Source organism: Ornithorhynchus anatinus, chromosome 16 (genome assembly GCF_004115215.2).
Source record: "Ornithorhynchus anatinus isolate Pmale09 chromosome 16, mOrnAna1.pri.v4, whole genome shotgun sequence".
Taxonomy (NCBI): Eukaryota; Metazoa; Chordata; class Mammalia; order Monotremata; family Ornithorhynchidae; genus Ornithorhynchus; species Ornithorhynchus anatinus.
In genome coordinates, this window is record NC_041743.1 from 45702792 (window position 1) to 45763739 (window position 60948).

The window sequence follows — 60948 nt, forward strand, 5'->3', positions numbered from 1 at the left end:
CCTTCCAAGGTGTCCCCCCGATCTCCTTCCCCCACGACCCGGCGGTGCCCCGCCGATCCCCTTCCCCCGGCCCCCCGAGCGGCGTCGCTCCGTTCCCCTTCCCTCAGCGCTGAGCTAAATCACAGCGACCCTCTCGGCCCGTGAGCGGTGACCCACCGATCCCCTCGTTCATTCATTCATTCGATCGTATTGATTGAGCGCTTACTATGTGTAGAGCACTGGACCGAGCGCTTGGAAGGCACAATTGGGCAACTGATAAAGACCCTCCCTGCCCAACGACTGGCTCGGGGGAGAGACAGCAGAGCAAGAGAGAACAGAACAAAAACCCTATCAACAACAGAAATAGAATCAAGGGGATGTACGCCTCAATAACAAAATCAATAGGGTGATAAATAAGATATACAAACGAGCACACTGCTGAGGGGAGGGGAAGGGGCAGCAGCGGAGAAGCAGCGTGGCTCAGTGGAAAGAGCACGGGCTTTGGAGTCAGGGCTCATGAGTTCGAATCCCAGCTCTGCCACTTGTCGGCTGTGTGACTGTGGGCGAGTCACTTAACTTCTCTGTGCCTTAACTTCTCTGTGCCTCAGTTCCCTCATCTGTAAAATGGGGATTAAGACTGTGAGCCCCACGTGGGACAACCTGATTCCCCTATGTCTACCCCAGCGCTTAGAACAGTGCTCGGCACATAGTAAGCGCTTAACAAATACCAACATTATTATTATTAAGGGGGAAGAGCAGAGGGAAAGGGGGGGCTCATCCGATACTGGGGGCAGTGGCCCCCCGATCCTCCTCCCCCAGAGGTGATTGAGCGAGCCCCTTCCCTCGGGGCACTCTGAGCCATGACCCACCGAACCCCGTCCCCCCCGGCCCTCTGTACGGTCCTTAGCCCAGTGCTCTGCACACAGTAAGCGCTTAATAAATACGACTGAATGAATGGAGTGCATGCGCAACGCTCGGTGTCACAGATATCACCCTGGCGACCCCCCCTCCGCAGCACAACAATAATGATGATGGCACCTGTTAAGCGCTTACTATGTGCAAAGCACTGTTCAGGTTGTCCCACGCGGGCTCGCAATCTTCATCCCCACTGTACAGATGGGGTAACTGAGGCACAGAGAAGTGAAGTGACTTGCCCAAAGTCTCGCAGCTGACGAGGGGTTGTCGGGATTTGAATCCATGACCACTGACTCCCCAACCCGGGCTCTTTCCACTGAGCCATGCTGCTTCTCCAAGCAGCAACAAGAGAAGCAGCATGGCCTAGTGGATAGAGTACGGGGCCTGGGACTCAGAAGGACCTGGGTTCTAATTCCAACTCCGCCACTTGTCTGTGTGACCTTGGGCAACTCACTTTTCTGTGCTTCAATTACCACATCTGTAAAATGGGGATTAAGACCTCGAGCCCCACGTGGTGCATGCCACGCACCAAGGGGAAGGGTCGCTGACCCCCCCACCCCTCTCCTTTCCCCTTCCCGCCTGCAAGGGGGTCGAGGACTGTGACAGAGGGTTCTGCATTGCCCTGACTTGCTCTCTTGGTGCCCCCACCCCTCAACCCCACTGCACTTATGTACATATCTCTCATTTACTTGTATTGAAGTCTGTCTCCCCATCTGTCTCACCTCTGGACTGTAAGCTCGTTTGGGACAGGGAATGTGACTGTTTATTGTTGCATTGTACTCTCCAAGCGCTCAGTACAGTGCTCTGCACACAGTAAGAGCTCAATAAATATGATTGAATGAATAAATGAACGGTTGCCCAGAGGGAAGAGTCCCTAGTTCCCTGGGTGCTCCCTACCTTCCCACCCAAGGGACACCGGAGAATTAGAAATGCACCAGAGATGGGGACCCTGGCACCCTCATTCCCCCTCCCCCCCGATCCGAGCACCTGGGATTTGGGACTGCATGAGGAAGGAATCGCCAATCCCGCCTTCCCCGCAACCGGATCCCACGCCCCAACAAAGCAGGGCAGTGGCCTCACTAGCGTGTCAACAATCACTCATTACAACTAACGACTTGCTATGACTTGCGACCGAGGCCCTAATGGACTCCCCCCCTCCGCCCCCGCCCCCCCCCCCCCCCCCCCCCACCCGGCTGGGAGCCCCCGAGTCACCACCTGCTAGGGGAACCTGCTTTGGGTCACTGGGCTCTACGGATCAGCAGCCGCAGCGCCGTACCTTTTCTCTTTCGCCCTAGCCCCGCCACGTGCCCCCCTCCCCCACGCCCAGGACCCCTCCTCACCGCCCTCCCGGCAGGCCGGCCCTCCTCAGTCCACTCCCACCCAACTCCTCCACCCCTTGCGCCACCCCCGCCCTATCCCGGTCATCCTGTCCCACCAGGACCCCTCGTCCCCCTCCCCACTGAACCGCTACCACCAGTTCACTCCCATTCACCCCCTTGCTACCGTTGACGCCATTCCCGACCCACGCAACCTCCCCCGACTCGGCTAGGCGTGGCCTGTGTAACTCCCACTCCGTCATGGGGAAGCTTCCTCTCATCCCGGACCGGTTCCTGGCCCAGTCATTGCTCCTCCTCGTCACCAAAAGCTGGCTCTCCTCAGTTGACAGTCTCCCCTCCCGCTCTCTCTAGAGGGGGCCTAATCTTCTCTCATTCCCCTAGACTCACGGGGCAAGGGAGAGGAGTCGACCTCCTTCTCCCTCCCCAGTGCCACTTCCTTGTCCCATCCCACCACCCCCATCCCTCTCTTTCCCTTCCTTTGAAGTCCACCTCTCCTACCCACTCTAATTAGTAGTCACGGTCATCTACCACCCTCCGGACCCCTCCTCCAACTTTCTTAACCCTTTTGATCCCCTTCTCACATTCCTCCTTCATTCTCCATCCCTACATTGATCCTCAGAGACATCAATATTTACGTGGATGCATCTCCTCTCATTCTAGTTCCATGACTTCCTGCTCCACCCCACCTCACACGCTCACCAATTTGGACACATATTTGATTTTATAATTTCTAGACACTGGTCAATCTCTACCTTCACCAATTCTGAAATTCCTCCACCAGATCACAACCTCCTCAACTTGCTTTCTTTCCCACACACCCACCCCCAGCAAACCTATCCCTTTCCTCCACAGAGAACTCCATTCTTTTGATCCCCTCCAATATTCTACAGTCACCCTTCCCCACTGGGTTTCCCTACCCAAACCACCATCTTCGACGCGTAAACTGATGCGCTCCGCACCACCCTCCCCACTGAACTCAATTCCCTTGCTCCCCTGTACCTTCGCCAGTCTCCTACCACTAACCTGCAACTCCGGATCACCCCCACAGCACACTTCCTCTGCTCCCGTGCCCGAGCTGCAGAGCTGGAGGAAATCCAGACATCTCTCCGACCTTGTCAACCTTCGATTTCTTATCGGCTTCAATTCCACTCTCTTCACTGCGTGATACTTCTCCTTCAATCAGTCGACGAATGGTATTTATTTGGCGTTTATTATGCGCAGAGCACCGCATTAAGCACTTGGAAGAGTACAAGATAATTAGTTGCCCCTAACGAGCTTTCAGTCTAGAGATCTAGTCCTTCCTAATTTACTCCCATTCCTGCTCCCGCCAGCTGTTCCAGATATATAATTCTCTCCTCAAACCTCCAGTTGCCTCCATAACCCACCCCCCCACCATCTCTTTCCCCTGACCCGGCCCCTACATCATCAACAAAATTGAAACCATCAAGCAAGATTTCCCTAAATCTCCGGTCCTCTCCAATCCCCCTTAACTCCTTCACCCGCTTCACCTTACACTACCCCCTGCAGAAGCTCAAGATAAAATCTCTCGCCTCCTCTCTAAATCTACCCCCTCCATCTGTGCTTCTGACTCCATCCCTTCATACCTTTTTAAAAACACTCACCCCCTTCCTTCTTCTCTTCCTGACTGCCACCTTCAACTGTTCACTTTTCAACGACTTCTTCCCCCATTGCTTTCAGAAATAACTATCCCCATCCTAAAAAAAAAAACCCTCCCTTGACATCATGGCTCCCTCCATTTCCCACCCCATGTCCCTCCCTCCAAACATCCACTGTCTCCATTTCCTCTGCTTGACTCCCTCTAATCTGGCTTCTGCCCCCTTCACTTTAATAATAATGTTGGTATTTGTTAAGCGCTTACTATGTGCCGAGCACTGTTCTAAGCGCTGGGGTAGACACAGGGGAATCAGGTTGTCCCACGTGGGGCTCACAGTCTTAATCCCCATTTTACAGATGAGGGAACTGAGGCACCGAGAAGTTAAGTGACTTGCCCAAAGTCACTTTGCAGAAACAGCCCTCACCAGTGACCTTCTCGCCAAATCTGACGGCCTCTACTTTATCCTAATCCTCCTAAGCCTTTGATACTATAGATCAACTACTGATCTATAGGCAACTATTTGATACTATAGATCGCTTCCTTCTCCTTGAAACTCTACCCACTCTTAGCTTCACTGAAACTGTTCTTGTGGTTCTATCGCTGATTTTCCTCAGTTTCTTTTGCTGGCTCTCCCTCTCATCCTCCGACAGTGAGGGTCCCTCAAGGCTCAGTTCCAGGTCACTGTTCCCCATCTACACCCACTCCCTTGGAGAACTCGTTCTCACCCACGGCTTCAACTACCATCTCTATGCAGATGATTCCCAAATCTACATCTCCAGCTCTCGTCGCCAAATGCCGTCGGTTCTGCCGTCACAATATTGCTAAAATCTGCCCTTTCATTTCCATTCAAATTGCTACCACACTGATCCAAGCGCTTATCCTATCCCATCTTGACTACGGCACCTTCCTCCTCGCTTGCCTCCTGGCCTCCCATCACCCCCCCGCCCCCCTTGTCCATACTTCACTCTGCTGCACGGATCATTTTCTTAAAAAACGTTCAGTCCGTCTCCCCTCTCAAAGAACCTCCAATGGTTACCCATCCACCTCCGCATCACACAGAAACCCTTACCCTCGGCTTTAAAGCACTCAATCAGTTCGCTCCATCCTAGCTCAACTCACTGACCTACTACAACCCAGCCCACACATTCCACTCCCGTGGGGCCAGCTTACTCACTGTGCCCCGTTCTCATCTATCTCACCACCGACCCCCTTTCCCACATCCTCCCCCTAGTCTGGAACTCCCTCCTCCTCCATATATGCCAGACCACCACTCTCCCCACTTTCAAACCATTATTAAGGTCCCACCTCCAAGAGGCCTTCCCCAATTAAGCCTTTTTTTCCCTGGCTCGCTCTCGTCTTCTCCGTGCACTTGGACCTGTGACCTTTGGTTCTCTGCCCCACCCTCAACTCCACAGTGCTTATTTACAATTCTTTATGGTCTAGATTACTTATTCGTCTATCTCCTCCTCCAGACTGTAAAGTCATTACGGCAGGGAAGGTATCTGCTAATTCTGATTTACTGTACTCTCTCAAGCCCTTAGCATAGTGCTTTGTGCATTTTAAGTGCTCAATAAATACCAATGATTGATACTGCCAAGGTTACAGGCTTATAAAACAGGGAAGATGGTGGTGTAGGCTGCAGTGATGGGAAGGACAGGATATCTGGGCAGGAAGATGAGTAGTTCTGTTTTGGACATACTGAGGTGACCTAGAACAAGTCCACTAGCCTCTCCGGACCTCAGTTTTCTCATCTGTAAAGTGGGGATCAGTCTCCCTCCCCAAGTCTCCCTCTTTGACTGTGTACCCCATGGCCACCGAGACTACGTCTGAGCGGGTCACCCTGTATCAGCCCTCAGAACAGGATCCTCAATAAATGCCATAATAATAATGATAATAATAATAGTGGTATTTCTTCAGCATTTACTTCATGCCAAGCACTGTTCTAAGCACTGGAGTAGATATAGGCTAATCAGTTGGACATGGTCCCTGTTTCACATGGGGCTCACATTCTTAAATCGCCATTTTAAAGATAAGGTAACAGGCACAGAGAAATTACGTGACTTGCCCAAGGTCACACGGCAGACGGGTGGTGGACTCGGGATCAGAACCTACACATCCCCTGACTCCCAGGCACGAACTCTTTCCACTAAGCCACACTGCTTCCTTAATGCCCTACCTGGGGGCGGGGGAGCTAATGGGCCAAGAGTGTTGCGTTCATTAGGTGCTCATTCTGTCCCGGTCCTGGTCCTACCAAAGCAGTCTATCACACCCCGGGCCACACAACTAAAAGTGACAGTCGAGGAGGGGGTCCACTCATTTCTGTCTCCCCTACCCACTTCCCGCTGGAGAAACGCCAACCACGGACAATCAGAAGGGAGCACGAACCTCCCGAGTGCCTAAACCCTTCATCTCCCGAGCCCTTCTGGGCGTCGGGAGACCTCCGGGCCCCGCAGACCCGACACGACGGGCAAGCCGGCGGGCGGGGTGAGCACCGGCAGGGCCCCGCTTGGCCTATCGGTGGCTCGGCCCCGGTCACCGCCAGGATGGCTGGAGGAAAGGGAGGTCTCCCCGGTCACGGATCCGGCCGCCTCCGGCCGCGTCCCTGTCCCCAAGCCACACTCCCCAAGGAGGGGAGACCCTCCACCAAACCCGGGCCTCCTTACCGTGGTTCCCGGCCTCGAACGCTGCGGGACTGCGGCACGTTCCAAGACGCGGCCCTTCCTGCGGCCCCCGGGGGAGGGCCCCGACCCTCCTGGCCCGAGGCTGGAAAAGTCTTGCGGAGTAAACGAGAAGTGGGTGAAAAATTGTAATTTATTGAAACTCATAACTCAAAAAATAGAAGATGCTGTAGTGTACAATATATTACATGAAGCGCTCTGAAAGCGCACATTCAAGTCAAGTAAGAACTGTCCACCCCTCCTTCCTCCACCCTCCCCCTGGGACCGCCGCACGGGGTCGGTTTCATATACAATCATGCACACGGAATTGGAAAAGGAAGCCCCAGTATGTCGATGTATTCATTAGCACCAAACAGACCACAGTTCCAATTTTCTTTTAAAAAGGAAGGAGAAAAACAAACCAACTAAAGAAACCCAAACGCAAAAACCAACCAACGGGGGCGGGGCTAATGCACAGGGCCGATACCACCGACCGAGATCACATCCGTCCCAGGAACCCAACAGCCCACGCTTCCCAGGGCCGATCTGGGTCAGAGGGGGGGCGGTGGACGGTGGCGGCTCGGGCGGGGCACGGGCCGACCGCCGGGCCCCCCCGGAGCGGAACCGGATCCAGCCTCGTCCCCTGCCCCGGGCAGGGGATGGGGGTGGGGGTGGGGCCCTCAGGAGCTCCCAACACACAGCTCATCGGCCTTCTTGGGAGGGAACAGGTCTAAGAGAGGGGCGGAGAACTTGGGCCTCTCCAGGACCACCACTGGCCGCAAGTAGTGCAGCTGTTTCAAGGCCAGCTCGCCGCAGTCCGTCAGGGCCTTGTCCAGGATGGCCTGCAGGTCCTGCAGGGAAGGGCCGCCGGGCGAGTCAGCGGTTGGCCTGTCGCCGAGGGCAGGCTCAGCCGGCGCCTGAGGTAAGCTGGCATCGCGGAGGGCTTCCCCGGCTACTCCGGGGCTCTCCGCCGCCGCGTCGGGGCTCCCCGCCGCCGCACAGGGGCTCCCCGCCGCCGCACAGGGGCTCCCCGCCGCCGCGCCGGGGCTCCCCGCCGCTGCGCCGGGGCTCCCCGCCGCCGCGCCGGGGCTCCCCGCCGCCAGGCCGGGGCTCCCTGCCGCCGCGCCGGGGCTCCCCGCCGCCAGGCCGGGGCTCCCCGCCGCCGCGCCGGGGCTCCCCGCCGCCCCGCTAGGGCTCCCCGCCCCTCCGCCGGGGCTCTCCGCCCTTGCGCCGGGGCTCTCCGCCCTTCCGCTGCCGGACGGGGACCCAGGCTCCGGGGGCTCCCACTCATCCCAATCGTCCTCCTTCTCCTCGCTCTCCTGAATGAACTTGAGGAAGGAGGATTCGAAGCCCATAGGCTTATAGGTCCTCAGGTCGATGGGGCGGGGCGGCGGGGCCTTGCGGACCAGAGGTTCTCTGGGGACGCGGTCTAAGACTCTGGCCGCGGGGTCCGGTCCGGCACTCAGCCGCCAATCTCCAGGGTCCCTCCTGCCAGGCGGGAGCGAAGGGAGGTCGGTGAAGCCCGCCCGGCTCTGGGCTCCCCCGAGGACCGACTGCTCTGCCTTCCAAAGGCTGGGCTCAGGGGCCCCCACCCTCTGGGCGGCCCCCATGGTGCTCCGGTATAGAAAAGTCTCGGCCCCCAGCAGCGGGGTGCCCGCTGCCCGCCCCTGGCTCCCCTCCTCCGGGGTGGCGAAGGAAGGCGCTTGGCCTCCCGCCGCGACGCGGGGGACCCCGGTCCTTCCCGCTGCACAGTCTCTGCTTTCATCTGTCACTGTCGCCGCCGCCGCCGCTTCCTCCTCCTCCTCTTCCCCTCCCGGTTCCTCCCCGTCGTCGTCATCCTCCTCCTCTTCATCGCCCTCCTCGTCGTCGTCGTCCTCTTCCTCGTCCTCCTCTTTGCCGCCCTCCCCCTCCTCCTCCTCACCGTCCCGGCCCCCGGCCCCCGGGTCCGGGTCCAAAGGGGACGGGGGCGTCAGCCTCGTGCCGTACTCCACGCAGAGCACCAGCCTCTGCAGCTCCTGCTCCAGGTAGGCACAGCTCATCTGGTGGGTGCGCTTGTAGTGCCGGACGATGCTGCTCTCCAGCTTGACCACTGACAGGCAGCCCCGCACCATGCACGGGTACTGCGTGTGCTCCGCCTGCTCCAGGCACATGCCCAGGGCCTCCTCCCTGGTCTTGAAGGCCATGGGCTGCTTCTCTCTGACCAACCCGCACTTGCGGCTCCTGGCCCCCGGCGGCCTCGGCCCGCCCTCGGGGTCCTCGCCCGGGAAGCCCGGTTGGGTCTCGGAACCGGGGAGGCCCCCCGGCTCTGCCTTGGGGCTGCGGAAGAGGCCATCGTAGAAGTCCCTGTGGCGGAAGAAGACGTGCTGCGAGTAGCCGCTGCGGTGGGAGAAGACGCGGCCGCAGCCGTCCAGGTCGCAGTGGATCTCCCAGTCGGGCCCGCCGGTGCCGCGCTGCTCGGTCCGGTGCTGCCGCAGCTTGCCGGGAGAGTGGCAGGCGGCCGGGCACTGGGGCTGGCCGCAGGGGAGGCGTGGGGCGCCCTCGGGCTCGGGCCCCTCCAGCTGGTCCAGGTGGTGGCAGTCGCTGCAGTGCTTGGCGAGGGCCTTGGCGCCCAAGAAGCGCTTGCTGCACTCCTTGAACTTGCAGACGAAGACCTTCTTGAACTTGACCAGCTCCCTCTTGCGCCGGGCCTTGTCCTTCTCCAGGCACACCTGCTCGCGGCTGTACCGGTGCACGGTGCGGTAGTGGCGAATCAGGCCCTTCAGGCTGGTGAAGGCCGAGGTGCAGCTCTTGTGGATGCAGCGGAACGGCTTCTGGATCTTGCTGAGGACGTAGCACAGGTTTCCCCGGGCCACCGTCCGGCGGCTGCCCCGGCCCTCCCGCGGGGCGCCCCCGGGCTCCTCGCCGGAGGACTCCGGGTCCGTTTCCGAGCCGCCCCGGTCGGCCCCGTTGGGGCAGAAGGCCACCGGCCCGGGGGCTCGGCCTTTCAACCTCCCGCCGGGGACCGAGCCGGCCTGGACCACCTTCTTCTTGCCGAACAGCTTGTGGGGGGTCCGGTCGCTGCTGATCTGGTGCTTGTTCTTGTAGTGGATGCGCAGGTGGGTCTTCCGGGTAAAGGATCTTTGGCAGATGTGGCACTGGAAGGGGGAGTAGCGGTGCTGGAACATGCTCAGCTGGAGGACCTGCTCCCTGGAGTAGTCGTGCTTCCGGACGTAATGCATCAGCAGGGCCTCCCGGGTCACGAACTCGAACTTGCAGCCCTGCAACTCGCAGAAGAAGGGCTTGGCCGCCAACTGGGCCAGGTACTGGCTGGACACGGCCTCCCCGCCCGGGCCGTCTGGCCGCCCCGCCTCGGCGGCGCTGCCAGGGGAGGCCGGCGGCGCCCCCGGCTCGGCCGGAGGCTCCGGGAGGCGCGAGGCGGCGTTCTGCAGACTGAGGTGCTTCAGGCCCAGCAGGAGCTCCAACATGGCGTCCTCGGGCCCCGGGCGGCAGCTCCCCGGCCCGACCCGCCGGGCCGAGGGGGCGGGCCGCTCCGGGCTCTCGTCCGGGGACTCGCTGCCGCTGTCGGAGCAGGCCCGCTGGGCATCCGGCGGCCCGGCTGCCCGGCAGGGGTCGAGGATCTGAGGGGGGTCTCCCGGCCTCCCGCCCGGCCGCTTCTTGGGTTTGAAGTGGTAAGGGTGGGCCTTGCGGAGATGGCGCTGCATCCCGCGGGCGTTCTTGTACGCCGAGCCGCAGCCCGCCAGGCCACAGGTGAACCTCTTCCCGTCGAAGCACACGGCTGCGCCCCCCTCCGACGGGGAGGGGTCCGGGTCCCCTTCGTTGCCGGAGGTGGACGAGCTGGGGCTCAGCCGGCCGCTGGAGCCGCTGTCGCCGGGGTCCTTGGCCGGGTCGCCGGCGGCGGCCTCCCCGGGCTCCGGCGGGGCGCCGGCCGCCCCCTCGCCCGACGGCGGGTCCTCGGGGGGGCGCGGCTCCCCCGGGCAGCCCGGCGGCGAGCGGTCCTCCCCCGGCCCCGCGGCCGGGGACGCGGGCCCGCCGTTGGAGAGCCCGGCGGGCGGGGCGGGGGCGGCGTGGGCCAAGAGGTGGTCCCGGAACTCGGCCTTGGAGTAGTAGAACTTCTTGCAGCCGGCGACGGTGCAGGTGTAGGAGGCGTCCCGGAAGTGCTGGGCCTCGTGGTGGTAGAGCTGGCCCAGGTCGCTGGAGACGACGCCGCAGCCCCGCAGCTCGCAGCGGTAGCGCAGGTCGTCATGCTTCTGCTTGTGGTGCAGGAGCTCGTTGACCGAGGAGAAGCGGGCCGAGCAGCCGATGGAGACGCAGAGGTAGGGCTGCGGCCCGCGGTGCACCTGCTCGTGCTGCCGCAGGTGGAAGGCTGTCATGAAGTGGCGGCGGCAGAAGGCGCACTTCTCCCGCCGGTTCTTCATGTCCAGGTAGTGCCGGGCGTTGGCGTCGTCGTTCTGGTGCTCGGCCTTCAGGTGCACGCTCAGGTACTTGAACTGCTTGAAGACCCGCGAGCAGTCGGTGCCCGGGCACGGGTACAGGTCGCGGTCCTGCAGCCGGCAGGCCTCCAGGTTGCGGAAGGTGACGTACTCGTGGGGGTCCCCGGCGGCCCCCTCCGCCTCCGGCTCCCCCCCGGCGACGCTGGGCGGCTGGGGGTCCGGGTCGGGGGGCGCCAGGGCCTTGGCGGGCTGCTCCCTCTTCACCAGCAGCTTCTTCTTCGGCCGGTCCCGCCGGCTGGGGGGCATCTTGACGTGCTCCATCACGTGGGGCACGAAGAACTCCTTCTTCTTGAACTTGCGCAGGCAGACGGGGCAGGTGTAGACGCCGTCCTCCATGTGCATCTTGGAGTGGTGCAGGATGCGGGCTTCGATGCACTCCCGCTTGCACAGCGCGCAGAAGAACTTGTACTGCAGCCACCGCTGATAGCGCTCTGATGAGCCGATGGGCTTCTTGTCCCGCGGCTTCTCCTTGAGCGGCTCCGCCGCGTCCGGCCTCCGGAAGCCCCTGTCCTCCTTGGCCTCCTCGTAGTCGCTGAGGAACGACTCCAGGACGTCCGTCTCGTGCAGGGACAGCTCGTAGCCGCTCAGGTCGCCGTCCGAGTCTGAGGCCGCCTGGCCCAGCAGCTGGTGGCAGTGGCGCTTCAGGGTCTTCCAGTCCCAGAACTCGGGGTCGAAGGGCCAGTGGGCCTTGAGGGCCAGCAGCAGCTCGCAGCGCAGGGAGTTGGGGACGGGGGCGTTCTCCTCGTCGAACTTCTGGTCGGGCTGCAGGTACAGCTCCTCCAGCAGGCCGAAGCCCTCCGGGCTGGGCTCCAGGAGGAACTCGGTCAGCTGGCAGGCCCGCCGCACCTCCAGGTCGTCGGGCAGGAGACAGCTGATGGTCTTGCACACCGACGCCTTCATCTCGTCGTCCTCGCCGGTCCGGATCTGGAGGGCCCGCACGCAGAGCAGCACGGACACGCCCAGCCCGGCTCCTTCTGCCTGCCAGGACGGAGACAGAGAGACGGTCCCTCACTCTGGTAAACCGACTCGGGCCCGAGGGGCTGGGAAGGCGGGGGTTGGGGGGGGGGGTTGCGGTCGGGGGTTGCCAGGACCGACGGGGCCGAGACCGTCCCCGGTCCGGTGCCTCCGACGGCCGGTGGGGAGGCCGCGATCCCACCCGGAGGGCCGAGCCAAGGGCTCGCACGTGGTTCCCACTCATCCCCGGCCCATCCCACGCGCTGACCCTCCCGGCCCAGCGACCTACCTCAGCCTGGGCGACCCTGATCAGGCAGAAGAGGTGCTGCTGGGTCTTGGCGATGACCCCAAACTGACGACACCGTTCCAAGAACGTGTCTAAAGAAGGATCGATCCTTCTCTGCAGCTTACTCCAAAACAGAGTCAGCTCCCTGCGGAAGAGAAATCGAAGACTATTGTCCCCGAGGTAAAACCACAGCCACGAAAAGATAACTAACTGGGGGAACGGCCAGCCATCGACAGGGTGGGCGGGGCGCTGTACTGAATGCTCGGACCGAGCATGACAGAAATAGGAAAAACAGTCTAGCTGGCCGGCCTACCAGCTAGCCTTCAATCCCGTCGCAGAGAGCGGGCCGCCAGATGGCCCAATCTTTCCCTACATAGGGATCCCCCCCAACCGCCAGCTGCTCTCTCCCACCCGGGGCCCCGGGGCGCCTTGGCGTCAAAACTCTCCCCTGGAAGTGCAGGACCAGGTGGGCCTGGGAGCGGGGCTTAAATGAGGGTGAAGCCAGCGGTTTGAGCTGCAATGCGGGAGAAGAGGGCAGGAAAGGGTTAGGCGGAGCAGAAGCGGGGACAGGGTGGGGACGTGGGGCCGCACTCACACACGCACACACACGCCCTTGCCCCCGCGGGACATGCCGGTTCAGGACGGACGGTCGGCCAGCCGAGCCCGCCGCTCCTTCACCCAAGCGGCTCGCCTGCTCCAGCCACTGCCCGCCGTCAGACTGCTGGAGCAGGAAGCCATGGGTGCGGGGCAGCCCCCACCACTGGTCTCGGCTTCTGGGGCCGTTGCCGCCGTGGTCCCGGCCGAGCCCCGCTCTCCGTTCCGCCCCGGGAGGCGGCCCCAGATCCGGCGGGGAGACTGCTCCACTGCCCGGGGCTTCCTTTGCTCCCGACGCTCCCGGCGTGTCCCTCCAGGCCCTTCCACTCGGGGTCGGAGAGGAGGAGTGATAAGCCCATCTGTGAGGCTGGCCAGGAAGAAGTCTGGCCAGTTTCCTGAGCTCCGAGCCCCTCCGGCAGCCCAACCAGCCAGGTGGGGCAAGAACAGAAGGGAGGAGGTCAGTGGGCGGGGAGAATCTAACCATCTTTCCAAAACAAATGGCCACACTTGCTGTCGCCACTGGTTCCGGGGACTAGGGCCCAGGCGCAGGGCAGGGCGACACAACTTGCACCAAGAGCCGCTCCGGAAGGCAGGAGAGGGTCCCAGTCCGTAATCTGCCCCTGAGTGCTTCCCCCCGACCGGCGGCTTCAGACCCTGGCACCCAAGGGAGGGATAGCCCGCGGCCCGAGCCCTTCTGGAAGGATCGGGTGCCCCCAGCAGTCACCCCGTGGGCCAGCAGCCCCAGCCTGGGGTAACAAGACACCTCCCTGCCGGGGTCAGAGCCGAGGGGGTCCCCGGTCACTCCCGTGCCAGAAACGTAAGGTTCAAAGACACTGTGGCACAAGCACGTCCAGTTTCGGAAGGGATCGAAGGAAGACAAACATTCAAGGCTGTTTTCGGAGACACTTCCCACCGACGCCAGGAGCCCGTACAAACAGACGCGCAGAAACAGCCCGAACATCCCATCCTTCCTCCGCAGGGGAGCCAGGAGGCCGGTGGCCCTGGCCGACGCCTCCAGCCCGGACAGTGGCCGTTCCTTCTTTCGGCGGCAGGGATGTCACCTCTGAGTGCCTTTCGAGAGCACCGAAGAGCCAAGGGTGCAGCGTGGCCTAGGGGAAACCTCACCCGCGGGAGTCCAGAGATATGGGTTGTAATCCCACTCCGCCACTTGCCTGCTGAGTGACCCTGGGCGAGTCATTTGTCTTCTCTGGGCCACAGTGTCCTCATCTGTTCTCCCTTAGACTGAGCCCCACATGGGACAGAGATTGGGCTCGCTCTGACAATACTCTACCTCCACGACTAGCACAGTGCTTGGCACACGGGAAGTGTTTAAAACATACTACAGATGATAACGATGATGATCGACTGATGAAGAGCAACGATAAAGCTCCTAAGCGACTGGTCAAACCCAGCCCGCAGGTCGCGCCGCAGAGATCCTCGGGAAGCCGGACCGTGGAGGCCGGGGACACACCGTCGCCGGGCCCTGCGGACGCCCGGCCGGTTCCACCGGGCATAGGGACGGGATGGGAGGGAGGTCCGGGACGAGAGCCGAGCCACTCTGGAAAGGGCGCCCTTAGCCCGACACGCCGCTCGCTCACCGGCCACCTGGCTACTCCCACTGCGAACAGGAGCGCCGGCCACCTGACCGCCCCACCCTCACCCCGCCCAGCCCTCGGTGTGGCTCTGGCTCTGCGCGGGCCCCACTCTGGGCAGCACCGTCAACAGGGGGCACGGCAACTGCCATCCAAACCCCCAGTCGCGACGTGGGGACTCCAGGAGCCCCTCCTGCGGCAGAGAATCTGCGAGGAGTCGGGGAACCCCGCCGAAGCCACGGGCTCCTGGAGCTCAGCTGCCACCCCATCCTTGATTCGTTCTGTTTTGACATGCGCAGCCCCGCCTGCCACTTCCCACGTCACTACAACCAGGGACCTGAATCAATCCACGCTGCTCCTCGCCATATAGAAGGCAGACTACCGATAATTCAGCACTCTACTGCGTTGCTCCAAAAACCCAGCGAGGTCTGTGGCTAATCTTGGTTCACAAGAGGAGCAGGTCACCTCAGTGTTTAAAGACCCCTGCATGCACTCGCGCGCACACACACAAACACCCGCAGGGGACCTCAAATTCCCTCTCCAAGTGCTTCCAGGGCAGGGGGAGGAGACAAGGGAAGGGAGAGTGAGAGAAAGCTGATGCTACAGAAGAGCTACCTGAGCATATACCGAGGCAGAGTATGTGCTCCCTGAAGTGCTTGGCACATAGTAAGCGCTTAACAAATACCAACATTTTAAAAAATTATTATTAGAAGGGGGTGGTCTTTCACACCTACTAAATGCTCCCCACCCATTTTGAGGCGTTTTCTCTTTCTCTCTCTCTCTCTTTTTCTCTCTGTGTCTCTCCCCACCCCCCACCCCCTTTTCGGCTCCGGAACGCAGTTTCCCAGGACCAGTCCTCAGGACCCCGGGCGCTTGGCTAAGTCCCAGGCCAACAGGGGTCTGGAGCAAGACAGTGATCCCCGAGCTCATCACTGAAACAAAACGACATTTCAGAGCAGTCAATTGAAGAAGCAGTTCGAAGCGCTGTCAAAGAGAGTGAAAAAAACTAGATACTTACCAAGAGCAATACACACTTGCAGTTTGCAGCTGCTGCGTAAGGTAAGTCGTACAAAGAATAAATGCTGTGTTATCCTGACCCTCAGACTCCAGATTACATGTGATGTCTAGTACTTCCTTGCAGTCCAACTTTGCAATCTATCAAAAACGACACGTCCGAGTCACTGAGGGAGCAGAGACTTCCCTGAAGCGTCTTTGTGGTAGCGTTGTGGCGGGACTGACCCCTGGTAGGGACCAGTACAGATAGGACGTCCGGGGAGGGGGAGGGATCCAGATTCCTCCGGCGCCTGGTCCCTCTCGGCCCGGATCCCCTCCCTTCTCGCACCCCATCGGGTAAGCTGGTTGACTCGCTGGGGCCAGGAGGCCACTCTGGGGCCCGGGAGCACGAGCGGCCATCAGGGATCTATAAAGCTCGCGGTTCAAGGGGCCAGGACCACTCCCACGGGAAGCCCGTCAGGGTGGGAGCCTGCAAATGCTGGCCGCGCCACCTCCCTCCCCCGCCCACCGCCCCCACCACCCAATCACATTCAGACCCCATGTTCCCAGCTGGGAATCCAGCCGTCGGTGGCGGGGCCCCGGAAGCAGCTTGGATATAGAAGCAGAGTTTGATGTGAAAAAACCAAGACATAATTCAGGCTAAACGGAGAGTTCAGTTTTCTCAGAGAGACCCAGGAGCAGGCCGCTGCAGCTGTGCCTGCGGGGGAGCCGGGGAGGCCTCCTGAGAGGTGAAGCGGTTGTAGAGAACTAGGCACCTGCGGAGCCCCCTCCCCTTCCAGAAGCGCAAGCCTTCCTCGCAGGCCACCCTGAGGGGAGGACGGGGAGGGGAGCGGCCAGACGGGGGACCCGCCGCCCCTGGACTTTGGCCAGGAGGGCAAATTGTTGTCATGGTGGCTCAGCCAGAGCCACCACGCTCGCCCACCTCCCGGGGAGGCCGCTGGCCTAAGTGGGTTAGCGTCTGCGTCCCATCTGGCAGGCGGGCAGTCAACGGGGCCGGAGCCGTGACCCACCTGAGGACGACGGCAGGGGCACGGGGGCCGTCTCTCCCGACCCCACGGCTCAGGACAGGAGCAACGTGGGGCAATTATCCCTCAGTTCCATCGACCGCATCCTGGCCCCGATGCACCCTGAGCTCCCTGCTGTCCCGACAGCTCCCACGGCAGGTTTGGTGTTTCTGTCTGGGTCTCCCCTGTTAGAACAGAAGCTCCTTATGGGCAGGGCACAGATCTTGGGCTTCTGTTGTGCTTTCCCAAGCACTTAGCATAGAGCACTGCACCAAGCAGGCTTTCAGTGAACGCCACTCCCACGGCAACTATTACCTCCTTCTAACCACCCTTAGCCCTCGTCTACCTGTTGGGGCACCATCCCCCGGCTTTCTCCCCAGCAACTTCTTGGAAAAGTTGGTACGCTGCTCTACCAACGGGCTAAGCAGACCAATAGTCCTGCCCGCTTACCATTTCTCTGTTTCTGGTCCATACAATCACACCCTCAAAACTACAGCTTTGGGGACCAAGAGGTCCAAAATGGATCCCTGGAGGCAAACATGGCTGGGGGGGGGGGGGGGGGCGGAGGGTCCAAGCTGTTCACTGTGGGGAGAGCCAGGGCCATTAGATGGTCCATGAGGAGTTACTGCAAGGAGATTCAGGGATGGAGAGCGGAGAGTCAGGGGCGTTGGGTGGTCCTTCCTGGAGCAATGGGGAGAGAATCGCAGGACAGTGGAGAATCCGGGATGTTAGATGCTCCATACTAGGTGACTGGAGTCCAGGATGAAGAGGGGCAAGTCAGGGATTGTGGGGCTACCCCATTCCTAATAATGAGCACCTAATAAATGGTTTGGTTCCAGGAGGACTGCTTGCCCATAATTCCTCCCAATGTCCTGGTGAATTATCTGACCAGCAGTGATCCTTTATAGACACTCACTAGAGGCTCAAGAAATACCATCCACCGAATGGCGGGCCAACCGGGGACCGCAGTGGCAGGAACCTATGCAGCTGCTGAGTCCTCTCTCCCACCCCCAGCTCGGCCGCAGGACAGGGAGGGAACTTCCTACCGCTCGGCAAGCCGAGGGGTCTGCTTGTAGCAGGGCAGAGCGTCCTTAGGGGCTGGGATATGGGGGGCCAGAGGCTCTGTACCACATTTGACACGTCGGGCCTCACAGCTGTGGACGGACAGCCAGGCAGACTCTGGGCAGGGCTGCTCAAACTGAGCCACTGCAGCCTCTCCACCTCTTCGGGCTCCTCCAGGGAAGAAGTGGCATCTGGCGTCAGGCCACAAAACTGGCAGATCGGGGAGGGGAATGGCCGAAACCATCAGGCGGCAGACGTGCCAGGAGTTGGAAGCGACTCCAAGGTACTTTCGGGGAAGGAGACGGAGCCACGCGGCGGGGGATGACCACCAGCTGCCCGGCAAAGGCAGGAGAAGGGGATACATGGCACCGGCAGGCAGCATCCCAGCCTGGGTCAGGAAGAACAGCAAGCCTCCTCTGAGAGGAGACTCAGCCAGGCATAATTAACGCACACCGGCCGAGTCAGCTGGAATGCCAGAAAGCCAGTTCCGAAAGGGGGCGAGGGGGCAGGGCGCAGAGGGGGCCGACCTGTCGCCCAGCAACTGCTCACAGAGGGAGAGATGATCGCTCGGGCAACCGTGAGCCTGGAGCGAGGCTCGAGGGGGCTGGGTTGGCAGCGGGAGGATGGGAGGGCCAGAGAACTGCTCACAACTTTAGGTGGACAGAGGGCATGGACTGAGGACGGGAGGGGGAGGAGGGCAGGGTAGAAGAGTAGGGCCGTCTCCTCGGCTGGTTGGGGCCACGGCCGGGGCGACGGCTGTGGAGCTGCCCGGAACTCAGCTAGGAGGAGGGAAAGAAGAAGGGCCGGGAACACAAGGGGTTTGACTGGGTGGGGAAACTTTTGCAGGGCTCAACCAGTGTGGCCACTGACAGCCAAATGAGGAGCAACCAACCTGCGCCAAGAGCACAGGGGGCCCAGGTGGGTGGCCAGACCCGACCCGGGCACCAGCCCCGGCACACAGCTCGGAGAGCAAAGCCTGTGTGAAAGATGGGGCCAGGAAAGGGATAAACAAGGTAATCCGAGAGCTCCCGAGCCAGCCCCAGCGGGAGCCCAGATCAAAGCCCGGCTGAGTCTGATGAGGAAACCGAGACCCAGGGCACCTCCAGGCGCCAATCAGAGACGGGGCAAGAGGGAGGTCGATGGCAGCCACAGAACGCTCATTTCTGAAGAAACCAACCCAGATCACTTGAGTACCCCAGAGAGCACCAGCGACCCCAGGTGAGATGGTGCTTCCTGTTGGAGCACTGTGTGGTCTTTCAGAGGCCCCACCTGCTCTGCCAACGGGAGACAACCTACGTGGGAGCCCACCCGCCATTCTCCTGTGCCCCCCTTTACAGCTGGATGGCCGGATGGCCGGAGACGGCCAGGCACATCTCCCCGGGGCCGGTCCGGCCCCCTGATTCGCGGACTCAGCCTCCTAAGCGTTTGGGCGAGGAGGGGGCCGACACGTCACTGACGGGCCCAAGTCCGCACATGGTTGCGGAACTGTGGCCACTTCCCTGGCCCTGGGTGGGTCGTCCCTGACCGGTGGGCCAGCAAGGCACTTCGGGAGCCTCGGGGAGACTCTCTGGCTCCTCCTTCCTCCATTTTCTCCCCACGGAGCCCCAAGTGGCCTGCTCCCAGCATCCCTGACTCCCAACAATTTCCTCAACCCACTGTCATAATGAAGCCAGTGGATGTGAGCGTCTAAAAGGGTGTCCATCCGGCCTCTAGCCCCACTTCTCTCCTGCCCCAGATGATGGGTCCCTCCACCTTCACCCAGGACAGCCCTGCGCCTCCTCTCCTTCCATCTCACCCCAGCTCTAGACTGTAAGCTCCTTGTGGGCTGGGGATTTGTCTCCAATACCTTGGACTGCACCTTTCCAAGTGCTTAGTACAGTGCCCTGTGCACAGTAAGGGCTCAATAACTACCATCGACAGATTGGCTCATCTCCATTGCCTTCACGGCCACTCAGACATCCCATTACTGGGAAAAAAAAAATTCTGGATCCCTGGCCTCCCTTCACCTTGCGCCCGCCCTTGAGCACACAACACCAGAAGACTGTGGGGAAGCCCCCCCCCCGGCCTCCATCTCCTGACTTCCACCTCTCTCTTCTTGACCCTCATTCTCTGGACTTTGCCACCTGGCTCCTCCCGAGATGGCCCACTCCGCCGGTCCCTCCGTCACCCAAGCAGTCCCTCTAAACCCTTCTGAGACTCGGCTTCAGACTCCTGCCCACCCTTGGGCACACTGCTCCTCCCTGCCTGTCTCCTGGGGGAACCCTCGGGGTACAGGGTCAGGTCTTTGGCTCTGGACTTTTCTCACGTCCCCGGTGCTGCCCAAACCATTTCCTGTTTGCGGCCAGCCCAGCCTAAACCTGCAGCCCTGCCCCTCCCACCCGATGGCCCGTTTCATCTTCTCCTGCCTCCGATAAGGATGGCCCTGCTCGCGGGCCCCACTGCCAACTCAAATCTAGTTCGGATGATGACCGGACCCCCACGTCTTCCCGCTGCGACTGGTGCTGTTGCCTGGACCCCCCCCTCCGGTGTTTCCATCTCCCATCCATCCCCCGACACCCACTCCGTCTCCAAGCCTGGAACAATTCCCCTCCAACGCTATCTCATAGATACCCGCTCTCCGGCGACAGCCCTGACGGCTAACGTGCGGGTCTCCCTGCCTCTATCCTGCCTCACTGGTGGCAATGCGAACTACCATTCTGAAACAACGAATGGACCCCGGCTTCCTCCCCTACCCCCCATAACGCTTTGTGGAGAAAACCAAAAGTCTCCACCAAGTCCCCTCCTGCTCCTGGCTGGTCCCTCTATCAGGCCACCTCTTCCTCTTGCTGGCCCAACTGCCTGTTCTCTGCTCTCCGCCCTCACCGACTCTCCTGGGCGGGGGGAGGGCAGGGGGCACGCCAAACCCAGCCACTGGAAAAGCTTATCTCCTGCCTGAAGGCTTTTCTGGCTAACCCGCCTCCCAGGCCAGCTCATGCGCCAGCCAATGTCTTCAGGAGACCGACTTCTCTGAAAGTGAGGGCCGAGTCTTTCCCCAGTTCTGGAGTCACGGGGCTCAGCTGCTGCCCTCGGACAGTCCGGGTGCCGAAGGAATGGGGATCTTGCCCGGCGGGCCCGGGAGAGGCAGTCAACTACCTGACCCCGGTCAACTGTCCTCCCAGATCCATGTCCCATCCCGTCCCCGCCACATCCCCCTCCACTTTGACTCCTCCCATCCCACCGGCGCCCTCATCCCTGACGTCCGTGTCCAGACTGGCTGCCTGCCTTGCCCACGATGGCACCCATCTTGGCCATCACACATCACTAGCTCCATTGGGCCCCTCTCCCAGACCGGCAAGGTGGGAAGGCAGCTCACCCAGGAGGCAGGGCCACGGCGGCAGCTCAAACGAACAGATCCCGGTCCCGGCGGCATAGCCGGAGCAGCGGCGGCCCACTCCGTCATCTGAGTGCCAACCCCGGCCTTATACCATGGTGGCAGGTAAAGGTCAGTGTTGGACGGCAATATCCCCCCGTCCCCACCTCCCAGGAAGGAGCCCCTGACCAGGGTCACCGAATGAACCAAGACCCCTGTCTGCTGGGCTGACCCCGGCTCAGAGGATGTACGCTCAGCTCTGGGCTTGAGCCCCGACCAGGCCTCTCCGGTCAGTCAGGCATCGGGCGGCCGGCGTGGGTCTGTTGGGGCTTTGCAGGGTGGCCCCGCCCACTCCCGCCTCTGCCCTCCGGCCAGACCGACCGGCCCTCTCCGAGGAGCGTGCGGGCTAGCCGGCTGGCCTTCCCAACTCTGCCCCTGGCCTGCATCGATCGCCCACCGCTCTCCCGGCCCAGTGGAACAGAACCTCCGGGACCACGCCATCCATGCCAAGGGGCAGTTGGTGCAGGGTCCGGGCCTGAGGGCCCAGGGTAAGCGTGGGGTGGGGTGAGGGGGAGAGGGTGAAGGGGGAGGTGATGGAATCGCAGAAGCGTGTGTTGCAACAGCAGTAGAGCGGGGGCGCCCCCCTCAGACTTGGAAGTTCTAGGGCGCTCCTGACAGGCAGAGTGGGCTGTGTCTTAGAAGAGATCGGGATGGGGAGGGTTGAACCTCCTGTGGGTGGTGAGCTGTGAGACGTGGACCCACCCCGCCTGCCTGCCCACGGTGGCCCTCATCCCTGACATCCAGACGCGGGGATATGGGACGGGGGCCCGTCTGTGCCCCCGGGAATCCGAGGTGGCGTTTAAGCTGATGGTCCCTTTCCGGGAAATAAATCCCCAACCCGGAAATCGAACGTTGAGCTGAGCAACTGGGAAAACAGAGGCCAAGAGTCACCCTGGCCGGCTCACCCCACCACGCTCGCCTCGCACTGGGTTCCAAACTCCCGCCACATCGTGCCCCGAGGGCAGCACGGGGCTACTCGGGGGGGCCCTGGTCTGACGTGGGTTTCCCACCTCTTTGGAAATAGCCTGAAGAATGTCTCACGGTTATCTTTTCACTCAGATTGAAAAACCCAAACTCTGCTGCAATACCCAGCGGGGTCCCCCCGGCCCGCGCCCCCATCTCTCCCGTCCAGCCCACCCCGCCCGGCTGCGTCCCCGCCACACCGACCTCCTTGATGGCCTCTTCGCTGGGGAGCAGGGAGCACAGACAGGTGATGTAGGCCAGGCGGAAAGAGGCCGTGCCAGCGAAGTCCTGGGCCTCGGCGCACAGCCTGGACAGGGCGGTTGCCTGGGGGATGCAGTTGGACTTGAGCAAGTGCTTGATTCGCATCTGCAGGAAGAACGGGCCTTCTAGCGCCATCCACCTACTGGCTGCGGGAAGAGGAGAGCACAAGAGAGAGAAGTTCCCAGCTCCTTTATACATTCCCAACCCTCTGCTCTGGACCAGCGCCGGAGAACGCGTCTGCCCTCTGCTGCCCTCCGAAGCCTCACGAGGGAGCCGGGGGCAACGGGACCGAGCTCCGCCCCGCTCCTCTGGCATCGCCAGCGGGCTAGATCGACACCGGCCACACGGCCCGCCACCCTCTCGGGACCTGGCGCTGGACTGGCGGCCGAGGCTGCGCAGCTCCCAAGCTTGCCCCACGGCAACCACCAACTCTCAGTCAACCAATGAGTAGACTGAGTGCCTTCTGCATGCATGGCACCGGACCGAGAGTGCTGAGGAAAGTGCAACATAGCGGGTAGAGACGATCAAACAACCAACGGGACTTATTTAGGGCTTACCGCGCATGTGCAGAACTCTATACTATGTGCTGGGGGGGGGGGGGGGGGTACAACAGAATTGGTATACACGTTCCCTGCCCACAAGAAGCTTACAGTCTAGATGGGAAACAAGACGCTACTATAATCTATACTACATAATACAGAGACACGTATATAAGGGCTGTGGGGCTGAGGGTGGGGTGAATACCAAATGCTCAGAGATCACAGATCGAAGCGCAGAGACAATGCAGAACGGAGAGGGGGCCGGGGAAAAGAGGGCTTAATCAAGGAAGGCCTCTTGGAGGAGGGACCTTAATAAGACTTTGAAGGTGGGGCGAAGGGTGGTCTGGCGTATATGGAGCGGAAGAGAGTACATGGAGGAAGGCTGATCCCGACATTCAGGGAGCTTACTGTCTAGCGGGGAAAAAAGGCCCTAAAATACATTACAGACAGGAGGGAGGAGGAAAAGGGGAGTGGGCCACACGTTAGCATCTGAAGAAAATGGTATGAAAGGTGGTTTCATTTTCCTAGGGTTCCCACCAAGCTTTCAAACATGCTCAAGGCTCTTCTATTCCCCAGTAATCCTCCCTTGACCCCACGGCTCCCTCCAGTTCTCGCCCCATCTCCCACCTACCCTTCCTCTACCCCCACTGCCTCCATTTCCTCTCCTCGACCTCTTCCAATCTGGCTTCTGCCCCTCCACTCCATGGAAATGGGCTTCTCTAAGGTTACCAGTGACCTCCTTTTCCCCAAATCCAACAGCCATTATTTTCTCCTAATTCTCACCTGCTCAGCTGCCTTCGACTCCGCGGACCACCCTCTTCTCTTGGAGAAGACCTTGGCTTCCCCAACACTCTCCTCTTCTATCTCTCTTTTTCTGACCACTGCTCAGTCTCACCGACTCCTCCTTTGCCTCCCACCCTCTAAATGGAGGGGTTCCCCAAGGCTCAGCCCTAGGTCCCTTTCTATTCTCTCTTGGAGAACTCATTCGCTCCCAAGGCTTCAACTCCCAGGAAAGACAGGAGGCAGAGAGGTCTGCGAGAAGGCTGGCGGAGTAGACAAGCTATGACAAGAGTCTGGATCTGTGGAGTAGCCGTTTGAGTGGAGAGGGAGGGGTGAGTTATCGCCATGCTGGATTTAGGGACAGACAGAATAAGGAGGTTGAAGTGGAGGCAGGGAGTTGAAGATAAGACCAAGGTTACGGGCTTGAGAGATGGGGAGTCAGCGGTGGTACTGTCAACAGTGTCGGTTAAGTCGAGGAGAGGACGATTTGGAAGGAACTTTGTGTTCGGTTTGGGACATATTAAGCCTGTGTTGTCGGTGGGACTTCACTGGCAGGAGGAGACACGAGATGGCAGAAATGGGCGGAGAATCCGGCTAGCGAGGTCGAATCGGGGGTCATCTCCATAGAATTGGCAGTTGAAGCCATGGGAGCGGATGAGCTGCTTACCGTCAGCCTTAAAGCAATCACCTCACCCCCTCCTTCCCCACCACGCTACAAGCCAGTCCAGACGCTTCGCTCCTCTAACATCAACCTACTCACCGTACCTCGATTTCATCTATCTGGCCGCTGACCGCTCACGTCCCGCCTCTGGACTGTAACTTCCTCCCTCTTCATAGCCGACGATTACTTTCCTCTCCTTCAAGGCTTTATTGAAGGCACAGCTCCTCCAAGAGGCCCTCCCTGACCAAACCCTCCTTTCCTCTTCTCCTACTCCCTTCTGCATCACCCTGATTTGCTCCCTTTATTCACCCCCACCCGGCCCTCAGCCCCAAAGCACTTATGTACATATTTGTAATTTATTTATATTAATGTCTGTCTCTCTAGACTGTAAGCTCACTGTGGGCAGGGAAAGTGTCTATTATATTGTGTGTTGTACACTCCCAAGCACTTAGTACAGTGCTCTGCACACAGTATTCGCTCAATAAATGATTGACTGATGAACCTCCCCTGCCCCCCGCCCCAGGGAGTGAGAGCAACAGGAGGGGACCCAAAGAACTGAACCCTAAGGGACCCCCTCAGTTTACAGGTGGGGAGACAGAGGAATAGCAGGCAAAAGAGACTGAGGAAAAGCAGCCAGAGAGAGACAGGAATCTCAGGAGCAGCAGCCTCCTGCTCTACCGGGAGGGGTCACTGAGCCAGAGGGGGCAGCTGGGGTCGGGGCTGGAGCAGACAACGGCGGGGCAAGACCAGGGCCAGCTTCACCTCCACAACCTCTTCGCTCCCTGGGCCTCGGGGAGCTGGTCCTCTGTCCTCCCCGCATGCCGGGTGCCCTGAGAGCAAGGTGGCCGGAGGGTGGAGTGGTTGGTCCTGTTTGAACTTAGACTGTGAGCCTTGTGTGTGACAGGGGCTGTGCCCGACCTTATTACCGCACTCTTTGGACCATAGTAAATGTTCAACAAAAACCATGATCATGATGATGATGACCCCTAGACATTAAGCCCGTTGTGGGCAGGGAAAGTGTCTACCAATTCCATTGCACTATACTCTCTGAGACACTTATACGCACACAGTAAGGGTTGACTGATTACTAGGGGTGGAGCTGCCCTCTAGCTGGCTGGGGGGAAGAAGGCAGTGGGAATTCATTCAATAGTATTTATTGAGCGCTCTTTACCTGCAGAGCACTATACTAAGTGCGTGGAATGTACAATGCGGCAACAGATAGAGACCATCCCTGCCCAATGACGGGCTCACAGTCTAAATGGGGGAGACAGACGGCAAAGCAAGACAGAACAGAACAAAAAGAGACAACATCATCAAGATAAATAGATGCAGGGAAAGGACCAGGTGGGGATGGGCAGCCCTGACCCGCTGGAGGCCTCGAGGCTTGTGGAAAGCACCTGCCGCTAGACTTCTGAAAGCTGGGGTCCATCATCCTTCTGCTCAGCCCGGAGGGGCGGAAAGCAGCCAGGCCCCCAAAACGAGCACACGGCGTTTTCTCTCTCTTACCGTCCTCCGGGTCTACCGGCTGCTGAGAAAGGACTTTCAGAAGGGTTGGGTTCTTCCACACGCCTTCTTTGGTGATGTCCACCAAAACCTGGAGGTTGTTATTCCCGAATTCCAGCAAGGCATCATGGGAGTCCTGCAAGCCAAAAATACACCGGGAAAGTGACTGGGGTAGGCTAGCACATTTTTTTGGTCAAGTTATTCTGAAAAGCCATGCAGCACTCCCTTGTTTCCCAGACACGGTTTCACTTCTGCAAATTTTCTTTTGAGGGCATTTCCTGTCCAGCAGTCTACAAAGACCTGGTCTTCGGGGCAGAGCACGCCACTGGGAAGCATGTAACCGGCCTGCCTCCTGGGGGTTTCCCATCCGAGTCAAACCGCCCTGGCGGGGACAGCAGTCACATAGAGCCCACACGGAAAGCAAAGGATGCAGACAGCCACTAGACCGATACCGTGGGCAACGAATGAGTTAGTCGTTTCTTGGATCGCCCCCATGTTTATTTATCGCTTGCCCCTATGCACTTACTCTTACCTACTGTACATTTGGCCAATGTGTTCACTTGTCTTCCCCATTAGACTGTAAACGCTCTGAGGGCAGGGAGTGGGCCTTCTACTTCTATGGCATGTTCCTACGTGCCTACTACAGCGCCCTGCCCACAGCAGGCGCCCGGGACCGCGGCGCCCTGCCCGCAGCAGGCGCCCGGGCCAGCGCCGATGGTGGTGGCGGCGGCGGCGATGAGCTGTACGAGACAAGGAACCGGATCAATACGTACGGTGGGGGGGAGGGGGAGGGAGGGAAAGTGGGCGGAGAGTCCGGCCGCTGGTTCACTTAGGCATCGGGGCCTGAGGGGAATTCGATGCCTCCCCACGCTTGGTCCCCCAAAGGCGTGGGGAGGAGTGGAGACTGCGACCGTTCCAAAGTGTGGGAGATGGCGGGACGCGAGGGGAGGCTCTCCGGGGAGAGGTCAGACAGGAGATCAGATGGAAGGCAGGGTGGGACGGGACAAGAGGGCGTGGGGGGAATCTGTCCAAGACAAGCTGGGGAAGGGGAAGGCTCGGGATTGACAGATAGCCCTGGGATGCACAAAAGGATAAGTCTTGGACCAGATCCCAAACACAAGGGAAAAAGCAGGGGCAGACAGGCAACGGGGAGGGTGATCGAGAGAACCCTAGACAAGGCCATCGTGGTTCAGACCGTGGGCCCACCCAGATACTGCCTCTGACTGTGGTAACAGAAAACCAGGAAGAACAGGCAGACAGCAGGGACCAGTGAAAAAGAGTCAAGGCCTGGGAGTCAAAAGATGGGGTTCCAGCCCCAGTTCTGCCACTTGCCTGATGTGGGACATGGGCCGGGTCACTTCAGGTCACTAACCAATGCCGGGCACTGCGATTCATAGTATCAACTGGGCGCCGACACTCTCCAGGGCAGCGGTCCACTAGAGTGGGGGCTTGGATACCTGCCAGACCCCATTCGCTCTCCCGATCTGTCCCGTCGAAACAGACGAGAAAGCCAGGAGTTCTGAATAAGTCGACCTCCCCCCACAGGAAATGAAGTAGGGAGCTTTTTGTGTTTCCTCGATTCCCCCAACTGGCCCCAAACCACAAAAATACAAATATAATACACAGCAGGAAATTAAAAACACACTATGTTACAGGGTCAACTAGCCACAGAAATAGGTACTAGTGGGGAAAGAGGGGACTGAAGATTTTTGGTGTGCACCTACACGGCAACCCAGCATTCCATCTTCGTTACACGATCCCCGAGAGGACCTTCCCTGACTAAACCACCCTCTTTTCCTTTTCTTCCATTCCCTTCTGCGTCGTCCTGACCTGCACCCTTTATTCACACTGTCTCCAAGCCCCCAAGCACTTAGGTACATGTCCATAATTTACTAATTTATATTAATGTCTGTCTCCCCATCTAGACTGTCAGCTCACTGTGGGAAGTCAATGTATCTGTTATGTTGTACTCTCCCGGCACTCAGTACAGTGCTCTGCACACAATAAGTGCTCAAAAAATACGATTGATTGATCTTCCAAGGGTTAATCCTTCACGTCCTATTCTGGATTGGGGAAGTAGTGTGGCCTACAGGAAACAACACAGGCCTGGGACTCAGTGACCCTGCGAGCCCCCTATGGGACCTGGTTATCCTGTATCCACCTCAGCACATATTACGGTGTTTGGCATATAGGAAGTGCTTAACCAATGCTTCAATTACTATCATTAGGTGGAAGGAGCCATGCTCTATCTTGTTTTACCTGCTCTTTACTACGCAGAAGTCATCCTCTAACGAAAAACTGGAAGGGGCCGCATAATCGGTCACTTAAGCCTGTCAAGATCCACCCAGTTCTCTCCAGGGACCCTTCTAGCCTGTTTCCCAACTCCCCCTCAAACTCCTCAAGAGACACCGGTCAATCAATCCTCTTTCCACTTCTGGTTCTCCACCAACCAGCTTCCGCTTACCCAGCCGTCTCCATCCCCGTGCTCGGAGGCCTAGCCCTCGAACTTCAGCCCCCTCGAACCTCGGGCCAACCCTCCCTTCCAGGAACGCTGTTCCCTTTCCTCGGCTGACATTCTCTCTCCGATCCCGTTCCCCGGGGAGGGCTTCCGAAGCAAACCACGGCCGGTTCCGACACCACGGCCGGTTCCCACCACTCTCCCGGCACCCAGTCTGACAGCTTCTCTGCCGCTTGGTCTCCCACCCTCTTTGCCCATCCCTCCGACAGCTGCCTCTTGCCCACCCTCAGCCCTGGGGCTACATGGATATTCGACTGGGCAGTTCATCCACTGCTTATAAATACTGCCGGCTGTCTCCACCATCAGAGCAAGAGCTCCTCACGGGCAGGGATCACATCCCAAACTTTCACCGTACCTTCCCCGGAGCTGGCTTAACTACATGGCACTGCCCTCAGTAGATGCGCAGAAAATACCATGACTATTATTCGCACTTCTCAATAACCAACGGGCTCACTTCTTGGGAAATGCGGCTGGCCCGCTGAGAGGGGAGCGGGAGGGAACCCAGGCGGGCCGGGGGAGAAAAAGGTAGCTCTGAGTCACGGCTATACCGCTCCCCCTGGGCCCGGTTTAGGTGGTCCGGCTGCGTGGGCTCGGGGGAGTGGCAGCAGACAGACCCGAGAGAGGAGTCGGCCAGGCCGACAGCTGTGGGGAGAAGCAGATAGAGCCAGAGGGAGAGGGAGTCTCTGCCCCTGCCTGGCCCTTCAGCTCCCGCTCCCTCCATTCTCCCCCAGCCAGGGCCAGCTCTCTGGTTGCGAGGATCCCCTCCACCTGGAAGGACATCCACACACCTGCCCACCTTTGTCAACCCACGCAGAGGAAAGCCAGCAGAGCGCGAGCGGCTCCGTGGGTCCCTTGGAGGGGGAAGGGCCCAGGGGATGGGGTCGCCTCGGGCAGGGGCAGAGCCTTGGGGGTGATGGGGAGGGTCCGCAGGTGTAGGAGTCCGGCGCAGAGCCCGGGGGAATGGAGTGGGGACATTGGGCTTGGTGGGTCCGAGAAGGGTCGGGGTGGTTTGATGATGAAGCTGGGCGTGGGCGGACCGCGCACACTACCAGCGTCTCCTTCAGGCGGACCTCGGCACATCTGGGGGCGACACCAGGCTGGCTTTGCTCCCACTCAGCCCCTCCGTCTGAGACAAGGGATCCACTGTCCACAGGAGGCCAGGACACCCACTGACACAAACCAGAGAAGCCCCAAGGAACCTCCAGGCAGCGGAGGCCCACAAATATTCAGAAGCGTCGACTGTGAGCCCCACGTGGGACCTGATTATCTTGTATCTACCCCAGTGCTTAAGTACAGTGCTTAGCACAGAGTAAGCATTTAAAAAATACTACAAACTCATTTATACTTTAAGGTGACCTTTTCCCCAGGGGCAACAGGCTGATCCGTGACAGACCTACAGGCAAGGCATCAGGTGAGCAAGTGGGGAGTGACCCTGAAGCCAGCCTAGGGGTCGGGGGCGCGCTGGCTCTGTTACCCCTGCTTCCGGGGCTTCCCCGTCCTTCCCCCAAACTTGGCCTTGGAGTCCCAGTATGTGTCTCCTTTCATGGCAAGCATCACACTTCCTTTTTTCCTTCCCCCTCAGCAGATCAAGGCAGGGAAGAGAGAGAGAGAGAGAGAGGGAGCAGAAAGGGAGGAGGAGGAGGAGCTACAAAGCAGCAAAATGCAGAGAGAAGCAGGCAGCCTGACACCTCGCAGTCTCCAGGAGTGGGAGAGGGGACACCACCACCCTCCTGTCTCTGCCACCTTCCTGCCCTCAACTGAACCCCGGACTGACCCGCTTTGAGGAATGGAAAGACGAAGTCTGAGAGGATTTCCCCTGCTTCAAAGCTGGTATCTAAGGGCAACGAGCAGGAGGGTGGGGCGAACGAGCAAGAAGGCAGAGGGACCCCGGTACCCCTGTAGGAGGGAACAGGACTGGGTACGGATTTGGCCATGGAAGGAGAGAAGCTGATCAGTCAGGAGCCCCAGAAGCTTTCCCTGAAATCCGTCTCTGAGGATATGGGTTCCTCTCCTACCTTCACACATCTGCCCGCCCCTTCTGAAATTAAGGCCTTCGAATCCCGGGTTAGGCTCTGCAAACTCAAGTCGACACCACCTTCTGCCTCAGAGGGGGTTTTACCTCCACCCTGCTTAAGCCAGGCAGAGGCCCGCCCGGGGGTCCGGTTTGCCAACCTGCCTAACCTGGGACCATTAGGATCCACTGCCCAGTGGCCTGGGATGCCTGGCCTCGGGTGGGCGCCAAGGGTGGGGAAAAGGATCGCGGTGACCAGGGGACCCCGTTCATGCTCACATGCACTCACCTGGATGGTCTGGTGGAAGGGCACCCACACTTCACTGGGCAGGTCACTCTCCGGCACCGAGAGCAGCAGCTCAAAGCAACTTCTGCAACACAGGAGCAGTGGGCAGGGAGGTAAGCCCAGTGGGCAAATGGTGAGCCTGGGGCTTGCCCCAGTTCACCCTCACCAGGGCACACCTCTCCCCGTGCCACCAAGTTTTCTCCCAGCGAATGGCTTCCTCCATTCGGCTCCACACTGCCACGAACACCCACGCGGCTTCTCCCGCCGGCCGGCAGCGAGCCAAGCTATCAAGGGAAGATCGGGAAGCCAGTGCCAGCCACATCCGAGGAAGGAATGGGAGGGACGGAGATGGGGACAGGTGGTGGGGTGTGTGCTCCTTTGACGCCCAGCGCTGTGCCACTCAGCCCGGCCCCCGGATTCGATTGGTCCAGGCGGCAGGACACCCACCGGCTCTCTTACGTTGACCTCTGTCAGCGGATCCCCCACTGCGGACACATCGGAGGCTAGGGATCGCTTCCGCTATGATTCGAGTGTTTTAGCCCACGGGCTGACGTCTGTTCAACTCAGCCCAATTTCTTTCAAGACCCAGGCTAGCCCTTGCCCACCTCCTTCCCCATTCCCCAGCCCAGATCAGTTGTGGCTGACACATCTGCCCATCAAACGGCAGGGACTGTCTCTATCTGTTGCCAACTTGTTCATTCCAAGCGCTTAGTACAGTGCTCTGCACATAGTACGCGCTCAATAAATACTATTGAATGAACATTTCCCAGCTCCCAGACACCATTTCAGGGTGCAGAGTATGAAATTCCCTGTGCTGTGCTGGTCAAACCATCCAAAACCCAAACTTGGCCCCAGGGCCCTGGACCGGAGAGCGCCCGGCCGAGGTTCGTCCACAGTTCAACCCTGGAGAAAGGAGCCTGGCCAGAAGGTGGACCTCCCGACAATGGAACCCGTTCCTCGAGCTGGCAGCCGGTAGAGAGCCAGCTGAAGGGGCCACAAGGACGACCCAGGAAGGGGGAGCATAACCCAAGCCCCGGGGAGGGGCTCGGGGTGCCGTCGAGAACACTTCTTCACCCCCCAAGTCAGCAGGGCCAGCTCCGGCCAACTTACAGAACCAGCCTGCCGAGCACCAGGAGGACATCTTCGCACTCGGTGGTCAGAAAAGGCCGGGCGCTGGCGAAGCTCTGGATGGCCAGTCGATACACTTCCAGCAGCGGCGGCCCCACGTGCTCGGACGTAGTCCTGTTGCCCGCGTACTGCAACAGCGTCTGGGAGGGAGAGGCCAAACCAGCGAAACGGTTACAAAATGACCCTCCCCCAGGTCCCTAAGACCACCAAGAGCACCACCTCCCACTTTGACCACCTGTCCTTTTTCCAGGATTACTATCGCCGGGAACCCTATGGGCCAGTCGGGTCCTGAAAGGGCAAGGCGCTTCACAGGGGACAATCAATCCAACGGTGGGATTTACTGAGCACTTACTGTGTGCACAGCATTGTGCTAAGCACTTGGCAGAGTACAAGAGTACAGAGTTGGTAGACATGTTCCCAGATCACCAGGAGCTTACAGTGTAGAAGGGGCGACAGGCACTGATTATGGACATATTCAGAAGTGCTGTGGGTCCGAGGCAGGGGTGAATATCAAGTGCTTAAAGGGTACAGATCCTAGTGCATACGCAATGCAGAAGGAAGAGGGAAGAGGGGAAAAGAGGGCTTAATCAGGGAAGGCCTCTTGGAGGGGATGTGATTTTAATAAGCTTTTGAAGATTGGGAGAGTGGAGGTCTATCATATATATGAGGGGGAAGGAGTACAAGCCAGAAGAAGGACGTGGGTGAGGGGGTTGACGGTGAGATGGACAAGATCGAGGTACAGTGATTAGGTTGGCGCTAAATGAATGGGCGAGCTGACTGAGTCCTTTAAGGCCAATGGTAAGGAATTTTTGTTTGATGCAGAGATGGAAGGGCAACCACTGGAAGTTCTTGAGGCACGGGGAGATGTGGACTAAACACTTTTTTAGAGAAATGATCTGGGCAGCAGAGTGAAGTATGGCCTCAAGTCGAGAGAGACGGGAGGCAGCAGTCAAGATGGGATAAGGTAAGTGCTTGGACCAACGGAGTAGAAGTTTGGATGGAAAGGAAAAGGCAGATTTTAGTGATGCAGTGAAGGTGGAACTAACAGAACTTGGTACCAGATTGGGTATGTGGGTTGAATGAGAGAGGTGAATTGAAGGTAAGGCCGAGGTTATGGGCTTGTGAGGTGGGGAGGATAGTGGTGCTGTCTACAGTGATGTGAAAGTCGGGGGAGGATAGGATTTGGGTGGGAAGATGAGTTCTTTCAGGTGCCGCTTGGCTGTGACTAATCCATAACAGCCACCTTCCTCAGTTCCTCCAACGGAGATGTGATCCACGTCCATACCTGCATGCGTGTGCGATTGCACATCGCACACACTGTCTAAGGGTGAAGCCAATCTGTAGGTGGTGTGAGGGTCCCGGAAATCAAGCCTCCGTCAGTTCTGGACTCCCCCCGAGATCCACACACACTTTGGATGTTGGGGCTCCCTGAAGCGGAGCTGGAGTAACCGGAGCGGTCTCCACCAGCCCAGCCCAGCTCTGACTCTCGATCAAATTATGCCCACCAATGGCCACTCACCATTTCTGGAGGAAAGCTCAAGGGACAAGGGGCAGGAGGCTTGGGGTTTCATCCCTCAGGACCCACCTCCGGCATCTCAGACAAGATGCCGCTCAGCTAGCAGGAACTCATTCATTCATTCAACTGTATTTATTGAGTGCTTATTATTATTAATAATAATAATAATGTTGGTATTTGTTAAACGCTTACTATGTGCAGAGCACTGTTCTAAGCGCTGGGGTAGACACAGGGGAATCAGGATGTCCCACGTGGGGCTCACAGTCTTAATCCCCATTTTAGAGATGAGGAAACTGAGGCACAGAGAAGTTGACTTGCCCACAGTCACACAGCTGACAGGTGGCAGAGCCGGGATTCGAACCCATGACGTCTGACTCCAAAGCCCGTGCTCTTTCCACTGAGCCACGCTGCTACTTATTCTGTGCAGGGCACTGTACCCAGCCCTGCCCAGAAACCCTCTGGGAAACCCCAATGCCCGTAGCAACTCAGGAGGCAAGGGAAGCGGCTCGGTCAGCCTCGACTCCGGCAACCTGGAACCCGGAGCCCCGGTCAGTGAAGAAGGGCCAGAGGGACCCAGGGACTGACCCTGTATCAGCAGGTGGGGAGATCAGAGATCACAGCTCCATCTACAACGGGGCATCTGGGCATGACTGGTCCCGACCTGACGGCCAAAGATTTGAGCGAATCACAGGAGAATGACCCTGGAGCAGAGCAAGTCACAGGAAGGTGCTGACCGAACATCCTCCCCCACGCACATTAGAACTGAGGGAACAAAAGCGATTCCCACTGAGAGGAGCTCAGGGAACATTTCTTATCTTCGTGGAGCTCAAGGGGAGTCATGGCTCTCTCCCCGTGGCCCCTGGGGGCCAGAGAACCCTCCGGCATCGCACAACAGCACTCTGTGAAAAGGTCCGAGGGAACCACTAGGGAGGCCCAAGGGAAGAAGAGAAACCGGAGCCCTGGAAGCCCACAGCCGACGGGGAACGGGCAGAGGTCAGTGGAAGGGGGCCAAGGAGAAAGCCCATTCGGGGCCTGGCCCGGACCTCCAAGCTTCAACCCAGGCACTGCTCTGATACCCCTAGCCACCCCAATCCTTCCTTCCCCAGGCCCGGGACACCCTGCCAGCGGCCACCCGGCTCAGCCCAGCACGCGGCTCAGCTGAATGCCACAGACGCCTGTCTGCACCTCTCCCAGGAGCAACCCCGCACTCTAAGTAAATCGCTGCCCCAAATCCTCCAGTGTCCAGGACAAGGAGAGGGTCCCGCCACGGGAGAACTAGCAAAATGGCTGGGGGCGAGCTGCCCGGGCCAACCGCCTTCCGACCCCCGGCCGCTAACAGAACCCGCCACTGCCTTACCCATCTACACGTCCACCTTTCCATTCTACCCAGCTCCCTCCCACCCATCCATTACTTCAGTGTCTGCCTCCCCCGTTACCCAGGCAGTTCCTTGCGGGCAGGGGTCGAGTCTCTGATCTCTACTGCACTCTCCCGGGCCCTCGGGAAATCCTCCCCCTGAATGCTCCACCAGGGCAGAAGAAATCAGGCGGTGGGTCAGGAGCTCCGATCAAACCTGCGGTCGGGGGAGGGCGGGGAGTAGAAGAGTTGTCTCAACTGAATTCTCTCCCGATTCCATCTCCAACCCCGGCACTAGCCATATTCCTCGAGGCGGGGGCTGGGGTGGGAGAGTGTGGAAGGAGAGGCCTAGGAAGAAGGGTGGCGGGCCAGCAAGTCCAGGGCCAGGTTCGGCACCACCGGAGTCAGCAGACTCTCCTCCCAGTTGGGTGCGAAGTCACGGAGGACCCCTCTCCCCTGTCCATGGTAGGAGGTGTGCACATCAGCCCCTCTGGCTTTGTGGGGATGACCCCAGGCGGCTGCAGGATAAGAAACGAGACGGCTCAGTCTCAACCTTGCCGAAGCAGCAGCAGTGTGGTGGAAGAGGCCAACACAGAACAGAAACTCAAGCATGAAATCTTCTTTTGACTCAAGTTACTTCTCCAAGTTCCCACAGAAGATATTAAGCGATGTTTTACGCTGCTAACGACCTTGACTGTAAAGCAAGGCTACACCAATGTTAACTTTTTTTTTCCTACAAACTACGGGACGGTAGCCAAACCACCATCGGGTCTAGTGGAGAAGCACTGGGCTGTAGAAAGCCTGTGCTTCCAGCCCACCTCGCCAGCCTGCCCGATTTCAGCAACCCCTGAGACGGGCAGGGATGAAATCTACAGCTGGCCCAAACTACCCCATCTTATAGGCCCGGAAGCTGAACTGAGCAGAGAGATCCCTGCTCATCAAAGACCTCAGCTAGGACCATGGAACCAAAACTGACCAGAGACGAGATCGACATGAGTTAGATATCCTATTTTGAACCATCTCGCCCTAACTTTCCTATTGCAGAATCACTCTTGGATTTAAATTTCAGGATGTAGACATCACAGCGGATAAAAGTGGCAAACTGCAAGCCCTCCAGCCCGCACCTGCTCCTCCCTGCCCCACTGAGGAACTAAAAACCCTCATACGCAGACCGAGGCCAATCCTTTCTGCCAGTGGCCCAGCCCGGGGTAGGGCCCACAGGAACCAGGGACGACTGACCTAGGTGTAGGGAGCGGCAAGAGCACACTCCCAAGCGCTAAGTACAGTGCTCTGCGCACAGTAAGCGCTCAATAAATATGACTGAATGAATGAATGAAAGAAGACAAGCGCAAGTGTTTCTGAAGGCTGGACTAGGGGATTTACCTCAGAGTCGACCAGACCACAGGAGGGCAGGGACCAATGCCTACCTACTCTAGTGTACTCCTCTCCCAAGGGCTGACAGCACAGAGTTCAGCACAGAGTAAGCACCCAAAAAACAAATACTAATGACGGATGAAAGAATGCACAAATCCACTCCCAATCTCCCACTCTGATTAGGGGAGAAGAACAGTCGCTGACCGCACTGGATCCACCCAGCCCTCAGTACAATGCTTGGCACCTAGTAAGCACTCAACACCACAATTATCACTGTTAACATCACACTCCAAATCAATCGGCGGAATTCACTGAGCGCCTACTGAGTGCAGAGCCCTGCATTAAACGTGTGGACTTGAAATAAATGAGCATCTTCCTACTCTAGTAGGATCTCTCATCTAACGGTTTAGTGTCTGGTTCCCCCTCTCCCCCTCAAGACTGTAAACTCCTTGAGGGCAGGGATCATGCCTACCACCACTACTGTGCTCTCCCGAGCACTTAGTACAACGCGCTGCAGACAAGAGGTGCTCAATAAAGATAGCAAGACAAGTTCCCAGCTCCCAAAAAGTTTACAGTTTAACAGGGAGATGGACAGGAAAAGATGATGTATGAATTCATAGTGGGAGCAGGAAGAAGAGCCTGGACACAACAGGCCAAACGGGTCAAGATGAAATAGCTGAACAGTCGATCGAAGGGTAAACGTCCACGTGTTCGGAAGGGCTAAGGATGGGAATAAAACCCAAGGGCGCTAAAGGTGGCTTTTGCGGAGCGGCGAATCCCTCGGGGGAGGTTCCCTGGAGGAGATGCATTTTTGGACAGCTTTGAAGAAGACGGAAAATGTGACCTGGTGGATTTGTGGGGGAGAGGTAGAATTCCAGGCATGAGCCGGGGGTGGGGGGGTAGAAAAGCCGAGGACAAGGTGACGGAGAAAACAACAGTCTCCAAGAGACCGGGGGCGCTTACGGTGATCCAGAAAGAAGCGGCTCTTTGGGAGCAAAAGCTCAGTAAATCTTGGGGCAAGGAGGTAAAAGCAAAAACAGTACCAAGGGCCACAAACATGAAACGTGTTGGCAGAGTGGGGAACGGCCCATGTGGTGAGGAGCGGGTAATGAGAGCAGACACGTTAAGATCAGGAGACCTGGGGACCAGAGCCTGGAAGCTGATGCTCAGGATTCTCTGCTTGACATGAAAAGAGATGGGAAGCCACTAGAGGTCTGAGGAGGAAAGAGACATGTGCTGAATGACTTTTCGAAATTCTTCTACAAAACCATTCAGTCCACACCTCAAGAACCTCCAGTGGTTGCCCATCAACCACCGCATCAGACAGAAAATCCTTACCATTGGCTTTAAACCACTCAATTTCCTTACCCTCTCCTAATTTACCTCCCTGATTTCCTACTACAACCCAGCCCGCCCATTTCGCTCCTCTAATGCCAACCTTCTCACTGCACCTCGATCTCATCTATCTCCATGCCGAACCTTCGCCCACATCCTGCTTCTGGCCTGGAACGTCCACCCGCTTCATATCCAACAGACGATCCCTCTCCCCACCTTCAGAGCCTTACTGAAGGCACATCTCCTCCAAGAGGCCTTCCCTAACTAAGCCCTCATTTCCATTTATGCCACTCCCTTCTTGGTTGTTCTTAGACTTGGATTTGCAACCTTTATTCCCCCTCCCTCAGCCCCACAGCACTTGGGCATTTCCTTAATTCATCTATTTATACTAATGTCTGTCTCTCCCTCTACTGCAAGCTCCTTGCGGGCAGGGATCGCCTCTACCGACTCGATTATATCGGACGCTTCCGAGTGCTCAGTAGAGTGCTTTGCACACAGTAAAAGCTCAATAAATAGGAATGGTGGATAGTACAGGCTGAAGGGGGGGAGAGGCTGAAGGAAGGAAGGCCAGTGAGCAAGCTGATACACTGTTTTATCCGTAGTGTAATCGGAGCTTGGGTCAGGACGGTAACCGTTTGGGTGGAGAGGAAGGGGCAGACGGCGAAATGTGGCAGAACAACTGGTAGGACTGAGCAGTTTTAGAATCTGGGCTGAAAGGCAGCGTGCAGTCGAGGGGGACATCAAGGCTGCAGACTTCTGGACAGGAAGGTGGCGGTGTGACACGGAGAGGGGGAGATCAGGAGGAGGAAATGGGCAAGGAGGAGAAGTGCGAAGAGGAAGGAAAGAAGGACGACTACGGGGTGGAGGGGGAAGGGGGCAGGAAGAAGGGGAGGAGGAGGAGGGAGATGTTTTGGATGTGCGGAGTTTGAGGCTCCATCGAGACATCCAAGTGGAGGGGTCTTGGAGGCAGGAGGAATGTGGGATTTTTGATATGGTGAGAAGTCCAGTCTGGAGACGTAAAGGCGTGACTGTGTTTCAAATCCAAGTGAACCATCTTCAGTGCCCAAGAAGGCAGAGAGGATTGGGGGAACGGGGGAAAAGGGGACGTGACCCCAAGGAACGACAGAAAGAAGGAACCCAAGTTTTGAGATATGGTCCCTGGAACAAACCAACTTTGCGATGCAAAGAACAGAAAAGCAGCACGGCCTAGTGGAAACTGCACGAGCCTGAGAGTCAAAGGACCTGGGTTCTAAACCCAGCTCTGCCACTTCTCGGTTGGGTGACCTCGGGCAAGTCATCTCTGTGTCTCAGTTACCTCATCTGTAAAGTGAAGAGAAAGACTCTGAGCCCTTCGTGGGACAGGAACTGGGTCCAACTTAGTAAAAGTGTAACTACGCCAGCACTTAGTATAGTGCTTGACACAGAGTAAGTGCTTAAACGCCATTAAAAAAAATACAAGCTCATTAAGATGTCAGATAGACTCAGTAGCCACTAACATCAAGCTATCTTTGGCTCAGAGTGGAGTAGGAGACGGTGGTCTTATGAGATCAGGCGCCGCTGCCCACGCCTCTGAGTTAGGACAAGAGCAGAACAACTCATTCCCTTTTGGGTTAACCACTGGATGAACCTCATTAAGTCTTCCTCCGCTCAACGCGCCACACGGTTCAGCCACTCGGGATGGGCTGCGTTAGCTAATCCACCACGGACGACTGGGTTATTTCCTCAAGAGTAAAGATGCTCTGAAACCAAACACCACCCCTATAATGAGCTCCACGGCATGGGAAGAACAGTATGGGAGAGTCAACAAGATGGAGCCCCCGGAAAACTAAGCCAAGCCGAAAGAGACAAGGGAGCACAGGGGACCGAACCCAAGGGCCCCGGAAAGCCGACGCCAACCGCCAGGGCCAGGTCAAAGAGCCCGTGCTCCTCCTTGGTCCCCCGGGGCGACCCACCGGGGCTTCCCACTTGAGAGAGACCGATCGCCCACACGGACGGCCGGGAGCGGACCTTCCCCAGCGCCTCACCGCGGGAAGGACGGCGGTGACCCACGACGAAGGCACGACGGCGGGGGAGGAAGCATCTCGTCGGGACAAGCTGGCGGCCGGGTCGCCGAACGCTCGGCAGAGCTGCGGCCCGCACCGAGGACGAGGCGGATCCCGACGGCCTCGTCGCCCGCTGACCTGCGGCCACGACGTCCCGGGCCAGAAACGCGTTACGGCAGTTCTGGGGCCTCCGTGCCGGACCTTGACACTGTGGACTCTTCCCTCTCCTCTGGGAAGCCGGGACACTCCCTTCGGGTCTCCCTTTCCTCACCTCCTCCTCCTCCCACCTCCAGAGGCCCAGGTCCCCTCCCCCGTTTTGTGTCCTCGCCCCTCTCCGGCCACGACGAGGGGGCACCGGTGCCTGGCGGTCAGGCTGCCTTCTCCTCGATCCCCGTCGGCCACAACTCTCGGCTGACGGAATGGAGCCTTTGGGGACGGGGCAGAGGTCACTTCGGGCTTCCTATTCCTGCAGCGTCAATCTCAGTTCCGGGAAATTCTGAGGCTTAAGAAGTCGGGCGCCCACAACGGTGCTATAACATCTGCCCTGTGCGAAGCATCGTGGTGAGAACCAGAAGGCAGGCCTGGGCACCGATGCAGACGGGGGATGGTACGAAAGCTCCCCGAGGGCAGGGGGTGCATCTAGCGCTCCTACGCGCTCAATACAGCGTGGGGAACCCCATCCCTCCGGCTGAGAGGGGGTGGACGGACCGGAGAGGGGGAAGAGAGTCATTATTATTAATAACAATAATGATGACGATGGTGTTTGTTAAGCGCAAGGTGCCAAGCACCGTTTTAAGCGCCGGGGTGGACACCAGGCGATCAGGTCGTCCCACGGGGGCGGGGGGACGGACTCTGGATGTCCACCCCCATTTTCCAGATGAGGTCAGAGGCCCAGGGAAGTTGAGCGCTCCGTACAGTGCTCTGCACACTGTAGGCGCTCAATAAATGCTACCGAAGTGCCCGGCCCCGACCCCCAGCTGGCGAGTGGCGGGTGCGGGATTGGAACCCGCGACCTCTGACTGCTAAGGCCGGGCTCTGGGCCAACCTGCTTCTCCTCTATGAGAGAGAGAGAGAGAGCAAGAACGGTGAGAAAGAGGCGGGAGGCCCGAATGGCCCCGACCGCCCCGGGGTTCCCGATGGGAGACGAGTGTGGGAAGGAGCGGGGGGGCCCGGGGCCGTGGGTGTTTCCCCTCCCGTGCCCCGGCGCGACGGGACCCCCCCCGCCCGGAGCCGGGAGCCGGGAGCCGGGGCGCCATCCCCGGAGACAAAGGACCGGAGCGGGAGGGCGAGAGAGCCGGTGGATGGGCGGCGGCGGCGGCGGCGGGGCCCCCGGGCCGGGATTGGGGTGGGGGGACCGGGCCCCGCCCCGCCGTCCGTCCGTCCGTCCGGTCCCGCTCCCCGCCGTGCCGCGGGCGGTCTCCCTCCCTCCCTCGCCCCCCCCCCCCGCCCCGGGCCGCCGGTCCCGCCGGTCCCGCCCCCATCCCCCGGGCCGCGGCCGTACCTGACAGAAGCTCCGGCAGTAGCCGCGCGAGGAGCTCTCCGACACCTCCTGCTCCCGCAGCTCCGCCTCCAGCTGCCACATCCGCGCCCACAGCCCCGGCGGCCCCAGGCCGGGGGACGGCGGGCGGGGGCTGCGGGCCCGGGCCCCGGGGACCCCGGCGGCGGCGGCGGCGGCGGCATCTCCCTTCCCGTCCGCCATCTTCCCCGGGCCCAGCAGCGCGTAGGCAACCGAGCCACGTGACCTCCTCCCTCCGGCCCCGCCCCCCGCGAGCACGCCATCAAGCCGCGACCGGGAGGCGCCCGGGCGATGACGTCACGCGAAGGGCGACGGGGCACGCCCCCTCGCGGCCGACCCCGCCCGACGCAGCCCCGCCCCGCCCGTGGAGATCGCGCATGCGCGGACTCTCCCGCCTCGGGGCCGCCGCGCTTCCTCCCCCCCCCCCGCCTCAGGCCCGAGGCGTTTCCTCTTTTCTGGTGCTTATCATTATTAGAATGGTATTTCTTCATTCATTCATTCAGTAGTATTCGTTGAGCGCTTCCTATGTGCAGAGCACTGTACTGAGCGCTTGGAATGGACAAACGGCTAACAGATAGAGTCAGTCCCTGCCCTCTGACGGGCTTACAGCCTAAGAGAAGCAGCGTGGCTCAGTGGAAAGAGCCTGGGCTTGGGAGTCAGAGGTCATGGGTTCGAATCTCGGCTCTACCACTTGTCAGCTGGGTGACTGTGGGCGAGTCACTTCACTTCTCTGGGCCTCAGTTATCTCATCTGTAAAATGGGGATTAAAACTGTGAGCTCCAAGTGGGACAACCTGCTCACCCTGTATCTCCCCCAGCGCTTAGAACAGTGCTCTGCACATAGTAAGCGCTTAACAAATACCAACATTATTATTATTATTATTATTAATCGGGGGAGACGGACAGACAATAGCAATAAATAGAATCAAGGGGATGAACATCTCATTAAAACAAGCTGACTGTGTGGCCAGCACTGTTCTAAGCGCTGGGGTAGCTGCAAGCTAGCCAGGTTGCCCCCCGTGGGGCTCACAGTCTCCATCCCCACTTTACAGATAAGGTCACTGAGGCACAGAGAAGTTAATAATGTTGGTATTTCTTAAGAGCTATGTGCCCAGTACTGTTCCAAGCGCTGGGATAGAGGCAAGGTCATCAGGTTGTCCCACATAGGACTCACAGTCTCCATCCCCATTTTATAGATGAGGTCACTGAGGCACAGAGAAGTGAAGTGGCTGGCCCAAGGTCACACAGCTGACAAGTGGCAGAGCCGGGATTATGTGCCAAGCACTGCTCCAAGTGCTGGGGTAGATTTAAGGTCAAGAGGTTGTCTCACGTGGGGCTCACAGACTTAATCCCCCTTTTCATTCATTCATTCATTCATTCATTCATTCATTCATTCAGTCGTATTTACTGAGCGCTCAATATAGGCAGAGCACCGTACCAAGCTCTGGGAATGGACCATTCGGCGACAGAGACGATCCCTGCCCAACAATGGGCCCACAGTCTAAAAGGGGGAGACAGACAACACAACAAAACAAGTAGTGAGGCTTCAATACCATCAAGATAAATAGAATCATAGATATATACATGTAATTAATAAAAGAAGTAGAGAAATAATATATACAAATATACACAAGTGCTGTGAGGAGGGGAAGGGGGTAGAGCAGGGGGGAGTAGGGGCAATGGGGAGAGGAGGACGGGGCAGCGGGGAAGGGAGGGCTCAGTCTAGGAAGGCCTCCTGGAGGAGGTGAGCTCTCAACAGGGCTTTGAAGAAGGGAAGAGAGTTAGTTTGGCGAGGAAGGAAGGAGTTAGTTTGTCAGCTGTGTGACTGTGGGCAAGTCAACCTCTCTGTGCCTCAGTTCCCTCATCTGTAAAATGGGGATGAAGACTGTGAGCCTCACGTGGAACAACCTGATTACCCTGTATCTACCTTAGTGCTTAGAACAGTGCTCTGCACATAGTAAGTGCTTAACAAATACCAACATTATTATTATTATTAGAGGAGGGAACTGAGGCACAGAGAAGCAAAACAACTTGCCCAAAGTCACTCAGCTGATAAGTGGCAGATTCAGGATTAGAACCCACTACCTCTGACTTCCAAGCCCAGGCTCTTTCCACTAAGCCACGCCGGTTCTCTGGAATTTGTTAAGCGCTTACTAAGTGCCGGGCACTGTACTAAGCCCTGGTGTACAGACAAGCTAATCAGGTCGGACACGATCCACGTACCTCTAGACTGTAAACTCGTTGTGGTTAGGGGATGTGCCTCAGTTACCTCATCTGGAAAATGGGGATTAAGACTGTGAGCCCCACGTGGGACAACCTGATTACCTTGTATCTACCCCAGGGCTTAGAACGGTGCTTGGCACATAGTAAGTGCTTAACAAATACCTTCATTATTATTATTATTATTATCGAAACAAGTCGGGTTGGGCACAGTCCCTGTCCCCTGTGGGGCTCCTTGTTTCAATCCCTATTTTACAGGTGAGGTCACTGAGGCACAAAGAAGAGAAGTGACTGGCCCAAGGTCACACAGCAGACAAGTGGTGGAGTCAGGATTAGAATCCATGACCTTCTGACTCCCAGGCCTGTGCTTTATCCACTATGCCATACTGCTTCTGGATTCCTGGGGGACAGACTGGGGTGGGAGGGGGCCAGTAACTCCAAGCCAACGCAGCAGGTCGATCCGCCGTCGTTCCAAAGGAGTCTCCCCTTTTCTGGAAAGCTTCATGAATTTCAGCAGGAGCTTGGCCATGTCTCCTTCGTCTCCATAATAGTGTCAATTGTTGTGGTTTTTCTTTCCTTTTGGGGTGTGTGGGGGAGGGCGAGGTTATTGTTAGTAGAGTTATGCAGCCCAGAATATAGTCCCTCACCATCATTTCCCCATGGGAAGGAGCCAGCCCTCCTCCTCCTTCCCTAGAGCCGGCCCGACGTTTTTAACTTGGTGTTGTAAAAGTGTGGGTTCTTTCCCAGGGTGTAGAAAGCCCGGCGGCGATGGGGGAGCTGGCAGAGGCCCACTTGGTGGAGGCGGAATACAAGAAGACCAGAGACCCATCTTAGGAACAGCATGGCTTAATAATGATAAATAATGTTGGTATTTGTTAAGCGCTTACTATGTGCAAAGCAGTGTTCTAAGCAGGTTGTCCCACATGGGGCTTACAGTTTTAATCCCCATTTTACAGATGAGGTGACTGAGGCCCAGGGAAGTTAAGTGACTTGGCCAAAGTCACACAGCTGACAAGCGGCGGAGCTGGGATTTGAACCCATGATCTCTAACTCCCCAGCCCGTGCTCTTTCCACTCAGCCACGATGATAATAATAATGATAATAATAATGATAATGGTATTTGTTAAGCACTTACTATATGCCAAGCATTATTCTAAGTGTTGGGATAGATACAAGATAATCAAGTTGTCCCACGTGGGGCTCACGGTCTTAATCCCCATATTACAGATGAGGTAACTGAGGGACAGAGAAATTTAGTGGTTTGCCCAAGGTCACACAGCAGACAAGTGGTGGAGGTAGGATTCGAACCCACATCCTCTAACTCCCGAGGCCGTGCTGCTTCTCGATAGTGGACAGAGCTTAGTGGATAGAGCCCGGGACTGGGAGTCAGAAGGACCTGAGTTCCAATTCCGACTCTGCTACATGTCTGCTGGGACCTCGGTCAAGTCTCTTCAATTCTCTATACCTCAGTTACCTCGTCTGTAAAATGGGGATAAGAGTGTGAGCCCCATGAGGGCTGCTTCAGAGAAGCAGCGTGGCTCAGTGGAAAGAGCCTGGGCTTTGGAGTCAGAGGTCATGGGTTTGAATGCTGACTCTGCCACTTGTCAGCTGTGTGACTGTGGACAAGTCACTTCACTTCTCTCTGCCTCAGTTCCCTCATCTGTAAAATGGGGATGAAGACTGTGAGCCTCACGTGGGACAGCCTGATTCCCCTGTATCTACCCCACCGCTTAGAACAGCGCTGTGCACATGGTAAACGCTTAACAAATACCAACATTATTATTGTGTGGGGCAGGGACCGCGCCCAACCTGATGAACTTGTTTCCAACCCAGCGCTTAAGACAGGGCTTGTACTTAACAAGCACCACTTTTGTGATTATTGATTCAATCAATCGTGTTTATTGAGCCCTTACTGGGGGCAGATTATTATTACTATTATTGTTATTATTATTATTAAGAGAATGGCGGTGTGAGCAGGAAAGCTGTTTCCCCGCTCGGATCGGGCCGGGGGGCAGCCGCTAGGGGGCAGGCGCGCCCCGGGAATGGCCCGGGAATCTCCCCGGGATCGGGAGAAGGATAATAATAATAACAGTAATAATAATAATGTTGGTATTTGTTAAGCACTTACTAGGTGCCGAGCACTGTTCTAAGCACTGGGGGAGATACAGGGTAATCAGGTTGTCCCACGTGGGGCTCACACACTTTTAATCCCCATTTTACAGATGAGGGAACTGAGGCACTGAGAAGTTGTGACTTGCCCCCAGTCACACAGCTGACAAGTGGCAGAGCCGGGAGTCGAACTCATGACCTCTGACTCCGAAGCCCAGGCTCTTTCCCCTGAGCCACGCTGCTTCATGTTGTCGTCGTTGTTGTTGTTGTTGGTATTTGTTAAGCACTTACTATGTGCGAAGCACTGTTCTAAGCGCTGGGGGGATACAAGGTGATCAGGTGGTCCCGCGTGGGGGCGCACAGACTTCATCCCCATTTTAAAATAATAATAATAATGTTGGTATTTGTTAAGTGCTTACTATGTGCAGAGCACTGTTCTAAGCGCTGGGGGAGACACGGGGGAATCAGGTTGTCCCACATGGGGCTCACAGTCTTAATCCCCATTTTACAGATGGGGTAACTGAGGCCCAGAGAAGTTAAGTGACTTGCCCACAGTCACACAGCTGACAAGTGGCAGAGCCGGGATTCGAACTCATGACTTCTGACTCCAAAGCCCATGCTCTTTCCACTGAGCCACGCTGCTTCTACAGCTGAGGTCACTGAGGCACAGAGCAGTGAAGTGACTTGCCCGAAGTCACACAGCTGACAAGTGGTGGAGTCGGAATTCGAACCCATGACCTCTGACTCCCAAGCCCGGGCTCCTTCCACTGCGCCACTCTGCTTGTCTGGCGAGCTCGGGGCGAGCCCTGGAGGGCGGCTCCGCCTGGCGGGAGGCTCCTGTCGTCCGGGGGCCCGTCAACTCCCAGGACTCAGTCCCGGGAGCGCTTACTACGTGCAGCGCACTGTACTAAACCTTGGGGAGAGTACAATAATAGCAGTACAACAGACACATCCCTTGCCCAGGACGGGCTTACAAAATTGAGAGCTGGAGCAGACGCTCGTTCTAATCGCCATGCTGCCACTTGTCTGCTGCGTGGCCTTGGGGAAGTCATTTCACTTCTCCGTGCCTCAGTTACCTCATCCGTAAAATAGGGGGGAAGACTGTGAACCCTTTTTTGGAACTGTGTCTAATCTGGTTCCCTTGCATCTATCTATCCTGGTGTTTAGTACAGTGCCCGGCACATAGTAAGTGCTTGACAAATACCATTAAAAAAAGGGCAGTGGGGCTGAAGTGGAGAGGAACATCAAATGCTTTAGGGATACCGAGCCAAGTGCAGAGGTGATGCAGAAGAAACAGAGTAGAGGAAACGATGGCTTAGTTGGGGAAAGCCTCTTGGAGGAGATGTGACTTTAAAAAGGCTTTGAAGGTGGGGGATAAAAAAGGAGAGTAGCCTTTTTTTATGGGGCGGGGAGGGAGTTCCAGGAAAAGTGATTTGGGTGGGAGATCTATTTATTTTATTAATGATGTGTCTATATCTATGATTCTACGTATCTATTTTGATGGTATTGATGCCTGACTACTTGTTCTGTTTTGCTGTCTGTCTCCCCCTTTGTGAGCCTGTTGTTGGGCAGGGATTGTCTCAATCGGTTGCCGAATTGTTCATTCAATTCATTCATTCAATAGTATTTATTGAGCGCTTACTATGTGCAGAGCACTGTACTAAGCGCTTGGGATGAACAAGTCGGCAACAGATAGAGACAGTCCCTGCCGTTTGACGGGCTTACAGTCTAATCGGGGGAGACGGACAGACAAGAACAATGGCACTAAACAGCGTCAAGGGGAAGAACATCTCGTAAAAACAATGGCAACTAAATAGAATCGAGGCGATGTACAATTCATTAACAAAATAAATGGGGTAACGAAAATATATACAGTTGAGCGGACGAGTACAGTGCTGTGGGGATGGGGAGGGAGAGGTGGAGGAGCAGAGGGAAAAGGGGAAAAAGAGGGTTTAGCTGCGGAGAGGTAAAGGGGGGGTGGCAGAGGGAGTAGAGGGAGAAGAGGAGCTCAGTCTGGGAAGGCCTCTCGGAGGAGGTGAGTTTTAAGTAGGGTTTCGAAGAGGGAAAGAGAATCAGTTTGGCGGAGGTGAGGAGGGAGGGCGTTCCGGGACCGCGGGAGGACGTGACCCGGGGGTCGACGGCGGGATGGGCGAGACCGAGGGACGGTGAGGAGGTGGGCGGCAGAGGAGCGGAGCGTGCGGGGTGGGCGGTAGAAAGAGAGAAGGGAGGAGAGGTAGGAAGGGGCAAGGTGATGGAGAGCCTCGAAGCCTAGAGTGAGGAGTACGTTTCAAGCGCTTAGTACAGTACTCTGCACACAGTAAGCTCTCAATAGATACGATTGAATGAATGAATGAATGAACGAGAGTGAAGTAAGGACTGGAGTGGGGAGAGACAGGAGGCTGATAATAATAATAATAATAATGTTGGTATTTGTTAAATGCTTACTATGTGCAGAGCTCTGTTCTAAGTGCTGGGGTAGACACAGGATAATCAGGTTGTCCCACTTGAGGCTCCCAGTTAATCCCCATTTTACAGATGAGGAAACTGAGGCACGGAGAAGTAAAGTGACTTGCCCACAGTCACACAACTGACAAGTGGCAGAGCTGGGGTTCAAACCCATGACCTCTGTCTTCCAAGCCCGGGCTCTTTCCACTGAGCCACGCTGCTTCCCCTATGCAGGAGTCAAGGTGAGATATGACAAGTGCTTGATAATCTCCTCCTACCCCTGGCCCATGCATAAAAGATTCCCCCAGCTAAGGCAGCCAGAGTGTCGGGGTTGGGACCTGGAGCTGGTGGGGACGGAGCTCCGAGTTAGAGGGATTGGAGCCCAGAGCTGGCCAAGCTGGTTCTCCGCTCCCTCCGGAAATGTTGGACCCCCCTCGTGGGCACAAGGCAGTGCCGAGATGTCTGCTGGGCTCATCCAATCCTGAGGAGTCTTTCTCTTTCTCATCTCTCCCACCGCCACCTTCTCCGCTGCCTGGACCTCCCTCCCCATTCACATCTGGCAGACCACTGCTCTCCCCATCGTCAAAGCCCTTCTGAAATGCCATCTCATATACCTAGCCCCTTTTCTTCCTTCCTCTTCCCTTCCTTCAGTGTAGTTTATTTCGGTTTATGTCAAAGAAGTGTGGCCTAGTGGAAAGAGCACAGGACTGGTAGTCAGACTGGGTTCTATTACTTCCGTGTTGTGACTGTCTCTGTACCTCAGTTTCCTCAGCTGTAAAAAAGGGGGTTCAATACCTGTTCTCCCTCCCGTCAGGCACTGTGAGTCTCATATGGGACAGAGACTGCATCTGAATGCATTGTGTTATATCTACTTCAGCGATTGGCACATATTAAGCATGTGAATACAATTTTTATTATTAATTTTTGCCTGTTTCCCTTATTTGATTGCAAACTCTTTGAAGGCAGGGATCTCATCTACCAACTCTGTGGTACCCTTCCTACCCTTCCACTGTTCTGCACACAGTAGGCACTCAATGCATGCCACGGATTGATTGTCAGATTGGTTGATCAATGGAGGGAATAGTTGGAGACTGGCTGCCTGGACCCTTGAGAGGGTCCTGGGAAGAAGGGCAGAGGGTCTGAGATCCATTAATGCTGCCTCCCTGCACAGCTGCAGTCTGAGGAATCGGAACGGAGTGACAAGCCAAAGCCCGGGGACCCGGGATTATTGACATGATTGCCCCATCCCCTAGAAGACGGTCCGGCTCCCTCTCTCTCCCAGGGGCCGGACCGGCGCCTCCTCGGTGAATGGTTTCCCCGGTTGTCCTGGGCCTGGCCCTCATGCTACTCCCAGATTCCCGGCCAGGCTCCACCCTCTGCCAATGCCCACTCCCCTCCCCCCGCACACACTCAGTCCAGGGCCGTTAGACCCCCTGATGTTGCACGGGGATTCCCCGGTGCGGCAACCACCCTGCCAACAGGCCCACCGCCTGCTCGCCCATCTTCCCGCAGTGTGGCAATCCCACAGGCCACAGGCTAGGAGTGTGCAATCAGAAATGGGTGGACGGTTGGCTCTGGTGGTAAGACCGTGGTAAGGAGAGGGGCAGCACAAGGCCTCCACAGGCAAGTGACTTGAGGTTGAAATCCCCTGCACCCCCCAGCCAGCCATTTTTACCTGAGCAATTGCCCAGCAACACTCCATTTCAGGGAGAGAGGAGAGGGCAGGGAATCAGGCGGGGGAGCTTGCAGAGAAAGAGTAGCCCCTCCCCCTGGCTCAGCGTCCCCTCCCTGAGACCCCAGACTCCACAGGCTCCCCACCTGCCTCAGTCCCCTCCTTTAGCCCTTGTTTCCTTCCAATTCCATTTCCCACACTGCTTCAATGGGAGTGAGCAGGGAGTCAGGGGAGCAGACAGGAGGTTGGAGGAGGATAATGGCGGTGATGTGAGGCTTGGGGAGGGGTGGGGGGGCGGTGGCGGGAATCAGAGGAGAGGGACAGGAGGGGCAGACCAGGTGACCAGACCCAGGGCCCCAGCCCCCCCAGCCCCCGCACGGGTCCCTCCTCCAAACCTCACCCACCTCACCCCACCCCCACCCCAAACCCACACTAAGCCCAGCTCCCTCTACTCCCCCCACCCCACTTCCGACTTGCTGATGTTTGTTCCCTAAACCAACCGTTTCCTGGTTACTCCCAGGGAGGGGGCAGGGAGGGAGAGGGTCGGCCCACCCGAGGGAAGGGGCTCAGTTGGAGCATTGCAGAACACCCACTGCCCCTTGAGGTGTGGCCCCTGCCCCCGCGGAAAGCCGGGTCCCCGACAGGTCTTCCTGCTGTGCTGTCAGGACCTTAGTGAGGTGGGGGAGGAATGTGGGGGGACGGTTGGCCACCGAGTGGTTGTCTCAGCCCAGTGGGCAGTGCCCAGCCCCTGCCCTGCTCCTGCCCCTTTGTTGTGACCATGAAGATTGAAAGCCCATTTGTTCCCCCTGTCCACCCTGACCACTCTCAAGCCCAGTCCTGGGGCGGGGGGGATCACAGCTCACTGCGGGGACCCAGAGTCCATACTGACAGCCCACCTTCCTCAGCCCTTGCCGTAAGACAGACAGCCAGGCAGAATTTGGCTGGAATCTCATTGTGTCCGCGAAGAACAGGCTAAGAAAGGGCTTTATGCTACACAAAACCTGTGGGTCACCGTGCTACTAGTTCAGCCTTAACCACGCTTATATGCATGCAGCTTGGCTCAGTGGAAAGAGCCCGGGCTTCAGAGTCAGAGGTCTTGGGTTCTAATCCCACCTCCACCACTTGTCACTTGTGTGATTTTGGGCAAGTCACTTAACTTCTCCGTGCCTTACTTACCTCATCTGTAAAATGGGGATGAAGACTGCGAGCCCCACGTGGGACAACCTGAATACCTTGTATCTTCCCCAGCGCTTAGAACGGTGCTTGGCACATAGTGAGCGCTTAACAAATACCATCATTATTATGTATGCACGCTGCACAGGGACACATGTACAACAGCATGTTACACATCCACACGCTGCACATCCAGATGCTTGTAAACTGCAAGCCCTCCCTGCACGTACTCTTCCCCCTTAAAGAAGCAGCGTGGCTCAGTGGAAAGAGCACGGGCTTTGGAGTCAGAGGTCATGGGTTCGAATCCCGGCTCGGTCACTTGTCAGCTGTGTGACTTTGGGCGAATCATTTAACTTCTCCGTGCCTCAGTTACCTCATCTGTAAAATGGGGATTAAGACTGTGAGCCCCACGTGGGACAACCCGATTCCCCTGTGACTACCCCAGCGCTTAGAACAGTGCTCGGCACATAGTAAGCGCTTAACAAATACCAACATTATTATTTTAAAAACCTTACTGAAGGCACATCTCCAAGAGACCTTCCCTAAGTCCTCTTTTCCTTTTCCTTTTCTTCAGCTCTCTTCTGTGTCACCCTGACTTGCTCCCTTTATTCATCCCCCATCCCAGCCTCACAGCACTTATGTACATATCTGTCATTTATTTATGAATATTAATAGATGTCTCCCCCTCTACACTATAAGCTCGTTGTGGGCAGGGAATGCGTCTGTCCTATTGTACTCTCCCAAATGCTTAGTGGAGAAGCAGCGTGGCTTAGTGGAAAGAGTACGGACTTGGGAGTCAGGGGTGGTGGGTTCTAATCCCTGCTCTGCCACTTGTCTGCTGTGTGGACCTTGGGCAAGTTACTTAACTTCTCTGTGCCTCAGTTACCTCATCTGTAAAAATGGGGATTAAAAAACGTGACCCCCACGTGGGACAATCTGATTACCCTGTATCGACCCCAGCGCTCAGAACAGTGCTCTGCACATAGTAAGGGCTTAACAAATACCATAATTATTAGTACGATGCTCCGCACCCACTAAGCACTCGATAAATATGATTGCCCGGCTGACTCACACCCACGGCGACAGCAGCATCCTGGAGCTTGGCAGGAGCGGGGGTCGGGGGGATACGTGGCCCCTCAAAGGCCCGGGGGAAGCAGAACGGGCGATGCCGTTGTCTTCCGAGGAGGAGAGGGGAGGGGCAATGTGGCCAGTGGGCTGACCGCAGACTTGGCCGGGAGACAATTCCCGGCCGGAGCCGAACCGACGAGCCCTCCCCGAGTTCTGGAGAAAGGGGAACGTCGGAGCGCCAGCGGCCACAGGGGATGGGGAAGGGGCCTGTCTCAGGTCTCCAGCTGGAAGCCTCAGACCGGCTGCCCCGTCTCTGCGGCCACACACTCTGCAGAAGGTTGTGTCTCCGGGGACCCTCCTGGGGAAGCTTCCTGGCCCCGCGGCCCGAGAAAGGGGTCAGAGAACCCCCAGGGTGGTCTCCTTGCTGAGCGGCTTTCGGTCCCCTGTCTCGCCCAGGGAGGTGCCCAGGAATAGGATCAGGCTGGCGGCTGCTGGCCAGCGGGGACATTGGACACACCTGGCCGGCCCCCTGACCCTGTGCTACACGATTATACCCCGCGCCGCTCCAGGCAGCTCCCAGAGAGAGGCTTGCGGGGCCAAAAGGAGACGAATGCAGGTGTCGGGCTGCGGTCGAGGGGTGGCCGGCAATCCGGAGCCTCGAACACGGAGCCCGGCCATCGTCCCCCTGGGCTGGAGTAGAAGGAAGAGCCACCTCCCCAGAGGACGGACCACGCTCCCAGCCGGCCCGGTCACCCGGGGCCCAGACACTGGGCGTGTCGCTGCGAGCCCGGAGGGACTGCAGGGTCAGGGCCCAACCGGCACAGAGACGGCCAGACCGGTGGACGCGGGCCTTAGTCTCGGGAGGCCTGGGCAGATGAGGGAGGTAAGAAAGTGAAACTGGGAACGGAAAGTCAGCGCTGCTTATAGCTGTCCCGGGAAAAGTCCCTGAGCCCTGACACTTCCTGTCATCCAACACACACACACACACACACACTCCACCCCCCAGCCCAGATGGCCAGGGCTCTGTCTCCACCCGGGGCACCTGCGGGCTTGGGGAACTGTGAGCTGGTCCCATCCTGGACTCCTACTCAAGCAATATCACTTATCCAGTGCCTACCAGAGGCAAATCATTAATAATAACGATGGTATTTGTTAAGCGCTAACTATGTGCCAAGCACTGTTCTATGCACAGGGGTAGATCCAAGGTAATCAGGTTGTCCCACGTAGGGCTCACAGACTTAATCCCCATTCTGCAGATGAGGTAACTGAGGCGCAGAGAAGTTAAGTGACTTTCGCAATGTCACACATCTAAGTGGCGGAGCCGGTATTAGAACGGATGACCTCTGACTCCCAAGCCCGGGCTCTTTCCACTAAGCCACCCTGCTATCCATGGTATTTACTGAGAGCCTCCTGGGGTTTAATAATAGCTGCATTAAGCACGTGGGAGAGTTCAACAGGATTAGAAGCCACAACTCCTGCCATCAAGGAGTTTACAGCCTAGCAGGGGCTTGAGACCCTTTTCCCCAGTTAATTTCTCTTCACTCATTTTATATCCTCATTATCACCTCAGGAGGTATTGACTCAGAGCATCGCCTACATTTATGGTCATTTCAGTTTACACACTCCATCCCTTTCAGCACTGATAAAGTCACCTCTCCATCTCGTCGTTATTTAGTTAAAACCCATTTTATCTTCTTCCTTCCCTCGAAAGTTTAGTGTCTTCTTACCTTTAGACTGGAAGCTCCTCTAGGGCAGATTGTGTCTTTTGCCTTGTCTGTACTCTCCCAAGCACTTAATACAGTGTTTATGGGTCAGGGGGCAAAAGACAAGACAAAATACTGTTGATTGATTACTTGACCTTGTTATATCGGTTTCCCCGGGTGCTCTCCCGTCTGCCACCCAACTCTGCCCGAGCTCCCACCCCACATTTGTTCTTCTGCAACATGGAGGTTGTGTTCTTGCAAAAATCTTGCGTTAAGGAAAACTCGTATTGAAGTGTATAAGACTGCACTCGTGCACCTTCTTATCCAGGCTCACGTCGTCAGTCAAATGTTGCCTAATTCCCCAATAGCGTTCTAGCAGAAAGGTGCAATGAAACGTGTTTAGGGAGGACACGAGGGCGTTCACGGGAGCAGAGAGCAGCAGCTAGACCAGGTGATGGAGAGCAAACATTTCCTCTCTGCCTTTCTGAGCTCCACCCTGCCGTCTCCCTTGTTCCTGCATTGCTGTCACTCCATTTTGCTGGCTGTCCCCCATGGTCCCCGAAGCCCCAAGGCTTTGAAGTGGCCTTGAGGTTCCCGGACCCCCATTTGCCAGCCTCGTTTGGCCAGTCTAGCCAAGGGCAGTATGTCACGCTACACCCGGGCACGGTGGAAGGCTCAAACAGACAGGCTCCCCATGCCCGGTGTGATTCCTTGGGGATGTGACGCTCTGCTCCTGGCCCTCGCTGGTCCCGGGCACGTCTCGGCATTCCAGAATTCCCCAGCCGGCAGGAGGGTGAGGCAGGCAAGGCCCAGCAGCTCAGGACCCCTTGGGGCAGCAGGACCCTCTCCCAGCTTTTTTCCTAATCCAATTCCCGACGCCTCAGGCAGATAGAGGCCGGGACCCGGGACTCTCGGTTCCAGATCCAGACGGCCACATGGCTGATCGGAGGAGGCCGGGGAGGGGGAGAGACGGTGCCATGAGCCTGTCAAGGCTGGAGCCTGGGCCGGTCACTGGGATAGCTCTCGAGGCGAGGCGGGGCGTGCTGGGGAGCCGTTCGGGACCCCAGCCCCTCAGGCCAGGGAACTGCGGGCAGGCAGGCCCCTGGGGGGGAATGGACCGTGCTGGCCCGGGAGTTTCTCTCAGCGCCGGGATCGCCCGCTCCCCGTCTTCGGGGCCGTCCAGCCCGTCTGCAAAGTCGCTTCCCGGACCGTCCACAGCACTGTTAAAAGGTTGCTGGACGCCCCCTCTCTTCATCAGAGACCCACAATAGGGTTGGGGCGGGGGACGAAGGACAGATAACCCAGTGTTACTCTGTTGTCCCAAGCTCCCAGCAGTGGGACGGGAAGGGGGCGCAGCGCAGGGTTACACCATGAAACAGTGGGGGCTAGGTGGAAAATATTTATGGTATTTGTTAAACGCTTACTATGTGCCAGGCATTCTACTGAGCGCTGGACACCGTACTAAAGCTCAATAAATACGACTGACTGACTGGATAGAGCCTGGGCATCGGAGGGACCTACCTTCCGATCCCAGCTCTGCCAATTGTTTGCTGTGTGACCTTGGGTAAGTCACTTAACTTCTCAGTTACCTCCTCTGTAAAATGGGCTCTAAGTCTGAGCCCCGTGTGGGACAGGGACTGTATGTACCCCCCCCCGCCCCCCCGCGCTTAAAACAGTGACTGGCTCATAGTAAGCGTTTAACAAAGACGACGATTAGTCTTGCAGCCGAGATCGGAGCAAGGGGGCCGCGGGGGAGGACACAGCAGGGCCAGAGGGGTCGGGAAGGGGGCACAGGACACCGTACAGCCGACAGTGCTTGCATCAGGAGAAGGATTCGCGGGAGAAATGTTCGAGGAGGAGAGGAGGCCAAAAGAGGAAGCATTAAATCCAACTGCCTCCCCGCCCCGCTCCCTCACCTGGGCCATGCTCCGGGCCAGCAGCCAAGCCCCTAAAGGGGCAGGCCCCTTTGTGTTTGCCGTGACAGTTCCGCGCCCGGATCGGGAGCGTCGAAAGCGAAAAGGGGCGCGTCCCGGCCGCGGTCCCCGCGCCCTGTCCGGCCTGCGGACGAGGGCCCGCGGAAGAGAAAGCGCATCGGCCGAAGGGTCGGGACTAAAAAACGCTGACGGTTTTATTTGGAGCCGGATGAGGCCCGGGCCGGCCGGCCGCGGCTACCGAGGCTACCACCGAGGCTACCGAGGGTCCGGGCAGGACCCCGGGCCCTGGCGGGGGAAGCCGGACAGGGCAGCGGCCCGGCCTGGGATCCAGCCCCAGACGGAGACCCGCCGGGGGAGGCGGAGCGGCGCGGCTTCGTGGCAAGAGCCCGGGCTTGGGAGTCCCGGGACGTGGGTTCTAATCCCGGCTCCGCCGCTCGGCTGCCGGCTGTCCTTGGGCAAGACGTTTCACCTCTCTGTGCCTCAGTTACCCCGTCTGGAAAATGGGGATTGCGACCGGGAGCCCCGCCTGGGGCAACCTGATCACCTCGTCTCTCCCCCAGCGTTTAGGACAGGGCTTGGCCCGTAGGAAGCGCTTCGCGGATACCGTGGCGCTGCTTCATTCTTCCGGGAGGGTGGGTCCTCTCCCGAGGGTCCGAGGGGGGCCGGCCGGGCCGCCCCCCTTTCCCCGCGGCCCGCTCAGCACCTGACGGCGCCGGCCTGCTGTTTGCCGGCCAAGTCCGTCACCAGGTCGAACTCGTTCTGTCCCAGGAAGAGCTCGGGCAGCTCCTGCTCGCGGTCCAGGCCCAGCTCCAGGGCCAGAGTGGTCAGCACCTCCTCGTCCACGAGCTCCGTGTCCATTAGGTTGAGAGGCAGCGCGGGCAGGGGCGGCGCCGACGGCGGCTGCTGCGGCAGGTGGAAGGGCCCGGGAGCCAAGGGCCCGCGGTAGAGCGGGGGCACGGGGCCCACGCCCCCGCCCGGGCCCACGGCCAGGCCCCCGCCCGCCCCCGCCAGCGGGTGGCCCTGGAACTGCGGGTGGAGTTTCTGCGGGGGCGGGCCGGTCCTGGGCGGCGGCGCCCCCAGGAAGGACACCTGCGCCGGCCCCGGGCCCCCGTAGCCCCCGGGCCCCGGCCCCTGCTGGCGGGGCGGGAGGAGCTGCGGGCCGGCCGGGCCGTAGGGCGGCAGGGAGCCGGAGGGCGGCGGGGGGAGGGACCGGAGCAGATGCTGCCCGTGGGCGGGGGGTCCGGCGGGAGCCCCCGGGCCCAGGCGGTAGCTCCGCAGCCCGGACCCGCCGGGCCCCAACGGCGACATCGAGTGCTCGGCCATGGCCGCCCGGGTCCTGCGGGAGAGGAAGAGACAGACCAGGTGAACCCGGGGGCGGCGGGGGGCCGGAGACCTCTCCCGTCCCACCTCCACCCGCTCCGCAACCCGGGCCGGGGACGTGGGAGTTTGGAGGGGGGTGGGGAGGGAGATCCGACCCCCGGTCGGGGGAGAGGAGGCCGTTCCCGGCGAGGGCCAGCCGGACGACGCCCAGGTCCGGGGCAGGCTGACCGGCTCCTCTAGGGGACGGGGACCATGTCCACCCAAGAAAGCCCTAAAACCGGGACCGGGGCGGATTCCCCAAATCTCCCTCCCGTCCACAGCCCCGAGCCCGGGGGGGGGGGCGGTGAGGGGCGAAGCCCACCGGGACCTACCCGAGCTCCGCGAACCGAACCACTGATAGGACGCGCGGCACCCGCCCCCCCCCCCCCCGACCTTTTATCCCCCCAGCCGGGAGCCGACAGGCCCCCGGGACCCCACCCCCTTCTCTCACTGGTCGATCAAGCTTCTAGTCCCTTTTCCCTCCGCCCCCACCACCCGGATCCAGGCCACGCCCCTCTCCTTCATAGCCCAAGGAGTCCATCACCCTTCCCACTACTTTCTGGCCCCGCCCCACCATGTTGTCGGTCAGCTGGCCCTTGCCCGGTCTCCCCACCCCCATCAATTAATTGCCCCGGCGACGCCCCTCCTGAATGGAGCCGGTTCCTGGGGTCAAGGGTGGCGATAGGAGAGACGGGAGTGCTGGATGGTTCTTCCTGTTGGAGACAGAATTCTGGAATGGGTGGACCGCGGGCTGACCCAGTGGGCGACATTCAGGTAGATGCCCCGGTTTGCTCTCTGATGAGAGACAGAGGCAGAGACAGAGTCGTCCTTCGTGTGGGAAGAAGATAATACCATGTCGAAGAGGAAAACATTTGGAACTGGCACAGCCACGCAAGCCAGGCTCAAAGAGTTCAGTGGCCCCGATCCGGTCCTATTCTCCTTTCAGGCTGAAAGTGCACACTTATCCGTCCTTGGATTCACGCATGCACACACCACCCTCCTAACAAACTCACACGCCATCCTGGCTCTCCTCCTCTCAGCCTCACCCACGGACCAACGCCCTCCTCACCAGCGGGGCCTGGCGAATGGGCAGGTTTTTATAATGGTTGAACCCTGATCCGACCTTTTACCAACTTGGGCAGGGACCAGAGAGGCTTCTGGGTAGGCTGGGAGATGCCAGGTTCAGCATCTTGGGGGGTTTGGGGGGGGGGAGTGTTAGTGGTAGAGAGTTGCTTCCATCTGGGTGATACAGCCCCATCTCACTCAGCAGCTCCCGGTGCCCCTGTCCTAGGGCCCTCAGCATTGGCGGGTTTCCTCTCTGACCCCCCCATGGGGGAGGGAGGCCTGAACCCCACCTGAGGGCACCCAATCACCGTGTGCAGCACGGCGACCCCCGCCCAACCTCCCGAGGTTCCCAGGGTGAGCCCCCAGCTGACTCGGTCCCCGGTTCCCCGGGGGCAGCTGGGTGTGGGGGGGTCCTTAGCCCCGTCCTTCCTGGCTCCTGTGGGGTTGAAACTTTGGACTTCGAGCAAAGGCAGCGTGAGCGAAGGCAGTGTGAGTGAGAGGACCCTCTGGCCCCGCACATCTCCCAGGCAGGTCAGCCCAGGATGGGAATCCCGGAATGTGTCTGCTGGGGAGAGCTAAGCCCGGAGCCCAACAATAATAATAATAATAATGCTGGTATTTGTTAAGCGCTTACGATGTGCAGAGCACTGTTCTAAGCGCTGGGGGAGATAGAGGGTAATCAGGTTGTCCCCCGTGAGGTTCACAGTTAATCCCCATTTTACAGAGGAGGGAACTGAGGCACAGAGAAGTGAAGTGGCTTGTCCACAGTCACACAGCTGACAAGTGGCAGAGCCGGGATTCGAACCCATGAACTCTGACTCCCAAGCCCGGACTCTTTCCACTGAGCCCCGCTGCTTCTCGGTGCTGAGGGGGCCCAGCACCGCCCTCACGCTCCAGCCCATCCCGGCCCCCCTCTCACCGTCGGCCGGCTAGTGTGCCCACAACGGGTCTTCCCTCCCCACCCAGGGTCCTCCCCAGTCCCTTCCAAAACCATTTCCTGGGGACAGCATCTCCCCGCTAAAACCCTTCGCCCACCCAAGTCTGGGGATCGACTCCGCTGTCAGCCTCTCCGTTCCCTGGCCGCGGCCCCACGCCATCATTCCTCTGCGGGCCGGGGCCCCTCCCTGCCTCAGCCCGCTGGCCAGGCCCGGTGACTCCGACTGCTCAAACGGACCCCGTTGACCTAGCTGGGTGTGGAAGACGCTGGCCAGCTGGCGTGCAACCCCAGAAAGGGTGAGGGAATAGGGTGGCACCCCGTCCCTAGTAGACACTCTCCCTGACACCCTGTCCCTGGCTGGGGCTTGGCCGCCGTTGCTCAGATCAGATCCCGCTCTGCCATCCCCAGCCACAACACCCAGCCACGACCACCGGCCATGGCCCACAGCCTCAGTCATGGGTTCCAGTCCCGATCCCAGGCTCGGCCCCTGCCACCGCCAGTCTCCAGCCACAGTTACAACGCCCAGCCCCAGCCCCCAGGAATCGGGTTCCCACCTCCTCGCCCTGCCCCCTGCCTCTCTCCTGCCTGCTCGTACCTCTGTCAGCAGTCCTTAGGCAGACTGCTCCCCTCCCCTCGAGATCCCAAGGTCAGGGAGAATTAAAATCCCCTGTGGCTGCAACCTCTGGTCTAGGTGGGGGGGCGTCTGCATTTTGCCCCGATGGACGGTGGGGAGGGGTGGTCCCAGGGGAAGGAGAGGGGCGGCTGTGGGGAGAGGCGGGCAGAGCACTGTGTTTCACTCCTTGTTCTCAGACCAGTTTGGGGGCTCGGAGGATATTGGACGGAAGGGAGTGAAGTTTCCTCGCTGTTCACACAGCAATGGACTCACGGCTCTGTGCAGAGGCTGGGCGCTGGGACGCCTGAGTTCCCGCCCCAGCCGGGGCCGTGGGAACCCGCCCGGAGCGGCAGGGAGACAGGTTTCCCAGCCATAAAACGGACTAATGGCCTGCAGCCGGCTACCCAGCCGGGCGGCTCTCAACGAGTTAATGGGAGCTAGGTGCTTGGAGATCGCCAGATGAAAGGAGCGGTGAGTGTGTGTGTGTGTTTGTGTGTGTGTGTCGCACGCGTGTGCCCGGGGACTCTTATTGTAATTAGTAGGTGTGGTCAAAGCAGGTGTGCATGTGTGTGTGTTTATGTATGCGTGCTTGTGGGTTTGTTTTTGTGCAAGTGTGTTTGTGCATGTGTCTTTGTATTGTGGGTTTATGCATATGTCTGTGTATGAAAGAGGGAGAAAGAGACAGACAGACAGACCCTGGAAGGCAACAGCCCTATCTGCCCATCTCTCCCCTCCTACTTTACAAGGCTGCAGGTATCACATTAATTTGGCTCCTCCCAGACTCAACTTTCCCACCCTCTCCCCCGCCCACAAACTTGATCCTGGCCCAGCCCCAGCTCGACCCCAGCTCCATCCTCCCCTCGCCCCCCCAGCCCCTACCCTCTTCCCAACTCCAGCCCGGCCTCACCCCTGACCTGACCTCAGCCCCGGCCCCAGCCCTAGCCTAGCCCCAACTTTCCCATCCTCTCCCCTTGCCACAACCTTGGCCTCAGCCCCAACCCCAGCTCCACTCTGGCCCCTGGTTCTTGGGGGACAGTTCTTGTGACATCATTTATGTTTGCGTTTCTCCAGGAAGCCTTCTTCCGAGCTTCCCTAGCACCCCTCTAGTAATATCTGGCACTTAGAGATTTGATTTTATCCCTTTCCTAAGCACTCGCCTTCAGGTTCATATCCATCCCCTGCTACCAGCCCCATGGCACTTATGTATAATTCTGTAATTTATTTATTTATTTTAGTGTCCTTCTCCCCCTCTAGACTGTAAGTTCATTGTGAGCAGGGAATGTGTCTTTTTGTTGAATTGTACTCTCCCCAGTGTTTAGTATAGTGCTCTGCACACAATAAGTGCTCAATAAATAGGATTGATTGAATGATCGAGTGGAGGGAGTGCATGTCTCCCTTCTGTTGTTCTCCCTCAAGTGCTTAATACGGTGCTTGGCCCTCAGCAGATGCTCAACAAATACTATCGATTGGTTGATTGATCGATTGATTAGCTGTAGCTGCCCCGAGGTCTGCCCCTGTGGGCACCCAGGTCCCAGTCCATAGTCAAGGGCCGGGCTGAGCTTATGAACCTTCCAGCCAGGAAGGTCTGTGGGTACTTCTGCCCCCGTCATCCAGAGAGCTGGGCTTTCCCTGTCCCGGAGGCAGGCAGACCACCTGGGCCCAATGGGAGGGCCCTTTCAGGGAAGCAGCTGCTTGGTTTGAGTGTGGCTGGTGGGGCTGAAGTGTCGGGTGGCTTTGGGAGCTTCAACAGGGACACAGGGGGGAAGGGGACAGCGGGGCATATGGAGACCTCTGGTATGTTCACCTGGCATCGGCAGCCCTGATCTTGCCCAGGCTTTGGGAGTGAAACGTGGACATAGGGTGAAAATGAGGAGTGGCCAGGGCGGGTCAGTAGTGCCAACACCCAGAGGCATGTGCCCCACGTGCCACCCTTTGCCCTGGCAGCCAGTGTTCAGG

General features: G+C 58.3%; 2 protein-coding genes across 2 annotated transcripts; both read right to left on the bottom strand.

The window, feature by feature from the left end:
- Window positions 1-6638: 6638 nt before the first annotated feature.
- RLF (RLF zinc finger) lies at window positions 6639-40811 on the bottom strand. Its single transcript, XM_039914277.1, has 8 exons — window positions 40681-40811; window positions 31541-31698; window positions 30434-30515; window positions 25619-25751; window positions 22076-22278; window positions 15438-15574; window positions 12237-12378; window positions 6639-11971 (listed from the first exon to the last, which is right to left on the bottom strand). Exons 1-8 carry the CDS (start codon window positions 40759-40761, stop codon window positions 7184-7186), a joined length of 5724 nt encoding a protein of 1907 aa, XP_039770211.1. The 5' UTR covers window positions 40762-40811; the 3' UTR covers window positions 6639-7183.
- Window positions 40812-55561: 14750 nt separating this feature from the next.
- On the bottom strand, window positions 55562-56902 carry CITED4 (Cbp/p300 interacting transactivator with Glu/Asp rich carboxy-terminal domain 4). Its single transcript, XM_039914278.1, has 2 exons — window positions 56829-56902; window positions 55562-56354 (listed from the first exon to the last, which is right to left on the bottom strand). Exons 1-2 carry the CDS (start codon window positions 56900-56902, stop codon window positions 55715-55717), a joined length of 714 nt encoding a protein of 237 aa, XP_039770212.1. The 3' UTR covers window positions 55562-55714.
- Window positions 56903-60948: the final 4046 nt, after the last annotated feature.

Excerpts from the sequence above, each read along its gene's own strand:
- RLF (XM_039914277.1), bottom strand. The coding sequence starts at position 40,761 with ATGTGGCAGCTGGAGGCGGAGCTGCGGGAGCAGGAGGTGTCGGAGAGC. Across the intron at positions 31,699-40,680 it reads ACTGCCGGAGCTTCTGTCAG|ACGCTGTTGCAGTACGCGGG; the intron begins GTACGGCCGCGG and ends TCTCCCTCCCAG. Across the intron at positions 15,575-22,075 it reads GCGAAGAGGCCATCAAGGAG|ATTGCAAAGTTGGACTGCAA; the intron begins GTCGGTGTGGCG and ends CGTTTTTGATAG.
- CITED4 (XM_039914278.1), bottom strand. The coding sequence starts at position 56,902 with ATGAAGGAGAGGGGCGTGGCCTGGATCCGGGTGGTGGGGGCGGAGGGA. Across the intron at positions 56,355-56,828 it reads ACTAGAAGCTTGATCGACCA|GACCCGGGCGGCCATGGCCG; the intron begins GTGAGAGAAGGG and ends CCTCTCCCGCAG.